The sequence below is a fragment of the Quercus robur genome, chromosome 10 (genome assembly GCF_932294415.1).
Source record: "Quercus robur chromosome 10, dhQueRobu3.1, whole genome shotgun sequence".
Classification (NCBI taxonomy): Eukaryota; Viridiplantae; Streptophyta; class Magnoliopsida; order Fagales; family Fagaceae; genus Quercus; species Quercus robur.
In genome coordinates this window covers 50005502-50077590 of record NC_065543.1, presented here as the reverse complement: position 1 = coordinate 50077590, position 72089 = coordinate 50005502, and the positions used below count along the sequence as shown (strand labels likewise).

At 33.6% G+C, this 72089-nt stretch overlaps 3 protein-coding genes and 1 pseudogene across 8 annotated transcripts; 2 read left to right on the top strand and 2 right to left on the bottom strand.

The window, feature by feature from the left end:
• Positions 1–22224: 22224 nt before the first annotated feature.
• On the bottom strand, positions 22225–27069 carry LOC126703398 (adenosylhomocysteinase-like). Its single transcript, XM_050402351.1, has 3 exons — positions 26641–27069; positions 25574–25896; positions 22225–23120 (listed from the first exon to the last, which is right to left on the bottom strand). The coding sequence occupies exons 1-3, from the start codon at positions 27026–27028 to the stop codon at positions 22374–22376; spliced, it is 1458 nt and encodes a 485-aa protein (XP_050258308.1). The 5' UTR covers positions 27029–27069; the 3' UTR covers positions 22225–22373.
• A 4119-nt stretch (positions 27070–31188) lies between these two features.
• Positions 31189–40513, bottom strand: LOC126702612 (protein STICHEL-like 2). Of its 6 annotated transcripts, none has more exons than XM_050401361.1 (8): positions 40141–40511; positions 37410–39100; positions 37089–37308; positions 36094–36279; positions 35719–35958; positions 32291–32984; positions 31808–31865; positions 31189–31449 (listed from the first exon to the last, which is right to left on the bottom strand). In XM_050401361.1, exons 2-8 carry the CDS (start codon positions 39021–39023, stop codon positions 31375–31377), a joined length of 3087 nt encoding a protein of 1028 aa, XP_050257318.1. In that variant the 5' UTR covers positions 39024–39100; positions 40141–40511; the 3' UTR covers positions 31189–31374. The 6 variants fall into 6 exon arrangements, 5 of the variants coding, with proteins under 5 accessions (XP_050257318.1, XP_050257321.1, XP_050257319.1 ...); XM_050401364.1 differs by having other exon boundaries at positions 35719–35937; positions 40141–40506; XM_050401362.1 differs by lacking the exon at positions 40141–40511 and adding an exon at positions 39926–40012.
• A 14049-nt stretch (positions 40514–54562) lies between these two features.
• LOC126701873 (probable pectate lyase 5) lies at positions 54563–56641 on the top strand. The gene is made up of 4 exons (XM_050400297.1): positions 54563–54746; positions 54850–55596; positions 55735–55873; positions 56055–56641. The coding sequence occupies exons 1-4, from the start codon at positions 54631–54633 to the stop codon at positions 56274–56276; spliced, it is 1224 nt and encodes a 407-aa protein (XP_050256254.1). The 5' UTR covers positions 54563–54630; the 3' UTR covers positions 56277–56641.
• Positions 56642–64892: 8251 nt separating this feature from the next.
• Positions 64893–67020, top strand: LOC126702029 (probable pectate lyase 5; annotated as a pseudogene).
• Positions 67021–72089: the final 5069 nt, after the last annotated feature.

The window sequence follows — 72089 nt, the reverse complement described above, 5'->3', positions numbered from 1 at the left end:
GATGACTATTTCATACTGGACCTGTAGTTTTAATTCAAGTGTTTACTGAAAATTTTAAAATTGTCATCAATCTTTGGATTGGATTTTTTGCATAACTTGCTAATTGTATAGTCACCCTATTTCCAACCTTAGACACCACAATAAACACACAACTGCGATTAAGTTGCAGATGTTGCATAAGAAAAATTAGAGAGCACATAAGGTTACACATCTTTGGTTTTATAGTATATATAAATAATAAAAATATAAACATCAAGAAAGTAATCTCAACTATGTTATTTTATAGGGAGGTATGCCCCTGAATGTGATGGAAGCTACCAAGAGAGATACGTAGGAAGTTAATTGGTATATTCAAATATTTATGAAAGAAACCAAGATAATTCTAGCTGATTTTTTTTGTGAACAAAAGTAATTATTGTGGTTGGGCTAATTTCTTGAGATTTTTTTTTTTTTTTTTTTTTTGTGGTTTTAGATTTTAGATCTAAAATTTTTAATAACTTTTAAAAAATTACTATTGTGATGAGCAGTTATTAGTAAGTAAAAAAGTGACTTCAGTGGTGGGCTCAAATGTAAAATTATAGTCAAATGTGATATTGGTATTGCCTACTATGACAATTGAACAGTCAATTGTGAGGAAAAAAAAAAAAGGATACCACCGAATGTGACAAAAGTACGGTCAGAAGTAATGTTGGTACTGCCCAATGTAATAATGAAACTGTCAAATTTGAGAATAAAAAATTAGGGTACCACTGAATGTAACAAAAATAGAGTTAGATGCGATGTTGGTACTGCTTAATATAACAATGGAACCATCAAATTTGAGAAAAAATAAAGGAACCACAATATGTGATAGAAGAACTGTCAAATTTGATATTGGAACTGCACAATGTGATAATGGAACCATCAAATTTGAGAAACAAATAAAAGAACCACTAAGTGTAACAAAATAACTGTCAAATGTGATGTCGGAACTACACAATGTGAGGATGGAAGCGTTAGATGTGAGAAAAAAGTAAGGGAATCACCGAATGTGAGAAAAGAACTGTCACATGTGATGTTGGAATTACACAATGTGATGATGAAATCGTCAAAAGGAGAAAAAAAGTAAGGGAACCACCCAATATGACAAAAATAGAGTAAATGCAATATAGGTACAACTTAATATGACAATGGAACCATTGAATTTGAGAAAAAAAAATAAAGGAACCACTATATGTGACAAAAGAACTATTAAATGTGATATTGGAACTGTATAATATGATAATAGAACTAACAAATGTGAAAAAAAAAAAAGGGAACCACCGAATGTGACAAAAGTACTATGACATGTGATGTTGGTACTACACAATGTGAGGATAGTACCATTGAATGTGAAAAAAAATAAATGAACCACCGTATGTGATAAAAGTATAGTCACATGTAATGTTAGTACTACAAAATGTGAAGATGGTACTATCAAATGTGGAAAAAAAATAAGGGAATCACCGAATGTGACAAAAGTATAGTCACATGTGATGTTGGTACTGCACAATATAAGGATGGTTCCATCAAATGTGAGAAAAAAAATAAGGTTATCACTCGAATGTGAAAAAAGTACAGTCACATTTGATGTTGGTACTACACAATGTAAAGATGGTACCATCAAATATGAGAAAAAATAAAGGAACCACCAAATGTGACAAAAGTACAGTCACATATGATGTTGGTGCTGCACAATGTGAGGATGATACCATCAAATGTAAGAAAAAAAAATAAGGAAACCATCGAATGTGACAAAAGTACAGTCACATGTGATCTTGGTACTGCATAATGTGAGGATGATACCATCAAATGTGAGAGAAAAAAAAAAGAAACCATCAAATGTGACAAAATTACAGTCACATGTGATGTTGGTACTGCACAATATGAGAATGGTACTATCAAATGTAAGAAAAAAAAATAAAGGAATTACCGAATGTGACAAAAGTACAGTCACATGTGATGTTGGTACTACACAATGTGATGATGGTACCATCGAATATGAGAAAAAAAATAAGAGAATCACCGTATGTGACAAAAGTACAGTCACATGTGATGTTGGTACTACACAATGTGATGATGGTACCATCGAATGTAAAAAAAAAAATAAGAGAACCACTGTATGTGACAAAAGTACCGTCACATGTGTTGTTAGTACTACACAATGTGAAGATGGTACTATCAAATGTGATGTTTTAGTAACCTGGTATAGTAGGTTGCCTACTAGTAGGTACCATACCCCTGAAAAAAAAGAGGGGTACAGTAGAATTATCCTAATATATAGGGGTATTGGCGGGATTGGGAGAAGACGTCGTTTTTTTTATTTCTTATTTTTATAGATAGGCATTAGATAGAGGTGCTAAGTATACAATATTTTCATAACAAATCATATGTAGTTAGTTGTTATTGATTCTAATTTGAACCTACGATTGATTTTTACTTTCCTATCCCACCAATAATATCCCGTAACAATATGTCGCATAAAATTTGTTGTGAAAATATTGTGGATATAGCATTTCTCATTAAGTAGCGAAAGAAATCACGTTATGTTCAATTATTTATTAAGAGTAACTCTACTATCACGACAATTTCTACAATTTTGGGCACAACTAGCCTACGTGGCGAGTTATAAGTAAGGGAAAAAATGATAGATTCATGCAGGTTCATAGTTCTACTACTCATAAGTCGCCATGTGGACAAGTTTTGGTAAAATTGTGAAATTGGTTAGAGTACCCAGCTTAATTATTTATTAAAAAGGTTAGACACTATACTCAATATACTCATATAATCCATTTAATAAATGAGATAAAGTTGAAGTTGACACAATTTCAAAAATAAATAAAAGTTGAAAGTTGGCACAACTTATTTAATAATTAGGTAACGACGTAACGTAGTGAAGTTAACATATTTAACTACTCTTGTTGAGAGAGTACTTGGATAGTAGGCTCATTAGTTTGTGATGTGACATAAATTTAGAGGCTCAATTTATTACACTATCTATCCATGAAAATTTTAGGGTGTCTTATGGATAATGAGTGAAATAGTTTAACCAAAGACTGAGGTATCACTTTCTTATATATTATTAAAAATAAAATAAAAAATTAAAGTTAACATATTTACCTAATATTACCTGTTAGCAATTTTTCATATTTTATGAATAAGTATATAACTAGGCCCTTACATAATATATCAATTTTTCTACCCTTGTCCTTGCATTTATAATTTTATACTTGTTTTTTTGTTGTTTGGGACAATTCATGTGGTTCCTAATTCTTTTTGTTCTTCTCAATAGTGTTGTTATCATTTTTCTTGCCATATTTGCAGATGACACCACAAGGGTTTGGCACATGACCAAAGTATAAGAACATTAGAGGGCCATATATACTACTTAGAGAGGGCTTAAAGAGAAAGGTGTGGGAGTTTGCGAAACTGGTGAAGGTTGCCAATGATTGGTAGCTTTGGTGGAGATGGAGGTAAATTGGGTTTTCCTCTACTTTGAATGCATTTGAAAACATAAAGAAAAGACAAAAGGAAAAGAAGAGAGAGGGGGGGAATGAAGATTATTTTGTGTAGCTCTTGCCATGATTGTTGGAACAATGGCAGAATAACAATGTCCTCTATTTATGGTATGTTTGTTTGGAGAGATTTTAAGGATGATGGAAAATATAGGAGAAAAAAGTAAAGAGATAACATTTTTAGTGGTTGTTTGATTGGTAGGGGGAGGGAAAAAAAAGTGGTAGGGCTCAAATGTTTTCTCCTTCGGCCCACTAAAATGTTTTCTTCCCAAAATGGGAAGAAAACTGGGTTCATTTTTGTAAAATGTTGCTTCAGCCATGATCTTATACTTCTACCCCTCTTTAAATAGCAACTAAGCCACAGTGTCCCCATCAAGCATCCTTTTTTTTTTTTTTTTTTTTTTCTTTTCCTTTACACTACATTCCAGTATTCCACAACTCTCCCTAGCCAAATCTTCCTATTTTGTTTGTTTTTTTTTCTTTTATATATATAGGGTTGTAAGGGTTTTGGCGGGATTGGGAGACGATGTTGTTTTTCTTATTTCATATTTTTATAAATAGGAATTAGATACAGGTGCTACGTCTATAATATTTTCTAAACGACTCATATGTGGTTAGTTGTTATTAGTTTTAATTTGAACCAATTACTGAAATTACTTTCTTACCCCACTAATAACAACCCGTAACAATCTATCACATAGAATTTGTTGTGAAAATATTGTGGATATAGCAATTTTTCATTAGGTAATGGAAGAAATCATGCTATGTTTAATTATTTATTAGGAGTAACTCTACTACCATGACAATTTTCACAATTTTGGGCACAACTTGCCTACGTGACGAGTTATACTTATAAGTAATAAAAAAAATGATAGGTACATATGAGTTCACAATTCTACTACTCATAAGTCACCACGTGAACAAGTAGTGAAAAAAGTTGTGAAATTGGTTAGAGTGCCCGACTTAATTATTTATTAAACAGCTTAGACACTATACTTGATTTACTCATATAATCCATTTAATAAATGAGATAAAGTTGAAGTTGACATGATCTCAAAAAAAAAAAAAATATTGAAGTTGGCACAACTTATTTAATAATTAGGTAATGTAGTGAAGTTGACATATTTACCTACTCTTGTTAAGAGAGTACTTGGGTAGTAGGCTCATTGGTTTGTGATGTGACTTAAATTTAAAGGCTCAATCTATTATACTATCTGTTCATGAGGATTTTAGAATGTCTCATGGATAATGAGTGAAATAGTTTAACCAAAGACTAAGATATCACTTCCTTATATATTATTAAAAATAAAATAAAAAATTAAAGTTAACATATTTACCTAATATTACCTATTAGAAAATTTTCATATTTTATGAATAAGTATATAATTAGGCCCTTGCGTAATATATCTATTTTTCTACCCCTGTCCTTGCATTTATAATTTTATATTTTTTTTTTTCACTACAACAAAATGTATTTTCAGTGACGAAAATTTTCATCACTAAAAGTCCAGTTTTTCGTCACTAAAACCCCATCGCTAAAAGTCCTGACGACGAAAAATTTCGTCACTAAAAGTCCGATTAGTTAAAAAAAAAAACTTTTAGTGACGAAAACGTTTCGTCGCTAAATGTTTTTCTCGCTAAAAACACTATTTAGCAACGAAAATATTTCGTCACTAAAACTATTTTTGAGTACATATAGTGACGAAAAACTTCGTCACTAAAACTATTTTTAAGAAAATCCTGGGACATATAGCGACGAAAATTTTCGTCACTAAAACTATTTCTTACAAAATTTTGCTACATTTAGCAACGACATATTTCGTCACTAAAACACTTTTTTGTTGCTATATTTGGTGACGGAAAAATTCATCGCTAAAACTTATTTTCTGTTTTTATTTTTTTCATGGCTTTGATATTATCTTGTAACCTGTCATTACATTATTAAAACCTCAAATTTAAATAACACATTTATTTCAACAACACATTTATAAAAAAACGATCCATGCATTCTACAAGTAAAAAATAAAACAAGTATCCAATTCAAACTTCTTCCATACAACAACTGTTTGCAACACATACAATAACACAAGATGTTTTATAACAATACAAAAAGTGTAGCATAATAAAATTAGGACCAACAGAAGATGTCCTTAGATGCCTTCAACTAAAAGCCACCAATAAGAAATCAGCACAAATATAAAAACAATACTACATTAAAATTGTAAAGTAAAAACATTAACTATGTTATAAGAAACATTTCTAACAATGCTTACTAGTGTTTCAACAAGTGCTTGTACTGCTATACCACGTGTTGTTCCACGAGTATTTCTGCTAGTAGATCCTATTTAGACATTATCAATGTTAAAAAATTATACATTTCACATACATTATAGCTAAATTAAGTGAATTATAATTTCAATAGTAAAGACAATGTGTAGTTGTAATTATGTTCTATGTGTCGGTAGGTTGCGCCTCTGCACTAGAAGAACTTTGGGTGGGAGGATTTGCTTCAGGATGTGTTCCTGTAGATTGGACCACCGGGATAGATGCCTCACCTTACGAGCATGTAAGTCGTCCTAGTGCCATCTATAACTAACAAACATACATATAATGGAACAACAAAGTCATTACAAATAATAGAACAACAAAGTTATTATCTAATGTAATAATTCTAATAAGAATAAGATCTATTGTAGCAAACAATACATCACATTTATAGTACCTTATCGATTAAAGAATTAGATGACTTATCATCATTGTCATCGTCACCAATAAGTGGTACATAACATCATCTACCACAATACTAGCTCTATTTTTTTTTTCCCTTTTGCACAATTGGATTGAGCAGAATCCTTTAGAGAAGTTGAGATGTGTATCAATTCTCTCTTCGTTTTGCCTCATTCGATCCAATCTTGTTATTTCATACTTCAGTATATGAGTGTATTTGGCATTTTTGGGTATTTTTTGAAACTATGTATTGACATGAAAGATAAGTACAATTGCTGCTAACTTTACATATCATAGTTCACACCATTATTCATATCAAACAATTCATAAGTGCAAAATTTGAACACAATTGCTACTAATTCAACACAACAAATGACCACATCAATATCCATATCAAGTTCAATATAAGTACAAAACTATAAGAAATTATTACTAACTTTACATATCATAGTCCACACCATTATCCATATCAAGCAATTCACAATTGCAAAATTTGAATACAATTATTACTAACTCAACACAACTAATGACCACATCAATATCCATATTAAGTTCAAGATAAATACAAAACTATAAGAAATTACTACAAACTTTGCATATCATAGTCCACACAATTATCCATATCAAACAATTTACAAGTGCAAAATTTGAACACAATTGCTACTAACTCAACACAACAAATGACCACACCCATATTCATATCAAGTTTAAGATAAGCACAAAACTTTAAAACAATTGCTACTTAGACAAGCATAAAACATTTAAGACAATTGTTATGAACTCTACATATCATAATTCATATCAAGATCAACATCAGGTATGTCACGCTCTTCATTTTGATTAGCATCTCTTGAAGTTCCATTTTCAAGAACAACCTCAGTTTCTATATCACCCATACAATACTTAATATTGTCTTCAACATTGCTACTTGTGATATTGACCATATAAGGTCTCACTCCTATATACATCAAAGCAACATACACTTCACGTTTAAGTCCTCCTCTTTCTCAAGATTAAGAGTTAAAAGATAGGGCTATTTAAAAAAATGGTGGACCAAACTAACTGATCGGACAAACCATTCTAATTAGTTTTGGTAAGTTTTTTGCTAGTTCTGATCTATACTAGTTTTAAAAATTGAAAATTTTTATCTTCCGATGCAGTTTTGAGGTTGTGAAAAATGTAACAACAAAACAAACGGAGTGTAATATATATATATATATATATATATAGAGAGAGAGAGAGAGAGAGAGAGAGAGAGAGAGAGAGGTAATTTCGAAATAGAATATCAATATATATCGATACCAAAATATTACACTATAGTTACCAGCCCTTTCTAGTATTATTGGTATATAAGGCTCCAATTTTGTTTTTTTGATGGGCATGAATATAAAATTACTTCAATGACAAGAAAATTTAAAAGGCAATCATAAAATTTTTCACAATTTATCATTTGTTGTGGTGACAATTTTAGGGTTTTTTTTCTTTTCTTTTTTCAAAATAGAGAGAAAAGTGGCAAGTTGGTATTGGTGCAATATCATTTTTATATGATCTGTTTTCTAATTAGAATATGATGAGGTGACATATCAACATGTTATGAAACAAATTATGTGAATAGATTTATTGAGATACAAATAGATAATCAAGTCACAATAAAATTTTTAGAAAAGTTCTAAATATTTTTAATTTTTAACATCTCAGGTAAGAATGACACAAAGTATTGAGATTTGAAAATGTTGAAAAATTCAAAATATATTGTGTTCAACCCCATTAGATTATAGTCATGAAAATTGTAAAAACCAGAGATGAACAAAAAAACATCTGGAGCTCAAATCATAGCAATCGAGATAAGATTTGACTTGAAATGGTGGCAGCAATGACAATAAAATACGCTGCTATATGCTTTTTGAAATTGGTGCCTGATCTGCTTCACTGCAAAACCTTGAATATGACAAATTTTTTAAACTTATCATTCTACATAGTTTACCTGTATTTGCCTCTCCTGTAACATTGGCCAATAAAACATAGGAGAGTGGAGCCAGAAATTGCTTATTTATTCATTAATACGAGGTTCCCAACAATTTAGAATTCTAATCGAGATTAAAAGACAAAAACAATGAAAGAAAGAAAGAACTTTAATTTCTATAGCAATTAAAAGTCAATGACCACAGACTTTATAATTCTCTTTCTTATGCACTTTTCTTTTGCTAGCGACCCCTTCATGTTCATGGTGTCTCATTATCCAAAACCTCTCTACTTCTACAGCATTTCGGCCCGGAATTCTGCCAGCTATTAAATCCCACCTGAAAGGAATCTTTATGTGTTAATATTTAACATTACTAGTAAGCATTGACAAGTATGTGAAATATTAAGATCTTTGTGCTTTTGTGTATTATTTGGTTCTTTCTACTTTGGGTTCCGATTCTCCTCATCAATTTTTGTGAGAATATGAACGTTATACATTAGAAAAAACAAAACAAAACTCAACCAGTATATAGTTGGGTACATATTATAAGAGCAGGTAAAGCCACCACTTAGGCATCTCCTCCATCATGTCTATAAGAAGTTTTCTTAGTCTAGGCTAGGTTGAATTGAAGATGGGAACTATTCATATAGTTTTTTGTTTTGTCTTGTTTTGTTTTTTTCCCCCCTTTTTGAGAAAGTATTCATATAGGTTGAACTATGTATGGCTACTATAGTTTCCATGGTGTGGCCAATGATATCTGAAACATATACACGTGAATAAGCAAATGGTGTGTTATTTGATTCTCCTGATATTCCCCTTTGTCATCATTTTTCTTGCCATATCTGTAGATGACACCACAAGGGTTTGGTATATGACCAAAGTATAAGAACATTAGAGGGCCATATATACTTCTTAGAGAGGGCTTGAAGAGAAAGGTGTGGGAGTTTGCCAAGCTGGTGAAGGTTGCCAATGACTGGTAGCTTTGGTGGAGATAGAGGTAAATTGGGTTTTCCTCTACTTTTAATGCATTTGAAAACATAAAGAAAAGAGAAAAGAGAAAAGGAAAAGAAGAATGAGGAGGGGAATGAACGTTATTTTGTGTAGCTCTTGCCATGATTGTTGGAACAATGACAGAATATCTATTTCCTCTATTTAAGGTATGTTTGTTTGGAAAGATTTTGAGGAGGATGAAAAATTTAGGAGAGAAAAGTGGAGAGATAACATTTTTAACGGTTATTTGATTGGGAGGGGGAGGGAAAAAAAAATGGTGGGGCTTAAGTGTTTTCTCTCTAAGCCCACCAAAATGTTTTCTCTCCAAAATGAGGAAAAAACTGGGTTGGATTCTATAAAATGTAGCTTCAGCCATGATCTTATACTTCTGCCCCTCTTTAAATAGCAACTACGCCACAGTGTCCCCATCATGCATCTTCTTTCTTTTTCTTTTTTTTTCCCTTTACACTACATTCCAGTATCCCGCAGCTCACTCTAGCCAAATCTTCCTATTTTGTTTGGTTTATATATATACATACATATATATATATATATATATATATATATATATATATATATGTATATGTATATGTATGTATGTATAAAATATAATACAATATAATAACAAGTAAAAATAATATAATAAATATGTATGATATGTAAATTTTTATAAAATGTTATTTTAATTAATAATAAGTAGTATTTTAATTATTTAAAGAATATAATATAAATTATTCCTTACCTATTATGTAATAAGGGTATAAAAGTATATTTACATAAACTACATTTTTTATCCTCCCACTTTTCTCCTTAACTAAACAAAATAGTTTTTTATCCCTCCACTTTTTCATCTCTCTAACCAAACACATATGAGAGAAAATTAAATATTTTTTATCATCTCACTTTTCTATCTTCTAACCATTTTCTATTCTCTCATTTTTCCATCTCCCCAACCAAACGTAGCATTTACACAATGCAACTAACAACCCTAATCACAAGATATGCATAAAATACTAGGAAATTTTTAAGTATTATTCAATGGTCTTAGGTTTAATTATATATTATCAATCACTCAGTCTTGTTATTTTTATCTAGAGGTTGACAATTCTATTAGAAGGAGCAAATACCCAATCTTTAGGCTAGTAGCCCAAGCTGAGTACCTTAGGTTTGAGAAAGATATGTTGTTCATCTCAACTAAATAATTTAAAGATGCTATAATTGATTATGCAGTCCATGGAGGGTGGAGTATAAAATTTGTGAAAAATGACTTGGTGAGAGTGAGAGCTCGATGCCAGCCAGGGTGCAAGTTTGTTGCCTTCCTTGCAAAGGTGCCAAGGGAGAAGAGTTTTAGATTGAAAACACTAAACATGGAATACACATGCAGTAGAAGTTATAGAAATCCAAGGTGCACATCGTCATACATTAGGAAGAAGTTAGTGAAAAGGGTTAGGAGACAGCCTGACATAAAGTTCAAGGACATTCAGAATGCTGTGCATGAGAAGTATGTGGTTAACATAAATGCAGGCAAGGCAAGTAAGGCTAGAGAGAAAGCTCAAGATGCTGTTGATGGGGCCTACACTACACAGTTCAACCAACTATGGGAGTACTATGATGAGTTGAAAAGGTGCAGTCCTAGGAGCATAGTATTGATGAAGGTGCATACTTATAATGATGGTGATTTGGTAGTTAAGTATGGATTGGCAACTGGGCTGCCATATTTTGAAAGAATCTACATCTGCCTGGAAGGTTGCAAGAAGGGCTCTTTGGCAGGGTGTAGGCCAATCATTGGTCTAGATGCATGCCATCTAAAGACCAAGACAGGTGGTCAGCTGATGTGTGTTGTTGGCAGAGATCCCAATGATGAATACTTTCCCTTCGCATATGCAATAGTCGAGGTTGAAACGAATGACACTTGGACCTGGTTTCTTAATTTATTGCTTGCTGACATAGAAGATGACAAGAATTGGGTGTTCAAATCTGATCAGCAGAAGGTATGATAGTAGCTTTATTGCTTGTTGAATTAATTGTAGTTGATGGTAGTTTCATTACTTGCTGAATTAAATGATTGTGCTTTGTAGGGGTTGGTGAACACCTTTGTTGACAATTGGTCACAGTACAAACACAGGATCTGCTGCAGACATTTATACAATAATTTGAGGAAAAATCATCCTGGTGTCCTTATTAGAGACCTTTTTTGGAAAGCAGCCAAGACTACCTATCAGCAAGCATATGAGAGGGCAATGAATGAGCTAAAAGAGGTGGATGAAGATGCATTCAAATGGCTGCAGTCTCACTCAACAACTATCTAGGCTAGGCACATGTTTAAAAGTGATGGTCAGAGTGATACAGTCCTGAACAACATGTGTGAAAGCTTCAACAGCATGATAGTTAAGTTCAGGAGCAAACCTATAATCACTATGGTATGCATAAATGTGTATTATGATCCATAGACCTGTGTAATTCATGAATGATTAATTCTCCATTTCTCTCTATGTGCTTGCAGCTTGAGTGTATTAGGCTATATCTGATGACTAGATTTCAAGCAAACAAAGAAATGATTATGAAGGTGGAATCTGAGTTGTGTCCTAAGATAAGGAAGAGACTGTACAAGGAGAAGTTGGCATGCAGCAAGTGGCTAGCATGTTGGGTTGGTCGTAGCAAGTTTGAAGTGAAGAATGGGCTGGAGAGTTTCATTGTGGACTTGGAAGAGAAGAAGTGCAGCTATAGGAAGTGGGACATAATTGGCATACCATGTTGCCATGCCATTTTTTGTATCTTTTTCAACAGAGAAGATGCTGAAAAGTATGTCAATACTTACTACAAAAGGACTACCTACATTGATTGCTATGACCCCACTATAGAACTCATCAATGGCCAGAATATGTGGAAACCTAGTGGACTGCCACCTGTGCAACCCCTTATCAAGAGGAGACCTCTTGGTAGGCCTAAGAAGAAGATGGCACTGGAGCCTGATGAACCTAGAAGTCATAGAAAAAATAGAGGTCTAGGCATCTCAAAACAATGCAAGTTATGTGGGAAATTATGACACAACAGGAGGAGCTGTAAGGGAGAAGTAGGAGGGAACTCCTCCTTGCCTGGGAGTGCATCCCAAGCCAGTAGGACCACTGGGAGGGTAAATATACTACTTTAACTTAGATATCCCCATTGTTTTGTTTTTCAGTTGGCAGACTATTAATTGTTATTGTGCTTGTGCTTGTGCTTGTGCTTGCAGGCAACCAAGGATGGTCATACAAACGGCCTAGCAGTAGGCAATGCACAACCAGGCTCCAATGCTCAGCCAAGCTCTAATGATAATGTGACCACAAGTACACCTCCACCCCCCACTAATAACCAGTCCAATCCAAGACCAAAAAGATAGAGGAAGAGAAGTGCAGTCACGACTGAGACCTTGAATACAACTGGGAATGCAACAAGATATATGGCAACAATGAGATCTGCTGGAAGATAGCAAGCTGAAGCAAGACATTTTGTTGTTGTTGTACTATATGTTGAAAGCACTCTTCATATGTTTATGTAACTACTAGAACAATTGGCATTTTGGTATACTAATATAATGGCTGACCAAGTCCTTTTTTTGTATGAATGTGCTGGGTAGACTTTGTCCTATATTTTGTAATTATTGTGGTACACCAAAAACTGTCATTGGTGTTAATTAGTGTTCATTAGTATTTACAGGTTGGTGAATGTGCTAGGCAGTTTAATATGTAATGATGTTAAATGTAATGATGTTAAATTTGTAAATGGCAGTTTAAGATGCAGCTTAATATGTAATGATGTTAAATGTAAATTATGCAGGTTTGGTAAATCTTTTACATGGTGTTATGCAGTTTAATATGTAATGATGTAATGATGTATGATGTATGAATTAATGTGTAATGATGTATGAATAAATGTAAATTATGCAGGTTTGGTAAATTATGCAGTTTAATATGTAATGAATGTAAATTATGCCGTTAAATAAATGTAATTATGCAGGTTTGGTAATAAATGTAAATTATGCAGTTTAATATGTAATTATGCAGGTTTTCTCAATTGGATCAGTTTAATATTGTAGGTTATATTATGTTAACTGATTTAGGGGGATTTGGTTTAGCACTTCAATCAAATGACAAATTGTAAAGATTTTTGGTACTGACTGTTCATGTAATATTGAGATGTGATTGAGATGTCAATGAGATAAAGTATAAAGATCTGCATCTTTTTGATTTGTCAATTACATATCATTTTGGCTTTGAATATCAGGTTGCTGGTGTGCTAGCTCAAACTATCAGGCTGCTGCTGGCTTTGAATATCAGGATGCTGGTGTGCTTTGAATATCAGGCTTTGATTTGCCAATTTATTGCATGATGTAATGCAGTGGAACAATAAGGAAGAAGAAGAAGATGCAAGATATGGTGTATTTAGAATGTGACAAGCACTGGCATCCAAGTGTCTGATTCATATTAATCCAGATGCATTATTTTGATATCTTGTATGCTTTTGAGTTTAAGTAATCAGGGGGAATAAACTAATAGTTTTGCAGCTAGTCAGCTCCTTTTATTTGAGTGATGCTAAATATATTACAAAATTTACTTCATAAGTTTTAAAAACTGATGTTTCTACAGTCAGCTCCATTTTCTTGCTTGGCAGACACATATGATGTTTCTGCAGTCTCAAATTGCTGTCTAAAACAAGACATACATTTAAACCATTCAAAATTTACAGGTGATGCATAGTTCCACTAATAAACTAATAAAACAGGACACAAGTCATAGATTAATTAAAAAGACCATGTTTCATTGCTAAAGCCTTGGATTACAGAGAGAATTACATCAAAATTCAAGTCTTTTCCCACTAATACATACCAACACATACCAACACAAATTATGGCATTTTTCCACTAATACCTACCCACCTAATGACCAATTTCCCCCCCCCCCCACCTATTTAGCCAACCAAAAGAAGCATCAAACAGAGTAGCATCAAACAGAGTAGCATCTCACTTATCACCAGAGACAGCCCTAGGCAAATGAGCAGCCTTTTCTCTCTCTTCCTGTAGCCTACAATGGCAGCTTCAAAGGTCAAAATCCGTTGCCTCTGCTCCAGAATTAGCACCTTGCTACGCTTGCAGATTTCATCATCACGCCACTGAAAAAATTTACACTTGTGTCCAACCTGGCACCCAAGAGCCAGATAAAACCCATTATATCTTCAACCAAAATCATGAAAAACAACAACAAATAGTATTAGCAAAATACTACCTTACCCAAAAACTAATATAGTATTAGCACAATGTTCCAACACTTGTATTAGCAAAATACAAGAAAACCAATTTATATTGTTAGCAGAAAGCTGAGGGTTTTTTTTTTTTTTTTTTTTAAATAAAAGAAATTCTGGGTTCCTAAGACAAGAAAACCAACTTGGGTTTTCTCTAGGAATTAGCAAAAAAATTTGGTTGTCAAATATTATGAAGCTGTGTTGGTTTAAGATCAAAATGATGGTCTAGCGCATCATTTAAGTTGGGCATGCAACATGAATAGGGAAAGATTACATCTTAGTGAGACAATAATGAAAACTAAGAGAAATAAAAGGGCTGTAGATGAAAGACAGAGGGGTTAGACTTAGACTAAAGGGATTGCGAGCTTGAAACGAAAATGAAGAAGGAAAAGCGAAAGGCTAAAGGGAAATGAAATTGGAACCTGAAGTGCTTCCAAAGTTAAAAACCCAGAAACTGAATAGAAATTTAAAAACTTTACAAAGAGAGATACCACGTTACCCAGTAATTTGGACACCCGTAGAACCTTCTTCCAGAATTGTCAGGTGTTCAAGAAATGAACAAAACGGGTTTCTTAGAGCAGAAGTATCGAGTTGGGCCCCTTTTCCTCAAGCTTCCACTAGATGACATCGAGCTTGAATCCATGGAAAGCAGTTGAGTTGAAGATGTTTTTGGGCTGTGTGGTGAGCGAGGAGCAATTGATTTGAAGATGTTTTTGAGTTCGTGACTGGTGAGGGACTTCAATCTGTGTGGTGACTGGTAAGCAAGGAGTTGAGGAAATTTGGGGGTTAGGGATTTCAATTTGGCGTGATTTGGGGTTTTATTTGGGTTAGGGATTGTCACGTGAGGGACATGTGACTACTAAGGGCGGGGATGTAACTAACAGTTGCAAGATGGGCCACGTGGATAATAGTTTAGTATTATTTATTCCTGCCGTTTGCCACGTCAGCTTTATCCGTTTCTAATGTAACGGTAAGGACCAAAACGGGAAGCATTTTTCAGGATAGGGACTAAAAGCGGTAAAAATAAAATGTAGGGACTAAAATGGGAATCGCCTGGAAATGTAGGGACTAAAAGGTGCTTTTCGCCTAACATTAATTAACTGTAATTAATGAGCTTTGCCTTTGGTTAAATTTTTAACAGTTCAATCTTTAATTAGCCTCTATTCCTAGTAAACCTCTTTCATTAATTTCTAGCAAGATTAGAAGTTGTGGATATAGGGTTTTTCATATTATTCATTGATTAAAGAACTTGATAATTCATATGAGAGGATAGCATTATGATTTGGGAAGGTGGGGAGGTTTTTTAGTAAAAGGTTCCCTTTTGGGAGCCATTTAATTAGATATTGAGTACAAAACTTGATTTGTAAAAGTTTTTGTCATGTCGGTGTTTAATCCTCAAAGTGCATGCTTAATATTATGAAATTTATTCCATTATCTTCCATTAATTATTAGCTCATCCAATTCTGGAAAGGAATTGATACACCATGAAACATAACTTTTTTTTTATTATATTTTTTTATACAAGATATAAATTCTACTCTAATCTAATCTAAATGTATATGTGTGTGAAATTTCCTATTAGAGACTTGAATCCCGACCCTTACCCCCCACACCCCACAAGCACTTATACTTGTGGAGTGACCATTGCACTAAAGGTGTGCGGTGGTGGAACGATTAACCATTGGCTTACAAGGCAATGGGTACACAAAAAGAAAGTGGAGAATGGTTGTTAGGTTAAGGGAGGCCATGTAGACTAAGTCAGAGATGGACTCACATTGAGGCTAAGGGAGCTGCTTAAGGCCTCCCAATAAGTCTAAAGTCGCAACAAATTTTACAACATGAGGTGAAAAATTGTTAATAGTGGACAATAATATAGTGATAATGATCAGCTTATATGAGAATCAATAATAACCTACCAACTAAAATAGTTCATACTCTCTCCTTCTTCGATTCAATTTACCCATTGTCAACAATTACTCAGGCCACTCTTACGAACCAAATCGACTCCTTCTCCTGTCACCACCATTGATAAATCAAATCAAGGCTAGTGTTTTTCTAATTGGTCAAAAATTTTATTTGCTCTTTTTTTTTCTTTTTTTTTTTATAAATAATTTTACAGTGAAATCAACACTAAGTACATGTTTGGATACAACTAATAAAGGGGTGTATTTGCGTTTGGCATTTTCAGCACTGGGACCGGTGTTGTCAATGGGTCCCGTGCACTGTTCACGGGACCCACAAGTTGTCTAATTCAGCAAAATTTTATTCAAAATTGGGTCCCACGGTACTATTCGCATATTTAAAAATTATTTTGCTACAATATTTTTAGTTTTCAATTTTCAGCAATAAACGGTATCCAAACAGACCATAAGAAAACTAAAAAAGTATGATATGGGTTTGTCCATGATTTGATTCAATTTATCTAGGAAAAATATTAGAATCTCTATTTTCTCTGCGAAATTTTGATATATGTTGTTGAATTTCACCAACTTGGAGTCCCAAAAGGCACACTTGTCTCTCTCTCTCTGGAATTTTAGGAATTTTTGGTATTAAAAATTCAATTTCTATTCATTTTAATTGATGGGTTGGGCTAACAAAAAAAAACTAAGCAAGGCCCTTTCTAATCTATTTAGCGCATTTCGATGTGGGTTTTTTTCACCCAAATGACTTGTAGTTCGTTTAGTCCAATTCGAAAGTGGGTCCACTCCTTTAGCCCAAATAGGTAGAACCTTATCGTGGCTCATAAACCACAACCATGATCCATTTCTCTTTAAGAATATCCAACTTGGATGTTCCGCATATGGCGAGGTAATGTACAAAACAGCAATGCAAAAGAATTGTATATAGTTAGTTAGGCAACGTCTGAAACAATAAGGGAAAGTAGCATCTCGAGTTTTAGAAACTCGAGATCCAATTACAAAAAGGCCCCATAGATCTCGAGTCTTTAAGACTCGAGTTTCGTGCGAAAAAAATTTCACCTATAGTGGTGTTTTTAAGCCTTTCAGTGACGTTTTAAAGCCCTATAGCGGCGTTTTCCTGGAAAATTTTTTTCATAAGTACAGATTTATGGAGTCCTATAGTGGCGTTTTTAAGCCCTATAGTGACGTTTTATAGACCTATAGCGGAGTTTTTATTCAATTTATGGAAATCGAGTCTTTAAAACTCGATTTTCAGCTTAATTTTTTTCCACTTTAAACTAATCCACATACAAATCGAGACTTAAAAACTCGATTTTTATCTTGGAACTCGAGTTTTAGACACTCGAGATGCTAGTTTTCAATATTGTTTTGAAACGTGATAATTAACTAAATTTTTTAATATTTATTGTTATTTAGAAAAAAAATTCGCATATGGCTCCCAATTATTACAACATAAATTTTAATAATATTTCCAGGGACACACCCAACATGTTGATATGGTTTATTATGAATGGTTGCCATTTTTTGCCCACTTGGCCACTCCTATTTATATAGGCCCTCTATTTTTATTAACCACTTACAATCAATTGAGTATTGTGAAATTGGGTGTGTGGCATTATTGGAAACTTGGAGCAAGCAAATTTTCAGGCAGTCAAAAGATTTTCTACAATTGGACTTTTGAATAGTTGCCAATAACCATACCGGATAGTTGCCACTTGCCACTGCTGCTTAATAGTTGATCCTGAACTATTGCCAAAATCAAGAATAAAAGTGACCTTGAGCGAGGTGTTTCTTAATTAGTTCCTTATATAGAGAGACGGGTTGTAAATGAATCAAGTTGTTCATAAACAGCTCAAGCTTGACTCGATAAAAAACTCGTTCATATTTGTTTGTTTATAAACAAGCCAAGTTTAAGCTTTAGTTTTAGACTTGTTTAATAAACGAGCCGAGCCCAAGTAAAAAATATTGTTCATGAACAGGCTTGTGAACACCAAAGCTCGATACAAAAGTAACAAAACAAGTTGAGCCTAGGCTAATTTATGAGTTTGGTAATAAAATTGATATGAGTTTGACAAGTAAACTCATATCCTTCTAAGACTTTAATTAATTATAAGTTGAGATCACTCATCCAAACTAAATAGGCTATATAATAAACTTGATATAGGTTTGATAATATACTTGTGTTGGATCTCAAGCTCAAAAACATGATATTGAGCTTGAGTTTGAGCTTGATATTGAGCTCGAGCTTGGCTTGACCAATGAATCAAGCCAAGCCAAGCTGAGCTCAAACTTTTATACTTTATAACAAGCTCAAACTTAAACATTATTTGTAGGCTTGTATTAAGCTTAAACCAAGCTTGAACATTCTACTTTTGTTGTCGAGCCGAACTTGAACATTCACTACTCAACAAAATTCGGCTCGTTTACAGCCCTAAGAGACTCTTTTGCAAGGTTTAGGGGCTCTTTTCTCTTTTCTTTTTTCTTTTTTTTTTTATAAATAAGTTTTGCATTATGGCCAGGAAAAGAGTAGATTCAAAGTAGTAACCTCTACTTTATGTGATGTTGTTCTTAGCTGATTGTCCTAAGAAATTACTTGGCCCCAATCCCCAAGGAGTTAACTCTCTACTTCTTAGTTCCTAGAGGTCTTAAAACAATGACTATTATCAGATATGTCCATGCATGTCAATAAATTATTCAAATTTGAGAGGTGCACATGAACAGAGAATCTCACTTTTCTAATTTTTTTTTGGTAGCTAGAACACTTTTCGAATTTCAATTTTGTAGAACATAACCAAATTACATGCTAAAATAGCTTTATGTAAAATTAGCTAGGAAAAATTAGCTATTGAAAAAAATTGGTCAACGAATATGATGAACCTGGATCTCACCTGCTTGGAAATCTGTATATTGTTTTATGATATTGCAAAATAATAATAATAATAATTGTGGCAGGAAAAAATAAGTCAATTAAACTTGCTTTTTACCTCATACAATTAATTTATAGAGATAGGATGCCAATCAACCTTTTTTACCCTTATTTAAATGAGTTAAGCTTGAAATGAAAGGATAAGTACGTGGGAATAAGTATGAAACAGGGAAATTGATTAACAATAATCTCGGATTGCTTTGTATTATGTTCCTCGGAATTGGTCCGAGATACAAATTGCACTTGTTCTAAGATTACAATGGTGGTTCTCTATTTTTCTCTTTCTTCAGATGTTTCATCCCTTCTTCTTAGTGGCCTCTCTGCCTTATATAGTCACTCAGGTTGTATCTTGGCCTTCCATTTGGAGGGTTAGGGTTCATTTCCCTTGATGCTTGTTTCATCAAGGTCTTACTAGAAGGTTTCTACATCAAACTATAAGCTATGATGACACTTGAACAGTGTCATCACAGATGTGATGGATGCTTTATCTGCATTCTTCATTTCTTTACTTGACAGCAAATCTTCTTTCTCTTCCTTGGTTTGTGCCCGATGGTATTCAGAATAGGGTCTCGGCCATCTCGAGGACGTGTCAGTATCCTTGGGGTCCTCGGGTATGTCTCCTTGTGCTTGTGGTGAGTCACTATATTCTCCATGAGGATTCGCTGTCAATACTTTCCAAGGTCTTCTCTTCTGACTTTGGCCTCCTGTCACTTGTCCATGTTCTCGGATTCTCGTCCTCCCACAATAATAAAAAAGTAAGGCCTCTTGAAAAAAAAAAATTAGAACATCTTATATTGGCTGATAAAATCTATCTGTCCTACGATATAAAAATTTCAGTTAAGGCCTAACAATTTAATAAATATAAATTATTTTTAAAATATTATACTCTTTAAATTTTAGTTAAGGCCCAACAATTTAATAAATAAATTTTTTTTTTAAATATTATACTTTTTCAAATGTTCAACATTTATTTAAATGCGTTTCACTATGACAGTCACATTAACCATTCATTTAAGATCTTTGTCTAGCACATTAACCACTGAACTGAGTGGCTTCTTTGTGTTGCCAATGGAATTTATATTTTATTTATTTAATTTTACAAGAATAATATTTTTACATTTTATTTTATTACTATTTACTTAATAGTATTTGCTAAATTTATTTGTATTCAAGAATTATGCTTTTACATCATTACATGTGAATATGAAATTTGTAAATTTATGTTAAAAATGATTTTATTTTTAATTAAAATGCTATTTATTTGAAAGATTAATAAACACAAATTTTTAAAGCTTGTTTATATTTTATTATTTTCTATTCATTTTAAAAATAACAAAAATTCATTTGAAAGTTTTTTATATTGATATATATTTTTTGATGGTAAATTTTCATATTTTCATATTTTTATACATTTAAAACATTTATTTATATATTAACTAATGTTAAATTAATTTTGATGTCATCATGGTTTAACCTCAGTTTGATTTCGAAAACCTTGAACCTATCCCTTTTGTGGTTCTTTGAACGATCCGGGTCTAAAAATTATGCTAGTGACTACACTTCGAATTCAATCTTTATCATAAAATGGTATTTGTTTTTGTAAAGTTGTGATTTACAACTATATTTTATGTTGGCTTTATTCCATGACAAAAAATGTTGTAATTGCTTTTATTTTGTTCCTTATATTTTGTAGGATTTTATTGTATTGGGTTTAGTATTAAGTTGATGAAGACTCAAGCTTAATTGAAGATCAACTAGATTTCGCGAGAAGCTTACGAGAAGCTAACCCGCGAAATAGTCACGTGAGAGGCACATGACTGAAAGCTGAAGAGTTGTGCTAGGCTGTTAGTTTCGCGAGTGTCTCGCGGGTAAGGCCTTTCCGCGAGGTACTCGCGAAACATTCTGCCTGAAAGATTTTTAAGAATGACTTTCTTACCCTTCACCCATACTATATATATCCTCATTACCCACACAAATTGTAAGGTGACCATTCAGAGAGAAAAACTCTAGATAGGTTTTCTAAAATACACACACCCATCTTTTTGAGAGAGAGCTACTCATCCTTAATGAGAAATCATTCTAGCCTCTTCTCCTTCCTTCTCTCATTATCATACCTTGAGAGGAGATTTGTACCCAAACACAACCCACTCCTAATCAGAGTGTAGAGAGTGTTTTGGAGTTTGGGAAGTTTTGGGGATTTGCCAAAAGAAGCTAGTAAGGCTTGGTGGATGCAATCGGGCGTATTGCGGGATCCGAAAAGCTAGACAAGACACGATTCCGAGAAGCCTTGTTGGAGGAAGAGCTTGGAGGGTTTAGGTATATTGAGTAGATTAGGCTTGAAGGATCTCTTATTATTCGTGTATTCCAACTTATTGTCTAGTGGATCGATTTTCCGCTTGGAGGGCGGCGGAGAGATTTTTCGCTAAATTCTTCGGTTTTCTCTTCGATAACACATCGTCATGTTATCTTGTGTTTGCATCTCTCTTCCCTTACTCTTGTGCTTTACTTTTATTGTTTGTTGTTCATATTTATGCACTAGAGTAGTATCGGTTGATTGCACTACATTTACTCTTGTTTTCATACTTAGATAAGTTATAATAAAAGCAATCTAGCCGTAATTTTTAATTGAGGGTCTAAACAAGCTTTTGTGTTTTAACACATAATCGAGCTTTCAGTTTTCGTTTTTAGAAACAAATGGAGAGAATCAAACTATTGCAATAGAATTGTTATTGGATCCTATATTGTTTTTAAAGATCTAACAAACCTTCATTAAAAAAGAACAGAAATTTCAAAGTGGTGCTGTATCCATTTGGTAGCAGTGCAAATAAAAAAAATATGAAGAAAATTTAAGGGGCTCAATCTTAACAATAGTGCTCAAATTCAAGAACAGAACAAAGGATCTGATCATTTAAATGACAAACTTGTTAAATTACAGAATAGAAACGCTAACCAGATAGCTCGTCCTGGTTCAAACAATGAAACTACAACAAAGTTTAAAACAATAATACAAATAATTAGCACTCCCCAGCTTTTTTCACTCAGTATCTGTACTGAGGAGGCTTGTAAGGACCTTCAACAGGAACACTTATGTATGCAGCTTGAGCAGGAGTAAGTTTGGTAAGCTTAGCCCCAAGCTTTCCAAGATGCAGGGCTGCAACCTTCTCATCCAAATGCTTGGGTAGAACATACACCTTCTTCTCATACTTGCCAGTTCCCCTCTCCTTCCAAAGTTCAAGTTGAGCAATGACTTGGTTTGTGAAAGAGCAAGACATAACAAAGCTGGGATGCCCAGTTGCACAACCCAAATTAATAAGACGCCCCTCAGCAAGAACAATAATACCATTATTGGTCTCGGGGAACACCCAACGATCAGTTTGTGGCTTGACTGTGATGCGCTTTACACCGGGGTAAGTTTCCAGACCATGCATATCAATCTCATTGTCAAAATGACCAATGTTGCACACAATTGCATTGTTCTTCATCTGCTTCATGTGATGAACCATGATGATGTTCTTGTTCCCTGTGGTGGTCAAAAAAATGTCAGCTTCTGAGACAACATCTTCCAGGGTTAGGACCGAAGTGCCATCCATAAGGGCTTGCAGAGCGCAAATTGGATCAATTTCAGTCACAATCACACGAGCACCAGCTCGCTTGAGAGCAGCAGCACAACCCTTGCCAACATCTCCATATCCACAGACAACAGCGATCTTGCCAGCAATAATGACATCGGTGGCTCTCTTGAGACCATCAGGGAGTGAGTGTCGACATCCATACAAGTTATCAAACTGCAGTAACATCATCATAACGGAACATTATAAACTTTAAAAAGGTGGCCCAAAAAAACAAAAAAATATCTTTGTGAAGCAAACCAAAAAAATAAAAGACCTACCTTTTTTTCACCTCTATGCATCATAGATTAAACCTACATTAATTAAAACTGTACAAACTACAAATCTAACACTGCAATCTTCCTCCCGCCAGGTACAAAAACCATGGAAGTTGAAATGCTATTTGACTGTAAATATCAAGATTACATATTAAAAAAAAAAAAAAAAAAAAACCAACAACAACAACAACAACAATGCAACGACTGCATGATTAGACCGACCAATGGAGCTAGAATAATAAAATGTTCAAAGAACTGGACCCAATACAGTATACCGAAGTGAAAACCCTAACAGAAATCAGAATATTTTCAAGCTAAAACCCTCCCATAAAAAAAAAAACCACTACTTTCCATCTCTACCCAAAAGGTACACGGACACTATTTTGGTTCTTTTGTATAGGGTAGTTTTCCTTCTTGTTTTGATGATATTATCAGGAAGGAAGCTTAATGTTTTGTATAGTTGTTGTTTAAGAAAGTCTTGATTCATCGAAAAAAAAGGGACACTGCAAAGTGAGTGTCCCTGGCCCAACCCGGACACCCCAAGGATACTCTTGCATGTGTGTTACTATTGCGTGCATGTCCTCACTGTTTTGGGACTAGGGAGGAAAAATACATATTTTATTTTTAAAAATTCCTTTGATTTTAGATATGTTTATATAAATTTTGATAGTTGTTATATACTTTCAAAACTTAACATAAACATAAAATATGATGCCTAAAAATAAATAAAACAAATCTAATGATATGTATTAATTAATTAGTAGTCCATATTGTGTTCTAATTTTTCAAGAATTATCATGTCATTGGTCCCTAATTTTTCAATACGTATTTATGAGAAGTGTTATGTCTACAATATTTTCACTACAAATCTTAGGTGTTACTTTGTTATTGATACTAGTTTGAAACCATCACTTAAATTAGTTTTTTGCCCACCAATAATAACTTATTACTTAGAATTTGTTGTGAAAATATTGTAAATATAGTATATTTTTCTTGTGTCTATTCTTGTTAGCTATTCTTGTTAGCTATTCTTTAGCACTAAACATGGTAAAACAGGCTAAAATTTGATGACTCGACCTGAACCTAATTTTTTAAACCCATATAAAAATGGGCCAACCTGCAACCCGCTTGTTTTTGCGGGCTAACCTGACTTGACCTAGCTAACCCAAGACCCGACCAATTTTTTTCCCTAAAAAATGCTTAGACTACATGCCAATGTGTTAGGTGTATAGACATAAAGTCACAAAGAACTACATTGGAACTACCTAGCTAGTCATTTAGTAGCCACCAGTGGCAATGGCCATGCCCCCATTTATTGAAAAAAAAATATTAAATAAAAGGAAAAAAAATACAGAAGAATCTACAACCACATGTCTACATTACTAAACATCTAACTCTAAGTTAAATACTAAGTAGTATAGTTAAATACTAAGACTAAGTTAGTAACACTAAGTCTAACTAGCACAAAACACAACTAAAGTAAAAGAAAAAAGTCCAAAAGTCCATATCATTAGTGAACTATAAATTTGAAGTGTGTAAATTTAAAATATATACTTTTTGGTGCTCCTTACAGTCTATCTCTCTCTCAAATTTTAAATTTTTATTAAAAGCATTCTAACTGTGAGTTATTAACTTGAAAGATTTTGTTATTATAATTGTAAAGAATTTTAGTCATGCTCAAAACTATTAGAATTGAAAGGATATGGAAACCTTTATGCTTTTTGATTTGTTTGTTTGTTTTTTTTTTCCCCCTTCACATATATAATAGTAATGCAAATAATCTAATAATAGTAGATGCCCACTTAACAAGAAAAAAAAAAGGGGTATTAGGTGCAATTTCTTTCCTTGATTGATTTGATTAATTCTCTTCAAAATTTTGGCATTTATTTGTTTTCTAAAAAAAGTATTTTTTTTTTCACGAGAAAATTTGGGTCAGCCCAACCCACCCACAACCCGATGGACCTCACCTATTTTCAACCTATTTAAAATGACCTGTTTTTAACCCGATTTGTTTAGACCCGTAACCTAATTAACCTGATTGTTTGGCATGTCTATTCAGCACTATGATTTGCTAATCATAAATGGTAGAAAATAACAATGAATTCAAAACCGAGTTCTATTTAGCAAAAATCCACAAACACAATTCAAATCTAAATCATCCCCATTTAAAAATCTAAAAAAATCCACATAAACATAATTTTTATCATGAATTCAAAATCTAAATAATCCCCATTTCTAATTAACAAAGCATAAAAAAAAAAAAAAAAAAAAAAAAAAAAAAAAAAAAAACCACCATAATATTTCATCATTAATTCAAAATCTAAATCATCCTCATTTCAAAACAAAGCATACCTTCTTCTTAGTGACAGAGTCATTCACATTAATAGCAGGAAACAACAAGCTCCCATTAGCTTGGATTTGATACAACCTCTTAACCCCAGTAGTAGTTTCCTCCGAAACACCAACCAACCTTTCCTTTATCCGCCTATACCTAGTGGGGTCCACAAGCAACCCATCTTTGATAATCCTCAACACAATCCTATACTCCCCATTTTCACACCCATTCACATCAGGCAACTTCCCACTCTTCTCGTACTCTTCCTCAGCTTTCACCCCTTCATGAATCAACAGAGTTGCATCTCCACCATCGTCCACAATCAAGTCTGGCCCACCATCTGTATTAGTATAATGGGTAAGTGATAAAACTCACCATGATTTAATATTGTATTAGTGCAGAAAATTCAAAGTTTGATCTTTGTCTTCACTTTACCTCTTCTTTAAATCCCACGTGTTGATTCCTACCAAGACCGGCTCTATGACATAGGAAAATAAGACGGTTGCCTAAGGCTGCCAAGTAGAAAAAGACCCCCAAATTTTAACTAATAAGATTATTTCTTTTATTTTAATAGTATTAATTAAATTTTAAGTATCAGGTTGTTACTTCCACAATATTTTAAGATTAATTCCACAATATTTTTTACAATAAATTTTATGTATCAAGTTGTTACTAATTGTTATTAATGGATAAAAAAAAATTCAAAAGTTGGTCTAAATTAAAATTAATAATAATTTAACCCCTAAAATTTATTATGACCCATAACACTTGTATAAAAAAAAAAGAAGAAGCATAATACAAACAAAATTTCACAATATTAAAGTTGACAAACTTTCATCGTACTAATCTTTTATTACTTTTCATCGGGTATGGATTGTGTCAAGTGGAAGTTTCCATTGGACACGTTGGATGGTGGACACGTGTCCAAGAGACTGGACACACATCCAGCATGTCCAGTCTCTTGAACACGTGTCCACCATCCAACGTGTAGTTTCCATTAGACACAAGCCGTGTTCCTTTTATCTAACTATCTATTTCTTCCTAACGTCACCTTTCCTATCATCTTAAAGCATAATATAACAACCTGGGCCCCAGTCCAAGGCCTTCCCCATACACCACCAGTACTGTTCCAACGTCTCGCCTTTCCATGCAAAAACCGCGGCGGAGTCACGGGCAATTGCGGCGGCAGCGTGGTCTTGGGTTGAGAAGATGTTGCATGAGCACCACCGGACTTCGGCGCCGAGGGCGGTGAGGGTCTCGATGAGGACGGCGGTTTGGACTGTCATGTGGAGAGAGCCGGTGATGCGGGCGCCTTGGAAGGGTTGAGATGGGCCGAATTCACTGCGGCAGGACATGAGACCTGGCATTTCTACTTCGGCGAGCTCGATCTCGAGGCGGCCGAAGACGGCTTGGGAGATATCTTTGACTTTGTATTCGCTGCCTGTTGGTGTTTTGGAGACAGTGAGCGCCATTGTTGGGAGTTTGGGACTGGGGAGGTGTGGAGTGTTGGAGGTTTTGTTTGAAGTGTCAAAGGTGCGAATATTAATATATAGGTGTGGAACGTAGATTGAGAGACTACTACGTTTTTTTTGTTTTTTAAAGGTGAATAATGGAGAAGAATCAAAGTAGGGTGGTTAGTCATATTCACGTGTTGTGTGCTTTTCTATCTACAAAGTACTAACTATATAAAAAGATTTTTTTTTTTATAAAAGTGTTAGATATATAAAAAGAGTTTGACTTCCCGTTGTATTGGATGTCCCTGAAAGGACAAAATAGAGTTATACTTCAATTTCATTCTTGAATGAATATTTCACATTCTCCTAAAAAAGATATATATATATATATATATATATATATATATATATAAAAAGGAGAAATGTTAGGTAAACAATATTATCACAATAAATCGAAGTATGGACAAAATTGGCCTTGGCCTATTTCTATCAAACAATTTAGCATTTTGCCTCATTTTCCAAACTAATTAGAGAAATATTCCTCTTTTAAAACTCGATTTTTTTAAAATCGAGTTAAGCCCTATAGTGGCATTTTAAGGAGCCTATAGTGTCGTTTTAAGGAGCTTATAATAGTGTTTTGGAACTCGAGCTCCATGAACTCAAGTTATAGGTTAAAAAAAAAACTTGCATGGAACTCGAGTTCATAGAGCTCGAGTTTCAAAACACCATTATAGGCTCCTTAAAACATCACTATAGGCTCCTTAAAACGCTACTATAGGGTTCCAGAATTTTTTTTTTTTTTTAAACTCGATTTTGAGAAAATCGAGTTTTAAAAAATGGGCATTTCCCTAATTAGTTTGGGAAATAGGGCAAAATGCTAGATTTTTTTTTTAAAAAAAAGGGCAAAAACCCATTTTCTCCATCAAAGTATAGTGGTTAGTCACATTCACATGTCATGTACTTCTATCTACCAACTATATAAAAAATATGTAAGCATTTAGCATATATATATATATATAGTTGGGTTTAAGTTACATCTGATGCAATTCTAAGTAATGTTACACCACTCAATAACTTATTATTGAATTCAAATTTTGAAAATCCAATCGTTGAATTACATATTCTATATATTCTTAACATGGATGTCAATTTTCATGCCAATTAGATGTAATTTACCATTCGATCCATAAACTTATCTTTAATGTATTATTTCAAAGTACAAAAACTTCAATTTAAACATTTGATTGATGACATAGCTATTGAAATTCGATCACCTTGAAATTTTGTAAGAATAGAGAATATACAAAAATAATGCAATCTAATGGTGGATTTGTCAAAATTCGCATCCAATTACAAAATATTGGGCGGTGTAACATTGTTTAAAGTTACATTAGGTGTAACTTGAACTCAACTCATAAGAGGATTCCCCTCTTTTAACTGGACTTTTATGTGATTCAAAAATAATCTCATTAATGAATGGTAACTTCATTTAGAAACAGGGACATAAATGTCAATAATAAATTTCATTTTGAATTCAAAAAGAGAATTCCTAAAATTTAGGATTTTTTCCCTTCATGTTCAAAAAAGAAATTGCAATAATGGCTTATCTCTAAATTTTATCATTTTTATTTGTTTGAAAAATTAAAAAAAAATCTAAATGATAATAAATACAAATTATTTTTTTTACAACAAAAATAAAAATAGAAGAGCCTCTAAGCATGCACGTGAGCACGTGCTTAGAGGCTAGTATATATATTCTCGCTTACAATTACTATTGTGGTGAAGCATGGCAATAGGTTATGGCAGCTTTTGTGTTTAACTTTTTGTGAGTTTCACAAGTAATGTTAAGACACAAACAATTTTACAACATTTTTACAATCTGTACATGTTGATGTGACAAATTCTTACAGGTTCTCATGAGGCCCACCACAAACATTATCTTTTTACTTACTAATAAGTAATAACCACTTACAACATCAGCAGTTTGTAAAAAAAATTGTAAAATAGTTTGTGGGTTTAACATTTTTCTTTGATAAAATAAAAAATAAAGCAAAGACGCAACATTTTCACAATAATTTTACAATAAAAAGTAAAAATAGGTGCCAAGCTATTAATGGTAGGTAAATGGAAATCAATAATAATTTATCGCTTAGGCTTTGTTGTGAAAATATTATTTGTTGGAGCACTGTTTTAAAATAATAATAAAAGTTAAAGCTAATTCTTTATGTTTGCCTTTGAGGGCATACGTTTCATTTAAGATTATTTTAATATTTTATATGTGTTGTGTCTCACCTTGAGTCTATGACAGCAATGGGTTTGCGTTAAATTTTTTTATCTTTTATATATGTCCATATTTAATAAAGAATAATGCTACAGCTACAAATTATTTTACAATATATTTACAAAATACTGATGTGGCCAACCTCTTATTGGTTTTTATTTATATCCATTATTAATATCACTTTTTCATTTACCAATAATCACTTACCAAATCGGCAATTTATAAATTTTTTTGTAAAATAGTTTGTATTTCAAGCATTATTCTTGAACAATCACTTACCAAATCGGCAATTTATAAATTTTTTTGTAAAATAGTTTGCATTTCAAGCATTATTCTTGAACAAACCCGTTTTAACGTTTTTCAACCTACGTGAATAGTATACTTCTAGTGGGAAAGTAACGCGTAGGATTTTATTTAATAGTTGAAGTTGAAAGTTCCTTTTTCCAATTCTCAATTTTAACCATTTATTACAATTGCATTAGGTGCAATACCTAAGGTACAGTGATTTAGTGTAGTACCTTAGGTTGCCTCCCAAACTAGTATAAGTAAACACATGTTTATTAATTATGTTATGGTCTCTTAATCCTATTGCAACATGCAACATGTTTATTAAACAAGTTGATATCTCCTAATATTTATATGACATTTATGATTCAAATCCTCCATTCTCCATTGTAATTATCAAGGAAAAAAAAAAAAAAAAAACAGATTGACACAATTCTCGCATATATAATTCGCTTAATAAATGAGTAACGTAGTCAAGTTAACATATTTACCTACCCCAAGGGGTTATTTGGGTGGTGGGCTCATTGGTTTGAGGCAAAGTTAACATATCTACCTACCCTAAGGGGTTATTTGGGTGGTAGGCTTATTGGTTTGAGGCAAAGGTTTGATTAATCGCAATATCAGTCCATGGAGATTTTAGGGTGTCTCATGGACAGAAAATGAAATAGTCTACCCAAAAACTAGTACACAACTTTCTTATATTAAAAAAAAAAAAAAGAAGGTAAACATATGTAACTAACAATGCTGACACAAATAACCTATTAGCAATTTTTCATATTTTATAGAATGTATAAGTATATAGCTAAATTTCAAACAAAGTTACCAACCACCCAAATATAATAGTTACAACCGTAAGTTTTGAAGGGTAAAACCTTCAATAAAATGGGTCGAACAGGTTCAAACGTGTTTCACTGCCAAACTCAAATTGATCTCATGACAACTCAAATCTAATTTGAACCCGTTAAATATAAACGCTAGCATGTTAACATCATGTCATGTTTGCATTAAGTCAAATATTAACACCTTGGGTGGGGGTTCAAGCCAGGAGACACCATAAATAATGCCGGCATTGTTCCATCACAAGAATCGTAGACCCTCTTTGTTTCCCTCTTAATTCTCAAACTTGAACACGCGATCTATCGATTATAATGGAAGCCACTTACAATCGTATTAAGGCTTGACCTCAATTTATAGTTCTTTAAAAAAAAAAATTTGTTAAACTTTCCCCCTTACGTGGGTTATCAACTAGTTCAGATGAATGTCCGCAGTCAGTACTCACTAGGAGTCTAGGACACCAATTTGAAATGAATTTGGGCCAGAATCAGCATAAAATTTGAGAAATCCAACTGGACCAGGCACATCACACATTGTAGAAAGTTGTAGAAAGTGATCGTTGCACATTCATATTCAATTTGCTGAGCCTGTTCCTATGGCAGAATTATATTCTCATAAGTCCTAATAAACTAGGCAGCTACATCAAATTAGCAATCATTTCTAGCCCATATGAGACTTGTAACCATTTGTGACATCGCTCAACATTTGCAATTGTGAAATGCTATATTACTCCTGGGCCTCGTACACTATTTCTTTATGTTCCACAAAATGACATGACTACTGAAATCAGAACTTGTTAGCTCTATATATATTTTTTGTTGCCTTATATGAGAGCTCGCATGGAGCATCAAAAGGTTTTGCAATATAATTTTTTAAAAAAATGAGCAAGATATAAATATCTATGAAGCTCCTGCCTCCTATGCGGCAATCAAAATTTAATGCCATCTTGTCCTATATTGCAGAACTACTTAGCAGTGGCACAGGGAAGTACCCACCCCATTAAGTGGGACCCTTGTCTTGGATGCCTTGGCTGCCAGCCCTGCAACATCAACACATCATCTGGTCATAATTCAATAATTCACAAAAAATTTCACATAGATGAGAGGTTCGGAATTGTATACAATAAAATTAACATCAATAGTAATTCTCGTAAAAGTGATGTTGTACTAGTCACAATCTGACACTTTGACAAATGGTGAAATTTGTGGTATTTGAAGCATTGTTGGTCATATTTAACTTTCAAGTCCAACTACTATATATTTGACATAGGCCATAGATATTAATATTATTGCACTCACTTTTGTTTTTTGGTTTGTGTCCAAAAAAGGAAAAAAAATCATTTTTATTTCTTCTCTAATCCAAGACATTCCCTAGGGTTAGAGTTCTGGTAGAATTACCTTCTCATGAGGAAAAGTGGGTGTTCTCCAACAAAGCACATCTGAGTTCTTCCTCAGTCTGCCACAGGAAAATAGGTTGTTCAATGAGAATATAAACACTATTAGAGGGCATGTGGCCACAAAAATTTCCTTCTTCTATGATAATAAACCCTAAAAAAAGCTGATAGCCACATTCAGGACAGACCTAATGGTGTCTCCTTTAAGCTACTCTTAATAAATTTTAGTTTAATGAGTTGTTATCAATTGGCAAGGGCAATTGCAATGGCCTAAACATCCCTCGCATGTACAAATAAACTACTTTGTAAATTCAATCCATTTGTGGATCTTTTATCTTACTCAAATTAGTAGGCATTGATCATTCTATTTCAGTATGCTCTGATGGAAGAGTGGCACTTTAAGTCTGTGTCATTTACAAATCATACCAAAGGTTGTGCATACACAAGCAGCAAAGGCACTGAAATAGAGAATAGAGGAACCACTTACACATTATCATCACTTGCAGTACAAGTTTCAACAGATGATTTCCTGGGGATAGACAATGCAAGCGTGTTTTCATTTTCGATACCTGAACAGACAATCTGAGAAGAGTCTGATGAGCGCAACTTCTTTTGAAGCCTCAGTGTTCTCAGAAAACAGTTTGGTTGATCCTCTGGATCTTGAACAAATAAAACCTGGCTTCCACAGTTGCTTCCCTCTTCCATTGAAGAATCAACTCCTAACATAGACATTTTTGGCATATCATTCTGTAATGATCTGCAGGTTGGGGCTGTCCCTGTGCTCAGTGCATTTCCTTCACTATTTCTCAAAGTCCTTACCACCTCTGTTTTGTGACAGCAGTTGTGTGGCATATGAGAACCCCCATCTGAGGAAGAGGTTAGAATAGCTCTATCTCTTATCATAGTTTTTTCAGAGGTATAATCAAATTGGTCTGAGTCACTTCCATGTTCAGTGGATGTTTGACACTTCCGTTGCGTTCTGCGCGAACAACTGAACAAACTAAAAGATGGCTTCCTAACTTTGGCATACTTTGGATCAGAATCATAAGAAGCAGGATTGATCCTAATCTCTACATTACAACCCAGTATAAACTGAAGTGAACTTGCAATCTCTTTCCATGACTTTTCAGCCTTAGATGTATCGTTAGGATGGTGAAATTCCAATTCAGCTACTGCAATACCTGAAATTTGGATGATAAATAAGCCATTACTCAAACAGACATAGCAAGACGCATATTACAATCCTCAGAATCGCAAAACAATGAATGATGATGAAAAGAGAACAATTTTCATGTACATGCACTATTTCAGTCAGAAAAAGATCCATGTCCAAAATAGGTGAAATGACAAGACCAAAAAAATGGTTCAAAACATACATGTAGCTGAAACCAACTACCAAAGATAAAGGTATTGTTAAATTGGGTTTCTATATTAAAACTGGTACAACCAGAAAACTTGACACGACTAACCCATTTATTAACAGGTCATGAGTTGAGGCTAAACAAATTTGAGTCATATTCGAGTCAACATGGTTGACCCGTTTAATAAACGGGTTCTCTATTTGTATTCAACAGGTGAATGCGTTTGACCCGTTTAGCTTATAAATGTATTAGCTTTTATTATTATTATTTTGTTATTATTGCTTAATTTATTGTTATAATTATATGTTTATTACTATACTTATGTTTATGGTTGTAATTGTATTTTAATTTTAGATATATGGCAATTGATAACAGGTTATTCAGGTTAAACCTATTAATCAAACATGTTATTAAACAAGTTATTTGTATTGACCTTTACATGACTTTGTTAATTAAACGAGTTAAATGTGCCATGTCAGGTCAACTTGTTTAATAAACAGGTCATAGGGTTGAGAATTCTTGACACGTTAACTAAATAGGTCGGGTTCGAGTGAACCAATATAACTGAATACTCATGGCTCAACATGATACGAACCCTACCTGTGAACACGAATTTCCACCCCTAATTAAAACCTAAGAAGCAGAGATATTTTCTTATTTAGGGTGTCGTACCCGTGTCATTCTGATGTCATACCAGCCATTTCATGTTGTAATTTTTCAAAAATTGCTCATGTCGTTGTGTCGTAACCATACCCGTGTCCATGTACGTGCTTCCTAGATTAAAACTCTAGAGATGTGTACAACTCATCCACCTAAACCTGATACTACAAGTAGTTCCATATACAATCTAGTCAAATGTCACAATACTTTGATGATTGGTAGAGCTCAACTATTATTGGATAGAACATTCTTGACATCTGATATTAAAAGTATACATGTTTCATCTCAACATAAAGCATGCACTCTGTCTGTGGGTCTAGAACACACCACACACCACACCCTCACACCCATTCTTCTTCCTTTTTCTTCCCCCCTGTTGGATTACATGTGTGAGTGAAGTCCCACATTGAATAAAAATGAGAAGAATGAGTGATTAATATAACATAATTGAGCACATACCCATTGAGTTTAGGCCTTTTGGGTTAAAGTGTGTCTTTATATGTTATATTAATTACTTAAGAAAGCTCCCAAATGTGTTTATCCTTCCAACAAGTGGTATCAAAGCCCATGGTAGTGTGCGGCGAAGGTGGTGAGGTGTTCATGGTCCCTACCCAGTGGGGACAGAGAAAGTCTAAATGGCCCACACACAAAGATCTTGGAGAAAAAAAGAAAAGCCCAACAAAGGAATATTGCTAATGGTGCTAAATAATGGTGTGGTGCGAGGTTCTCATGGACATGGATGTGTGGGGTTCCCATGGATGTGTGTGTAGGGTTGACACGTGGTTCCCATGGATAGCGTACGAGAGACCCATGGATGATGCGTTGATGAAGTGAAAAGCCCATTAGGCAAGGGGGAGTAAATAGGACTTGTTCATAGCCCACAGAGAGGTCTTGAGGACTTGTTCATGTCCCACAGAGAGGTCTTGAAACCCACAGAGAGGCAGAGACTTACACGTGAGGGGGAGATTGTTGAGTTACATGTGTGAGTGAAGTCCCACATTGAATAAAGATAAAAAAAAAAATAAGTGGTTAATATAACATAATTTAGCACATACCCATTGGACTTAGGACTTTTGGGTTAAACTGTGTCTCTATATATTATATTAATTACTCAAGGAACCTCCCCAAAGTGTTTATCCCCCCCAACACCCCTCACCCCCTTTTATTTGATATGTTTCACAGATAATGAACTTCTACAAAATACTTTTGTGATATCCAGGCAAATGTTTCTGGAAAATCAGATATCATTTGTAGAGAGTATATTGCTTATGTGGTGATAGTCAAAAGGATGAGCCAAGTCTTGAAAAAAACGCAATGGTTTGGGAGTTTTTGGATGTTTTGTCCATCTCTAATTTTATTTATTTTTCTTAGAGATGCATCAATGATAAATGTTTAGATTAAATTTTTTTTTTTGGATAAATAAATAGATTTAATTGGAAGAATTATTAATAATATTAGTAAAAGCGTCTTATAATATCAATAGTAAGGGACCCTAATATTATTCAAGGAGCAATTTTTCTCCCCTTTCAAATAAATTTCAAGAGCATACATTAATGGGCTGTTGAAATGCGATTAGAATTAATGCACAACTTGGATATTTGGCAGCTAGAGCTCATTGGCATCACATTACACAAGATTGAATTCATGTGCACCACCTTTAGCATGTCCTTCATTTCTCTTATTGATTCAACATAATAAAAGCCACTAGCAAGGACGTAGAAGCTTTCTTTTTGTTACAGTCCATCTCGTGAGTAATATTTATAAATCTCCTAATTGAACCAAAGCTAAGATCACCACTTGCCACCTATACCCCAACTAATTTTCCTAGGATATGAATTTACAGGTTGCATAAACGTATTAGTTTTCTGGTAAAAAAATTAGCAGATTGATGTACCTTGATTAACACAAAGAGAAGACAACTTCCCTTGCTTCCTAAGAAAATTCTTCAGTGAATTGGACTGGCACAAGTCTGAGGTTTTCTTCCATATGGATTCCAACGTTCCTTTACAATCCTCCTGAATTCCCAATTTATTTGATTTATAGTCATCGCATGAACAAGTTGCAAGATATTTTGAACCCTCTCCTCTGCAAGATGGACTGCAAAAATCACCATCTGCATCCAAAAAAGAGCAAACTTGAAGATGAAAGTCTAATCAAGCTAAACTGTGGCTTTTTATCAACCGCCCCCCCCCCCCCCCCCCCAACCCAGAAAAAGGGGAAAAAACAACAAAGCTATTTGTTAAGAACCAATAATTGTGATGATTCTCACCTTGCTCCCGTGCATTTCTCAAACACAACTTTGAATCATTAGCATCCGAGGAAGAAGACTCCATAGAGCTTAAATGTAGAAGAGCTACAGTAAGCCATGTTGTTTGATTCTTAGACATCCTCAATTGCTTCTCTGCTTCAGAAAGTATTCTCAATGCATGGCTCAGTTTCTGCATTTCGGCTTCAGCTATGACACACAAAATTGCAAGAACTCAGTCCATATGGCTATAAGCAAATGATAATAGCTGGAAGATATGCAGAGTGTGGAAACATGATAAAACCACTATGTATACTCACTAAATCAATAGTGACAATAGCATCTTCAATCTATATGAAAGGAAAAGTATCGATAAACTAAATCAACAGAGTTAGAGACCATAGACTGTATACTCTGTATCAGCCCTTTACCCCGAACACATACCGGATGCTGTTTACCACCACAATTAAAACAGCATCTTCAATTTATATTAAAATAGTGGATACTGTTTTCCTAAAGAGATATTTGGTTGTCAACAAAGCTATATGTAGAAACACTATTTGTGTCTCTAGCACCAAGTAATAAAATGGGTCCACACGTCAGCTCAATTGGTTGGCCTCATGGGAACCCCCTGTGAGGCCTCCCCATTCGAGTCCTAAGATTATCCGATATACGGTTCTTGTGACGTTGTGCGCAAGGTCGTGTATCCAAGGTTTACTCAACAGGGGAGGCTAAATGAAGTGGCCCTGCTTCATTTAAAACAAAAAAACAAACAAAAAGAAATATAAAAGGAAGGAGGCATAAATTAAGTGGTCATACTCAGTGAACTAGATAATTAACAAGTGTGGGCCAAAATATCAGCCAGTGAGATGTATATGGCAAATCAAAAATTCTTGTAGCAACTTATATCCATTGCAAATATTTTGATAGGATCCATCTATGGGAAAGCCAAACATGGATCATATAGCAACTTGTACAGTATGATGACCATACGATAAATGACAATATACAGCACTTACAGGTGTGCCGAGTAGAAAACTTTCTTCTGAGTTCAAAACTTCCTTCCTGACTTTTACCCGCAAGAATGTCCATAATGAGATTTGCCAGCTGTGATATAAGTTGCATAGGATCGATCCTTGACCTCATCAATTCCCTGGCTCTTATTACAGTATTTGAAGTGTCAGATGACAAAGCCAAATCCAGCAAATCAAGCAATTCATCATCGGAAACAATCCCAATCTGCAAAACAACAACAACAACAAAGGGGAATTCTATTATAATTTTGAACGAGAAGACGTGCTCTAGAAGCCTATTTAACAAAACAATAGCCCAGCACTCACAAGCTCATAGGTCAATGTAATTGTGATTTTTTTACCAAGCAAACTCAGCTGATCAAGCATCATCTCTGCATCCCTAAGTGAGCCATTGCATTTGGAAGCAATAAAGTCTAGAGCAGCCTGATCAAAGTCAATGCCCTCTTCAATGCAAATTTTCTCCAATCTGTTTGCAACATCAGTATCTTTTATCTTTGGAAAGTGATATCTTTGGGACCGTGACACTGCACTTCGGGGCAGTTTGTCCAAGTCAGGAGTAATCATTACAAAGACAACGTGCTGAGAAAGGCTGTCTAGGCTATTCAAAACAGTCAACCATGTTTCCCCCCTCAATAAGTGGCATTCGTCAACAATGAAAACCTTAAACCGTGATGAAACTGGAGGGATGACTGCACTCTTAACAAGGGATCTAACTCTGTCCATCCGATTTATTCTCACAGAATCCACTTCCTTAACATCTCTGCTCCTTCCAGAAAAGATTAAAACACATTCTCGACACAGACCACATGGCCTATGCTGCTCCAATGAGAGGCAATTCAGTGCTGCCGCAAATATCCTAGAAGCCGAGGTCTTTCCCGTACCACGTGGACCATGGAAGAGATAAAATGATGTTATCCTTCCTTTGGAGATGGCACCCAAAAGAGACCTTGCCACTACATTTTGTCCAACCAATTCATTAAAAGATTTTGGCCTGAATTTCTGACTCAAACACCTAGGAGTTTCTGAATATGGAGTGATTTCATGACCAATCTGCTTTGAGCTCCTCTTTCCATAAAGAGCGGGTCCATCTAAGTCCCCAGATAACAAGGGATGTTCTTCTACATCAGAAGAAAGATATGATTCTCTGAATTTGGGAGACCTTGACCAACAGCAGCTTATCCCACACCCATGATGACTGTGATCTGCGACATCTTCATTTGCAAATAATGTTGCACTATGGCCTGAAACAGCATCATTCGCAGATAGACATGGACTACCTACCCAACTTGTAACATCACCCACAGCCCCAAAGGATTTCACTTGATTTTTGTATAGAAATTTTTGTTTTGACACAATATGATCTGCTTTTTCTGCTTGTGATGATCCTATGGTTGGTTCATTGCATGAATCAACATCCTCCAAGCAATTGATGGAGGGTGTTATGTATGTCAAGTCCAATCCAATATCGCGATGATTTTCACAATATCTTTCACTCAATGATTTATTTTCATAAACCTCTTCCTGATTTGATGCACAATAGTCCAATCCTTCAACCTGTTTGGTCCTATTGGGAGGGCCTGTCCTTCCTCCCCAACCTGATTCCTCAGGTAAGACCAACTTGGATTTTCCCAAAGTGCAGTTTAATTCAAAATCATCAACATAATCCTCTCTCAATCCATATAAGCCTAAATTCTTTGACCTCAAAGTACCATAACCATCAGAGCCACCCTGGTGGCAATCATTCATGAACTGCAAAGAAATCCCGTTCCTCGAATTGGTTTCCCAATTCACATTGTCAACCAAAGAAGAGAATTTGCTCATAGAATTAGTTGCTGGATCCCTCAGTGATCTCACTCTCCTCAATGCTACTAGAGTTTTTGATATAGGAATATCAACAGAATGTCTCCTCCCATCATTCATTTTCAAAATAAATCAAATTAAAGTTCTCACCAAACTTCAAATCCCAAACTCAAATATCAATACCTACAAGTAAGCACCTGCAAGAGAAAAATCAATAAGAAAACAATCAAAAGAGACCCCCAATAATCCACTCAGTCATACCCAGTAACCCATCCAATCACTCCAAACAGGTATAAAATCTTACTAGTTCAATATTTCCAGACGCCCAGAACCATATACATAGAGAAAATTAACCAAAATATTTCAACAAATAGTGTCACAAAACGATACATATAAACAAACCCAACAAAAAAAGGCACAGAATCTCATTAGCTCTCAACAAAAGCACTCAGCATTACCATTTATAGAAATGAGCATTAAAATTTAAAAAACCCAGCAAAACTAGAAAAACAATGTGGCACCTTTTATCACAAAATGACATTATAGCATTCAAAACTCAAAAGGGGGATTAAAAAAAATTAATTTTTCTAACCTCTAACCATGGAATAACTGAAAGCCATTAACATAGTCATGAAGAAAAACAAACCCAGAACAATGTAGCACCTTTTATCATATAATGACATTACAGAATTCAAAATAAAAATATATAAATAAAGATATCTTTTTTCTTACCCTGAACCTGGAATAAACAGAGACCCATTAAAACAGTCATGAAGAAAAAAACAAACCCAGAACAATGTAGCACCTTTTATCACAAAATGACACTATAGAATTCAAAATAAGAATAAAACTAAAAAACTACATACACATACACATTTTTCCTCACTCTGCAACTGGAAAAAGAGAAACCCAATAACACAGTCATGAAGAAAAACAAACACAGAACAATGTAGCACCTTTTTTTTTTATCACAGAATGACATCATAGAATTCTAAAAAAAAAAAAATCAAAATTTTCCTCACTCTGAACATGGAATATCAGAAACCCATAAACACAGACATTGAGAAAAACAAACAGAGACCAATGTATAAACTATTCCCACTTCAGTACCATTCCTTCAAAAGAGAGAGAGAGAGAAAGATAGAGAATCTTAAAAATTTTCAAATTCGATACAATACAAAAAAGCGAGTAAAAACAAAGAAAACGAAACGACAAAGTTGAAAAAAAAAGCTCAAACCTGGATTAAAAAAAATATGGGTTTGAAAGTATCGTATAAAATAGTAATAGTAATGGTTCTGAGTAGTTCGAGGTTGACGAAATGCGAACCAATAGCGTACAAGGCGGAGCACATAGAAAAAACAAGAAGAAGAAGAACAAAAAAGAACTCTAAGCCTAAACCTGAGGTTTTGGTGTTTGTGGTTGAAGAGTTTGACTCTATACAGTTGTGGAGCCTAGAGTAGGAGGAGAAAGAGGATGAGAGGTAGTAATAAGTGGCAAAGTAGTAAATGCCATTAATGCTAGGGGTTGTTAGGCAAGCCATTTTCTCGTGAAACCTGTCGACGTGTACTAATACTATGAGAGAGAGAGACACAGAAATTGTTTTTGTTTGTTTGGTAACTTTGTTGCAGAGGGGTTGCAGAGGGAGGTTGTGTCTCTCTCTCGACCAGTGAGCCAAATAGGTGGTGGGGGTGTTTTCGTCATTTAATAATATAAGGCGGTTTCATGTCAGTTTAGGTTTTTGGTTGGTTGACTTGAAGTGGTGCCCACGCTCAGTGTTTTGGCGCGTTCTTGCACTGTCTGAAAGACTGGCGGTGGGAGACGTAACTAAGAACATTGAATATAAATCCAGTCATGCCTCATTCCATCTCTTGTTCCGCAGGCGCGAGTTCAGTGGATAAAGTGTTATTGGGATCACGTTTAAGTGAAAAATAGTAACTTATAAATCGAATTTTGAGTGTAAAATAAATGTAGGAGAAAATATTTTTGAGAAAGGAAAATATTTTCAAGTGTTTGGTTGCATTCCAAAAAATACTTTGGAAAATATTTTCTAGTGTTTGGTTGTGTTCCTGAAAATGCTCTAGAAAACTCATTTTTATCATGTTTCTCATATTTTCTTAGGATCCAAACAAATATTATTATAGATAATCAAAATATATAAACAATCAAAAAAACAAAAATCAAAACAAAAAAATCATTAAACCAAGACCAATTGTGAGAGAGGGACTTAAGTGATAGAGAGAGAGAGAGAGAGAGAGATCGGTTCGTGGGTGACTTGGTGGTGGCAACGGTAGTGGTGACATGGACACGGTGGGTCGATCTAAAGGTGGCGGCTCGATCTAGGAGTGGGTTGCTCACACGGTGGACAATTCGGCTTAGGGGTGGGTTGCTCATGGCGGTTCGATTGGCTTAGAGGTGGGTCGTTCACTGGGTCGGTGACAATGAGGAGTGAGTCGGCGGAGTGGGATGGGTAGGTGAGGATGAGGGATGGGTCGGCGGAGTACCCTCTCCTTGCTCGACTTGAGGGATGGGTCTTCTTTCTTTGGGTGTGAGTCTGGTGAGGATGGGTCTTCTTGCTCGGTCGGGGCCCATGTCTTCTTTCTCTGTACTCTCTTCTTGCTCTCTCTCTCTCTCTCTCTTCGGGGAGTCCAAATCTTCTGTCACACTTTTCATTATTGACTTATTAATATTACCATTATTAATTAATGATAATATTTAATTAATTATGTTAACACATGACAAGCTTTTATTGGTGAAGTATAGAGTGGAGCAGAAAAAGTGGAATAGAAGATTTGGATTCCTCTTCAGGTGTCTGAGTCCGAAAATCATTTGAAGGTAAAATACAAGTGTAATTGGTTTTCATGCATGAGGCTGTCTATTTTATGGTCAACTGAAATTCATTTTCAGTTTAACCGAATTTTCATGCACTCCCAAACACCCTCAAGGGTGTAAAACATTTTCCTGATTTCCTTTACCACCGAAACAAACGCAACCTTTGGTTACCTTTTTTTTACCCTTTAGAACAAAGAATGTAATCTAGTGTTTTTTTTTTTAAGATGAATAAAAGTTATTCAACAACACTATTGTTGCAAAATAAATTAATAGTTCAATCTCAAGGGAAAAAAAGAAAACAAGAGTTGGTTGGCAGCTCCTTGTACTTTTAATGGAGACATATAAATTCGAATTCCCGCTCCCCAATGTTTGATCATTTTTATCATTTATTGATGAAAAACATATTTATATAAATTCATTTTGTTGTCGGAGTAATAAAAGATTTATCTTAAATTCCCTTACCTTCCCACCAATTCTTTTTCATTCGTTTTTTGTTTTTCTTATACTCCCATAAAGCTTTATCACTATTATTTAGAGCATTCATTGCTAAAATGTAAAATGCTATTTTAACCCTCAAAACACTAAAACACACCCTACATCAAATATGGTATACTTAAAATTTTTTTAACTCTCAGCTACTATTTCTAACGGTTTAGAGCATCCGTAGCAGATGTTCCAAAAATTATGCCATTTTACCACATCAAATGCCTACTTTATTATTTTACCACATCATTTTACAATATCCCATTTATCATATGTTTTATAATTCAATTCTATACATTAAAATAATATTTACTACTCATCAACACAATAAACAAACCACAAATAATATACCACATCTCTTCCGTACCGTGGCAAATTTGCCACGGTACTGTTCAATGTTGCAAAAAAAAACCAATATACCACATCTACTAAATAGGCTAAAATTGGATTTGGTGTGGGATATGTGCCAAATATTTGGCACATATCCCACATCTAGTATGGGTGCTCTAAGTGTAGCTGAAAGTTATAAACAAAAAATATTTGTTTATTCGGTTCATGCGTACAATACCTATCTTTTTTTTTTTTTTTTTTTTTTTTTCTTTTTCGCCCATGCATAGCCCATCCCCTCCCCCCTCTTGATTGAAATCATCTCTTTCACCCAAGATACCTCTCTTCTCCATCTTGCAATCAAACCCAAAGCCACTTTCTTCTTATTGTCTCTCACAAATTTCCAACCAATTTCTCTAGTCTCTTCTCTCTTTGACTAAACCCAAAGCCTCCATATTTTCGCTCTTGGTCTGGATCGGTGATTATGATGTGGGTTTGTGATTTGTGGGGGTTGTGGGTTGGATCAGTGGTTGTGATGTGGGTTTGTGATCTGGTTTTGGGTGGTGGGGTTTCCAATTTGTAGGGGTTATGGGTGGCGGTGATGGTGATGGTAGTTTTGGGTGGTTATTTTGTTTTGGGTGTGGTTGGTTGTAATTTTTAGGGATTGTGGTGGGGTTGAGGGTTGCGGTTGTGGGTGGTGGTGACGGTGACTGTGGCTATGTGGTGGTTTCCATGATTGTGGCAGCGGTTGTTATGGATATGGTGATGGTGGTTGTGGCTGGTGTTAATTTTGTTGGATATATTATTTTATTGTGCTGTTTATATTGTTTTAATCTATTGTATGTTAAAATAGAATCTTTGATGTTGAGTGTATTGTAAAGTGAGGTGTTAAAATAAATAAAGTAAGTTTTTAAGGTGCTAAAAACTAATTCTTTTAGCTCATTTTTGTGAATGCTCTTATTAATAGTATTCATTAATTTAGATTCTAACCCCACAATAAGATTTCGGGAAAAAAAAATTGCAACAAGGTGTTTATGGGGGTACTTTACATTCACAAAAACTCTTTATTATTTGCTTTAATGACTAATGAGTTCACATCAAGGTCATATTTTGAAATATGTTATATAATATTGTAGAATTTTTAGACCCATGACTTCAAGAATAAAATTGATGTAATATATATAAAATAAGAGATTGAATGAGAGAAGCATTAAGAAATTTAAGTGTGTTTGGGACTAGCTTAAAAGCTAGCCTTTTGCTTTTTAATTTTTATGTACATTTTTTTAAAACTTCAATTTCGATCACTTTTTAAAAATACAAGTATACTTTAATAGTAAAACATTTTCAGCAAAAACTTAAATAAAATATTCCTAAATGAACAATAAATACATTAGAAAATGACCTAGAATACCCATTAGTCTTTTCTGGGTTACAGATTAGTTTATTATAGGAAAAATTGTATCTTTTTTTTTTTCCCCCTAAAAAAAGAGGTAATTTGGGTCTATCAATTTTCAGACCCATTCTAAGGACCAAAACATACAAATAAGAGATTATCAATCAAATCTCCATGAATACAATTCACCCATTTCAAAAATAAAATAAAAATTGTGAATTAGTGAATGCAATAGTGTTCAAGTGATACGTACAAAGAAGCATAAATAGCATAGTGTTGGAATAGTTATTTCCAGTACCTAAAGGAAACCGAACTAGAAAGCGATTTCCGAAATGTAGTTAAACCAGGGTCCACTTTTTCCAAAGCTGTTGAACAGTCAAGTGAATCAACCACTTTTTCGCATATGTTCCGTTATACTATACCAATTCCATTTTACTTTACTACTCAGTACTACTTATTGTACTCACACTGTACATTATTGCTGTGGTGTGTGCTGCTTACGCTTGGATGTCGTGCACGCGCGGCGACAATCAATCAAATGCTTCTACTGCTATCATTCTACCACTCTGCCTATTTTGTCTAAACTCTGTCTCATTTTATGAAAGTGTGAAAGTGTGAAGGGGAAAAAATTGGACTTGGATTTTGACACCAAATATCTGGATAATTTTATTTGCTGTTGGTTTATTTTGTTTTAGTAAAACTGAGTTGGGTAAAAATATATTGAAATCAAAGTTTATTCAGACTTTTTACCCATTTGCAAATTTATGAATTTGCACCTCGAATTGTTTGTTTATATCAACAACAACCTATAAACAATTATTTTAATATCATATGAATCTATTTATAAGCTTATATATTCCAATCTCGAGTTTATATAAGTATACATATAAAAAAAATTATTATATATATTTAAATCGAGTCTCATATTTACAAACACATTATTATATTTGAGTTTGACTTGTTTAATAGTTTAGCCCAGATTTAGGTTTGAGCAATTTGACTTGTTTGTTAAATAAAAATTAAATAAAAAAACATATATTTTTCTGAATTGAGCTAGAGTTGTTTATAAACAACTTGATGAATTTACAATCATGTAAATGATGCACAAAAGGTAACGAGTTAGCTCAAATATTCATGAAAAGGTTCAGGTGAAACAGCCCGTTCTAAGTTCTAACTTTATGTGTCAGTTTGGTTGGGATGATTTACTGATTTAGGGGATGGAAACTGGGGACGCAAAACTAGAAGAAAAAAAATATGAATCTTTGTCTTTTTGGTTGAGAGAATTGTCTTGGCAAGCATGGTTGTAACATCAACTAGCATTTACTGTTAACTGAACCAAGCTCTATTTAGAGAGAAGATATTTTAAACATTTGACATATAAATTATTTATCTCACAACATATGACCCTACATAAAATAAAATTACATTTCAATGGAAAATTTTAATTTGATCTTGTATCATTTATTCAGCATACCCAACAAATTCTACATTATTTATTCTTTTCATTCAATTTGCTACAATGTTTGTTCAGAATTTAATGGGAAATTAAGGTGCTCTAGCACAAATGTTGGGTTAAGATGTGATGCTCAAATATGACAATTTCCAATAATGATCCAATGCACCGTCCTTGAAGAGACACACCATTTAATTCTCACTTCAGTTTTGCTTTTCATGCCATATGGGTACACTGTGTGTTTGTCAGTTGTCACAAAAATATGGGGCAATGTGTTTTCCAAGAATTGACCCATGAGGTACTTTGCCAGAAAATTATCCACAACTTGAAGTGGGCTTTCCACAATTTCCAATTGGGCCATAAAATACTGGGTATGCGTTTTCTTTTCCCTGAATAAACAGATCCAATTAGCAAGAGAAAGTTGGACCAGGTAATTATTAAATGTCAATTGGATTCATACATTTCTTAACCATAGTCTTTTATTTATTTATTTTTCCAATGGCTCAATGCGTTGTAAAAAACATTTTCATACCCATCTGCATGAATTTATTAGATGTAAATCCCCGGCCAAGATCTGAATGTGTTTTGTTATCAAGATGATTAATCTTGTCTCTTCCCTCACAAAATTCTTTAAATATATCACTAATTCAAGAGTTTACTACAAATCTTTCATGTTGTGTTCATAATCATATTCAAATTTATTTTGTGCTTAAAGAAAATTTTATGGGCTCTTTATGCAAAAGAAATTGAGAGATTTGACTTGCACTCGATGCTCTAGTGTACAGAGGCAGTACATATGCAACATTTGGCATATATTTTAGAATAATTGTGTGTGTATTGATCTCGTATCTCATTCAATATACTAGAGCACTTAAGGACAGAGGCATGCTTTGATGAATTAAAAAAAAAGTATATACTCGGTACTAATTTTAGCAATTTTGTTCTATAAAGTTACACTTTGCCCCCCTTTAATAATATCATTAATTTTTTTTAAGAGTAATATTATTGTCACAAACTTTTCTATAACATTTTTACAAATTGTTGAGGTAGCAAATTCATATTGGTTTGCACTTGACCCACCACTTACACTACTTTTTTACTTATCAATAATCACTCACTATACCAGTAATTTGTAAAAAAGTTTGCAGCTCCAGTAGTTCTCCTTGTAGGACCATTAAAAAAAAAAAAAATCTATAGATTTAAAATCTAAAACAAAATATGTAAGTCCAACAAATTAGTACAACAACAACAACAATTACCAATAGTAAATCTAAAACAAATTAAGCTCAGTCAACCAGTTTTACTCAAAATAAACAACTTGGCTTTTTAAAAATTTTTAAATAATTTTTTTTTGTCTTACCCAGTAAGAGCATAAAAAATAAAAAATAAAAAAATTCCCTAAAGCGATTAAGTAGTAGTAGAGCTAGAGGTCAGAACCACCGCATATAACCAACAATAGAACCGTCCTCCTAAGTCCTAACTCTAAGTCCTAAGTCTGTCTCTAAGAGCACGGGACAAAATCCAGCCCAATATTGAGGCTGCATAACCATAACTTCAAAACTTGCCAGTTCCAATTTGAACTAATGTCATTGATGTTGTACCTAGGATTTTTATTCACATCTTTAAGTGATAGGTAGGTTTGGTGGTTCGTAGGAGAGGTATGGTAGCTAATATTAATAAATATGTTGTCAGATCTGATTCCTTTAAGTGAAAACCCTTCTGTCTTTGGGTTCATGTATATAAATGTGTATAAACACATAGGGGTACTGAAAAAACATAGCCCTTATCGATAGACCTTTCCTTTTATCTACTCTGCTTACTGCTTGGCATGTGATTTTGAGGACATTGGGCAACAATTAATTTGATTTATGAAATATGCCTTGCACACAAATTGCTTTGATTTGGATGATTAGTGGGTCCATTAGGATGAGAAGGGCTTGATTCTTCTAAGAAAGTACTGGTTTACGGTGGCTTGTAGAATCAGAAACATGATTATCCCATTGCTTACAGTCATTCCTTTGTCTAATGCCTTTTAAGTCTATGAAAATGTCATTTCAACAGCTGTTTAAAAAAAATTGTGTAATAATAATAACAACCACATCATATTTTATAGCTTAGAGTTGTTACCAATTTTAATACAAAAAAAAAATTATAAATCGACGCGCATGATTGGTGTCACAATAACAACATAATACTATAACATTACTATCGCTCATTGAATAAATATTTACTTTTTGAATGCTTGCTCATCTAAAATTCGGTGGAAATTTTGTTTAAATTTTGTTACATTTTTCAGCTGATGAATTTGCACTGGCTTCCATCATATATGTTTGGCATTTTTCTAAGATTAATGAGTAATCAGTCAATGTATGGAATTCATTTTCCCACTCCAACTACATAGTAAGTCAAATTTGTCAATCTTTGAACACCGAGAAAGAAAAGAAGACATGGAGACAGGAGTGCATGTTATCATGGTGAAAGTTTGACTTTTAACCTAGAGTCATTCCCCGACATAATTGATTAAAGTTAAAGACTATCTTTACCTACAGATAATTAGGAAGGCTCTCTTAATGTTAATTGAGCATAGCAAATAAAGTGTGAACATGATGATATTTGTAGCCACCTCACATGACTTTAAATGATTATTATGTGATTTATATGTTGTTAATCCTCACATTAAGATCATATATCTCATAATATAGCATTTTCTTTTCTATCCTTAAGAAAAATTAGTTAAATTTAATAAATGCTAACCTAATCAAGACCCCATTTGTGGCTTTTATCATACCAAAAATAGGCATGGGGTATGTAATTAAAGCATGGTTGTACAGTGTACTAAAAGAAATCAATGTGCACTAGGTGATATAAGTAGTCATGTACAATGCAAGTAATATTCAGTACAGATTGAACCAAAACTTAATTTGTGCTTACTTTTTTGGTTATTATAACTTTTAAGGAAATAAGGCAAAGGGAGAAGAAACTCAACCTGGACTCTATGCTTTTAAAATGATGATGAACACCTCATGAGAACCCCCACTCCCAAGTCAACCAATTTTGATGAATCCAAAAATATAAAATCATTTTGTCACTACAATATATGCATTCCATTCCAATTTGAACTTTTTAGAGAAAAGAAAAGAAAAAGAAAATTATACAAGAAAGTTACACATTCCTAATTTCACAATGAAAATTTCAAGATGTGGTTATATGAATATTAAAGAGTCAATGTTTCACTTGATTGTATGGGATGGATTAGTTGATATGTTACTTCTGTATAGGCTGTATGAAATCCTTTCAAATGATGGGTATTGTCCCTTAAACCAAAATGGTTTTAAAGGTTTAATTTATGGTGGTACATTAAATTATTCAAATTGAACCTAACTTTTTTTTTTTTTTTTTTTGATCAGCTTGCACTTTAAGTACAATTATTTGTGGGACAAGTCCTATTATTCTTGAGCTTAATTTGGTCAGGGTAACTATGTTTTGAAACTCAATATTAATGATGGTTAATTTGGGAAGGGCAGTCACTCCTTAATAATCTAGAAGCCCCTTCAATTTGAAATAACTTCTATTTTCAAAAGCTGGACCATCTCTAGAAAAACCCTCACCAAACAGAGCTTAAGCAACATAATTTTACTTTGCTAGACCCCATTGGTGTAATGCACCATTGAGAGGATGTGTAATAAACTAGTATCAGGCCCAGCTTTGTCCCCTAAGCAGTGCTTTCAAGGAGTCCCATGTGATCACCATTGTTTTGGAATCAAGTATATTGTAAGGCAAAACCAATGATAGTGATGTTCTATTCCATATCAACAATAATTCATCAAGATCTATAAAAAAAAATCATTAATGCACACCATAGTTGGAGAGCAATTCTATTGAGTGTGCCAAGTCTGGAATTGTATACCTTGTTTAAGAGAGGGACCAAGTTGCCCCCACTTCTCTCATGTGGTTCTAATTGATTGGCTACATGGGTGAGTGTGGCATTGGCCTATACCAGTGCATCATTTTGCATCTCTCTAAAGATTATCAACCAATAAATGAGGTTTGTTAGACCTAAAACACAGTGTGTATGTGTGTGTATTGGGCCACCCTCTTTCACTAACACACAAATCTTCAAACCATTCTATTCTTTCTTTTAGGCCAGGACCCAATTGTTGAGATTATGGTTGACAAAATAAATGTGAAATTTCTTTTTCTTGGTCTAAATATTTTGTGATTTGTCGGTAACCACATGACATTCTACCAGAAAATGTATGTAAAAAATTTGACTAATTAGTCAATAATACCTAAAAAATTGGACTAAATTTGAGTGTTAAAATTCAACCATAATGTACATTCAAGCAGCAAATTTTGGAAAAATGAATGAAGAATATCAATATATCATAGTGTCAAATTGTCAATATCTCTATACACAAATTAAGATTTTTGATGTGAAAATACGAGATTTTGCATGTGCAAGTGAGAAGTACTATTGGTTTGAGAGGGACTGCCACATGGCATGGTCCCTTGTGCAACACGTGTTAGTGAGATGAGGAGGTTGCTAAGTACTTTTCACTTACTCTTCACCATCCATAACCAAACCCTTCCTAATACACCAACTAACATGGGGCTATGCCTTTTATTTTATTTTTAATTTTTGATCCTCTCTATTCAAACCACTAAAAACAAAGACCTTACACGTTGGCTTTGTCCAAAATCACTTTCTCTTTAAAAAGTTGATCAACCCCACAATCTGAAAATCAAGGGATTGAATTGGCTGTCAAATCCATAATCACTGGCTCTCAATAGTTTAAAGAGTCGACAAGCGGATCGATCTAAAAGGAATAAAAATCCATATGAGGGATCGGGAGGACTTGTTTGAGGACTGAGGACGTAGCTTTCACACTATATGAGAGAGCCCAATATAAGAGCCCAAGTCAGCAAATTGAAACATATACCCGGGCCTCTAATTGCGGGCCATGTGTCGGGTTCAATTTGTGTGTCCACGTGGCAGCTTGAGAGACCACCATCGTGCCATATCAGCATCGTTGGTCACATTTTTGTCTCCTACTGTGAAATTTCGGCGAACTTCGCGGTTGGGAAAAATATTAAGATGGCTTAAGAAAGAAAGAAAATAAAGAAGAAAGAAAAAAGGAAAAAAAAAATAGTTGGGCCTACTAGGGTTGATAGGTTTGATTTTTGAGAGCATTAGCATGTGCTTGTCTAGCTAGGATTTGTGACTTAGTGAGAGGTCTTAATTTATTCTAATAAATGGTTCACAAGATAAATAGCTTCTGTGCCATTGAAGTGCGTAGTGAGCAACCAAGCACAAACAATTAATTACATACCCTTATCCCCATAGTTACTTGAAGATGATATAAGATTATAATGTATGTTCATCTCATAACGCATTCTTGATATAATGGTCGCTTCATAAGTATAGGTTTTTGTGAGGCGGGGGGAGTAAGGGTTGGAATTTAAGTTTCTAGGAGAAAGTTTTACACACATATACACTTAGATTAGGCTAAAATATGTTGTTTATCTCAATTAAAAAAAATGTACATTTATATTATTCATCTATGCAAACAAAATTATATGAAATTGTGAACTATATATGGTCACATGCAGTTTTTAGAAAACCTAGTAGCATACTCCACTAAATTTTTAGAAAACCTAATAGCATACTCCACTAAATTTTTAGAAAACTTAATAGCATACTCCACTAAATATGCGGAAACTCTTTGTATTTTTGCTAAGAGGGTATAAATATATGCAATAATTGTTTGGCATTGCAAAAAAGTCAAGTGGATGATAAGCGAAGCAGTAATAATTGAAAAAACAATGCAAGGTTTAAACTAATGAATAATAAACTCAATTTCAAAAAAGAAAGAAAGAAAGAAAGAAAAAAATAATAAACTCTACCTTTTGGAAAAAAGTCTCTTTTCTAACGAATATATCTTAACATAACGATTCAATAAGTAAATACTTTGGCTGTCAAGAGTTTTATAACTCAACTTATTAATATTTTTTGGTGTTTTCAAAAAATTTAGAGTTCAAATCTCCCTTCACTAATTGTAACCATCAAATGATAAAAAAAAAAAAAAAAAAAAAAAAAAAAAATACCATGAGCAAGATTAGTGGACTAACTTTAACAAACAAAGAATAAAACTAAATGATTTGTTATGCCTGTCATATGAGACACAATTCTCATACTTTTTTGCATCTTCCAGTCTATGTTTATTTCTTCTCCTTCATTATCATCTTTTTATTTTTTATTTTAAGAACCATTCATGTCTTTCTCTTTGTCCCTATCAATACCAATGTTAAATGCGACAAATACAAGGTAAGAATACACATGTACAGGATTACCTTTAATTATGTCATCTTAAAGAACAACCTAGTGTATCTACTCTTAACAGCTAAAGTAGGCCAAATAGATAAGAAGCATGATGGTGTGGACATAACGATAACAAACGAAAATGTAAAATTTTGTTTTTTTCATCAACATCTGGATAGCAACATCGTAAGTGTCGGTGTCTTTCTAATTATGTTTTGGTTATATATCCAATTGTGTGATGATTAATATGTGCAAATTGAAAAACGCAGATGGTCCAATATTTCTGTTATTGATCATATTCCAATTTTAGTAGTGAGTTTTTCTCAGAAAAATAGAATTTTTTTGGTAGTCTGGCCTTGTCAAATACCTCTTCGTCTGTGATAAGGATAAGGATGTGGTTGGAAATGGTAAGAAAAGAGAAAGATAAACATGCATTATTGCATTGTCAAGTAGCCAAAAGTTACTAATCTTACAAAACGTATCACTAACCACAAAAAATGAACAAAAATTAAATATTTATTCATTATATTTTTGAGGTGACGTTAATCACATTCATTATCACATTAGTTTAAGTTTTTTTTTATTTTATTTTTTTATTTATTATAAAAAAGTAAAATTAGTAGTAATTTTAACATTTTTCATGACAATTTAGTAAAAATGTGAACTGACCCTCTAATTTTTAGTTTTTTTTTTTTCATTTCAATCCTCTAACTATCAATTTTGTCAATTCAATCCTCTAACTTTCAATTTTTGTCAATGCAGGATTTCGTTAAACCCCAGTTATGGGCTACTGTTAATGTCACTGAAACGACGCTGTTTTCCTTCTTCTTCTTTTTTTTTTTTTAATTTTAATTTTGGAATTAAAAAAAAAAGAACAATCTGTAAAAAAAAAAAAAAAGAAGAAAAAAAAAGAAAAGAAAAAGAAAACATTTGTCATTCCCCTTCCCATGAAATCAAAACAAAAAAACATTGAGACCCAAATCCCTAACGTATATTAAAACAAAGAAACATTGAGAGACCCAAATCCCTAACATAGAGAATTTGGGGAAAAGGAAGAATTGGTTTGAGAGAGAGAGAATTTGGGGTTGGCGGTTTGAGACAGAGAGAGACCGAGTATGAGAAATTTGTTTAATATTGATGAGGATGAAGATCTTGCTCCATTTGGAGTAAAGCGAAGCCGCATTGACGGCTACAGAGAGATTGGCAGCGATTCCTTTGAGTGTAGTGAGTGTGGGGGCAAGAAGAGACTCAAGCGAAGAGGACGAGCGGAGGAGCTGTTGGAGAATGAACTAGAGATGGCTTGCAAAGGAGCAAAAACGCTAAGGGTTGTCTAAGTAGAACTGAGGATGGTGGTCCTCGTTGGGGTAAAGCTTAGAGAGCGATTGCTGGATAGAGTCAATCATGGCTAAAACTGACGTTGACGAGGGCGTTGGAGGTGCCAACATCATTTTACAGTGAGAGTGGCATGGTGGTCAAAGAGTGAAAGTGAAAGGCATGGCGAGAGTTGGTTGAAGCTGATTGAACTCAATCATTGATATAGAAGAGAAGAAGATAATGTGATTTAGGATAACGTTGGGTTTGATTTTCTACATTAGGCTACTCAATTCCGAAATTTATTTATTTTTTTAAAAAGGGCCAAAACGACGTCGTTTTGGCTCAATTAACGGCAGGACATAATTAGGGTTTAACGAAGTACCAAATTGACAGCAATTGATGGCCCGTTTGGATTGAGGGAGAGGGAGGGAGAGTAGAGTAGAGTAGTGTAGATTTAGCACAAAATTAGCTTATTTTTAGCTAACTCTACTCTACTCCCTTCCTTCCTCTCTCCATCCAAATAGGCCATGAAAGTTAGAGGACTGAAATGACAAAACTGAAAGTTAGAGGACTGAAATGAAAAAAGACTGAAAGTTAGAGGGTCAGTTTTGCATTTTTGCCAAAAAAAGTATAAACTACCTTAAAAAAAGGAGGAACTTCTCTTGTGTGGAAAACTGGAAAGTATACAAGAGGGAATCCTAAAAATGTAACAAAGGAGAGTTTGAATAGTTTATCAAAAAAGAAAAAAAAAAAAGAGAGGAGAGTTTGAATAATATTGGCATATAATAAAAAGGGAATGATCTATGAATCTTTTTTTTTTTGTTTTATATTGTACCATATTTACAATTCAAATTTGTCATATTGAAGCAAGTAAGCAACCAACAATTGGGTTTTAAATTTGAGAATATGAATATAATAGCCTCAGCCAAAAAGAATATTTATTTGTGTTTTAGAACAATCGAACCAATTACAACTTAAAGTTATCCAATTCAGATAATGAATATATTTGTATTTTGAATTCATTATCCAAGAAGGTGTATATAATAAGTATATTGTGCTTTTGAACCATTCCAATTGTTAATTATGTAAGGAATCTAATTGTGTTTTTGAATTCACTACCATATTGTCAAAAGACTCAAAACAATGTTCTCATTCTGCCCCTAAAAATAAAAACAAAAAAAGAACCTTCATAAATCATTAAGGTTCATAAAATAAAATAAAAATAGAGAAAGAAAAAAAAAAAGTAACACAATATGCCCCCACAAGGTAGTACCACTCAATGTACCCTATAATGCACCCGAGTGAGCGTGTAGATTTAAAAAAGCAAAAAAACAGAGAAATTTCCTTTTTGAAATTTTATTTTTTCTTTTCTTTCACTCTGTTTTTCTCTCTAGACCATCATTCAGGGCTTGCTTAACGGCCAAACTGCCCAAAGGGAATCCCATAAAACCAGAAATCACGAAGAACATTGGACCCCACTTGTTTAGTTTAATCACGCCTGTTAGCCCGGCTTTAATTTCTTTATATACAACACCTTCTTTCCCTCCTTCTCTTCATATCACACACTCTCTCTCTCTCTCACTCACATTTCCTAGCAGAGAAAAAGAAAATGGCAAGCTCTTCTTCACTCTCTTTCATCACCATTCTCTTCTCTTTCTTAATCCCAAGCCTCATTGCCTCAACCCCAGCTCATGACCCAGAGTTCGTGGTACAAGAAGTACAAAGGTAAGAAACTATAAATGTTACCAGAAAAAGTTAGTTACTTTAGTTATTACAGTTTAGATTCTATGGTGTTAAAAATGTGTCACATTTTTTTTTGATATGGCAGGAGCATCAATGCATCTATGACTAGGAGAAAGTTGGGGTATTTCTCATGCTCAACTGGGAACCCAATTGATGATTGCTGGAGGTGTGACTCCAATTGGGAAAAAAATAGGCAGAGGCTGGCTGATTGTGCAATTGGGTTTGGCAAGAATGCTGTTGGTGGAAGAGATGGAAAGATTTATGTGGTCACAGATTCTAGTGATGATGATGCCGTAAATCCGAAGCCAGGGACTCTAAGATATGCTGTGATCCAAGATGAACCATTGTGGATTATTTTTGCACGTGATATGGTGATCAGATTGAAGGAGGAATTGATTATGAACTCGTTTAAGACAATTGATGGTAGGGGAGCTAGTGTGCACATAGCTGGTGGTCCATGCATTACTATTCAGTATGTGACTAACATTATAATCCATGGGATAAACATACATGATTGTAAGCAAGGAGGGAATGCAATGGTGAGAGATTCCCCAAATCACTTTGGGTGGAGGACCATATCAGATGGTGATGGTGTTTCCATCTTTGGTGGTACCCATGTTTGGGTGGACCATGTCTCATTGTCAAACTGTGCTGATGGTTTGATTGATGCAATTCATGGGTCTTCCATGATTACCATTTCAAACAATTTCATGACACACCATGATAAGGTTATGTTATTGGGACATAGTGATTCCTACACTCAAGACAAGGGCATGCAGGTCACTATTGCCTTCAATCACTTTGGAGAAGGGCTTGTTCAAAGAATGCCAAGGTAAAGTACCAAAAGGAAAAAAGAAAAAGAAAAAGAAAAAGTGTAAATTAACTTGTCAATTTAATTGGTTTGGTTTGTTTGTTATCTAGTTGGGTCATTATGGTGTTTTAATATACACTTTTTCACATTAATTTGTAGGTGTAGGCATGGGTACTTCCATGTGGTGAACAATGACTACACCCATTGGGAAATGTATGCCATTGGTGGGAGTGCTTCCCCCACCATCAATAGCCAAGGGAACAGATTTCTTGCACCAGATAATAGAAACAGCAAAGAGGTAAAAACCCCATTTCTTATTCAACAACTCACTTTTTTGTTTTTATTAAAGAGAAACAGAGAAAAGTAATTGCATTGTTTTTAATTGGGTCTATCACTAATACCACTTTTATTATATACTACTATTTACAACATATCATATTATTGAATTGAGTAATTTATCAAATTGTGAACTTGTGCAGGTGACCAAACATGAGGATGCACCACAAAGTGAATGGAAGGGCTGGAATTGGAGATCTGAAGGAGACCTATTGCTAAATGGTGCATTTTTCACACCATCTGGAGCTGGGGCTTCCTCGAGCTATGCTAAGGCTTCGAGCTTAGGTGCAAAACCATCTTCTCTTGTTGCTACTCTTACCGCTAATGCTGGTACACTTAGTTGCCGGAAGGGTTCTAAATGCTGATTTGTGATATAACAGCATTGCATACAAGCGATTAAATCGTTGAAAATTTGAGTAGAAAGTGAAGGAAAGTAAAAAAAGAGGAAGGCAAAAAGAGTACAAGAGAGAAGCCTATTAGGGTCAATTACTTTTCTCTACTTTCCCTTACCTCTGTAATTCTTTTCTTTCTTTTTAGCCATTGTTCTACTCTATATCTTCTTTTTCTTTTCTTTTGACCACGGGTTTCATGATTACAATGTACAACCGCGGCCTGTTTTACTCTTAGAACCATTTGGGGGAATCTCAATGGTCATTGAGAAAACAAGTGCAGAAGTGTTGAAAACTAAATTATCCAATTATAGGTTTAATATTAAATTTCTCTCTCTTTACCTCTCTCTCTCTTCTCTCTCTCTCACGCAAATCAATGAGCCTTGAACGAGTCCAATATTAAGAAAAAGAGATCCAAGAATTTTGTAAATAGAAAATCGGAACTGAAAGACAAAGAGAAAGAGAAAATGCAAGTAAGACAAAGGAAAAATGTTCCAATCCATACCAGTTTCCAGTCTTATTAATTTAAGTGATTAAGAAAGTTCAACAACCGCTATAACTGTCACCGAATTAGCTGTACAACGAGAAAATTAGCCAACTAGAGCATCATTTGTTATTCCTATACGTACTTGAATACTAATAAAGAGAAAGAGGAATCCAATACAAGTATATCTAGATAAATCCAACCAGTCCATTCCAAGTAGCCTCAATCAACAAAGAACATAAACTACTTTACATATATTCCGCAGATTAAAGTAACATTGCATTGCGAAGATCACGGCGAATCATTCCCTACAAATAGGGGAATAGGTTCATTTTGATTTTTAGTTTAAAATTTTATTTTTTGAATCTAATAGTATAGCATAACTAGAATCACATAATTTGAAAAAAAAAAAAAAAACATAGATCATTTTGCATATCATACACTAAACAAAGTACATTCTCAAAAAAAAAAAAAAAAAAAAACAAAGTAACATTACATTACAAAGATTGTTACAAATTGCTCCTACAAGATGGGATTCTCTCCATTTTACAATTAGGATTAATGTAAATATCATTTTTAATTAAACCCTATTACAAATCAATTTCCCTCCAAAAAAAATTGGGAAAAAAAAAAAATCTCTCTCCCAATCCCCTTAGGTTCTTGTGCATAAGGACCCACTTGGGTGTCAAATTTGGTAAATATAATAGTTGAGAGTACTGTAGAAACGGAAGAGAAAGCACATGCATGCCTTATTGATTGGACCTTCTTTTGATGGAGCTGTTTGCTTGTGGACTAAAGATTGGTTTACAACTACAACAGGTTTGACAAAGTTGCACATATTATGGGGTCCTTTTCTTGAATTTTGTGGGTATCGAATAGACGAATAGTGCTAACCATGATGCAGCAAAGGCACATGCACGTTGAAGAGTAGGATAGGAATGGATAGAGGGTACAATGCATCAAAAAGAAGTAGGGTATAAAGTGTATCTCTCACAGTCTCAACCCCTCATATATATGCTTAAATTGACCTATCTAGCTTCCAGTTCCCACATTGATGCTGACTAGTTACTATCTTTGTACGTGATTTAGTTCTGCAGGCTGCAGCTTTTCAATCCATTTCCCACCTCTCAAGTTTCATGTACTCATGTTAGAGTTTTTGCTTGGCCAAGCTAGCTAGTCCCAAGTGAAGCTTCTTTCTCTTTTTCGTTTTTTGTCTATGGAGGGGTAATGAGAAAAAGTGAGTCCTGCACATTGTTGCACAGGGTATTCATCATATCTATGAAGACTAAAGCCACCCGACACTAGTCAAAAAGCTTGGGTGCTCTAGACTCATGGCACCAACTACCAACCGTAACTTTTTTTGGTGTCTTATAATATTGCCTTTCTAGAGGGATTCAAGAAACTAATCTATCAGTATAGTATAGTAGGCATTTATTTACTTATTAACTTTCCAACTAATGCAAAAGGGCAACCATTAATAAAAACATTTTTTTTTTAAGGGAGGTTGTTTAAAATATTGTACTTTAAAAACATGAAATGTTTTTTTTTAAATACTTTAGATTGACAAAGTATGATTTGGGATCAAATTACCAAACTAGCACATGCATGTGATAAGATATGAATAATGATAGGGTCATAATATTTTACACTATTGTTTTTCTTTTCATTTTTTTTAAGTTTATTATTATTGAATTGGTTTGTTGTGGCTAAATAATATTATTTTTACTAGAATCTAGCTACCACACGAGAGAAAGTATTTTATAAATCCGTCTCATAGAGTCTCTTTGGTAATATGAATATCTCGCAGGTATATGGGATCTATTATATGTAGGAGGGACACTTCGGTCTCATAAAATTATTTTTCTTAACACTAACACTAATTTTATTATGCACTAATAACAATGAATCATGTCAATAATAGCAAAAAATATTGGGTAGCAACTAACATCGACACACTGCGTTTGGAAAGAATATATGGAAAAGGGAATGAAAATTATTGAATTTCCTTAATTTAGCTGACATAAGAGAAAGAAAAAAAATGTAACTGTGACCGAAAAAGATTCTTCGGCAGCCCATATTTTGTGATTTGTCCAATTTGGGCGGAAATGAGGAGAAAGTTGAATTTTTTTTTTTTTTTTTTTTTTTTTTTTTTTTTTTTTTTTGTTTTAAACGAAGATGGCAGCAATTTTTGACTTTTAATTGCTCGTAAAATTACATTTTTACCCATAAGTTTTTATACCTCTCTTTACTTCATTTGGGTATAAATGTAAAAACAAATTTTAAGAGAAAACACTTACATTCATTCCAAGTCTCTTCTCTCTGCAAACTAAACAGAGGAAAGAGGAGCATATTTTTCTCTTCTTTTCACATTTTCTCCCCATTCCAAACATATATTAGGGAACTTTTTTTTTATTATTTTATTTTTACAAAATTTAGCTACAAAATTGTATATTTTTTTTATTAGATATGAATTTTAAATTACTTATTCATCTTATATTCCCATACTTATAAAATTGATAGAAAATTAAAGATCAATAACTATGTCATTAATAAATTGTTTGAAGGGTAAGTTTTGTAAGTTAAAATTATGCATAAAATATAAGGTTATAGATCATATAATAAATAACATCCGATTGATACAAAAGTTTACATGCGTATTAAGAGTATAAAGAACATGCAACTTAATGGTTAAATTTTTAAAATATACAGTAATATTTATGTTATTGAGTAAAGTTATAACCTTATACTACAACAAATTTTGTAAATAAACTTTGGCCTTCTTTTTCTATTTCTTTTTCCTGCCAATTTGGATAAAGGGCCCATCCAACTCTACTCTATTATTTCTCGTTCTCGACTGGCCATTACTCCTCTTTTCTTCTTTCTCTCCCATATGGCAGCCAATCACGGTTTTATTAAGACATGATAAGTAGGTGTGGTGGGATCCTAACTTTGCCCAGAATTGATGGGCCCTTCACACTTCAGTTCACAAAAGGGACCGGATAAATTCATGGCATGGGCAGCTCATCCATTCACAGGAGGCATATTGAGCGTGTCTTACTGTCACTGTCATGGCCTCTGTATCCTCAGGTCCATGCTTTGCACTCTTCAATTGTTACTGACTATAATGAATGCTCTAGCAGGAAAGTGAAGGAACAAAGACTTCTGTGTGATTTTCCTTTAAAAAAAAAAAAAAAAAATGAAAGAGGGGATTTCTGTGTGACATGTATGATATACAACACTAAATAATTAAATACATTTTCCTAATCATTTTAACCTTTAGAAATAATTAGTAATTCATCATTGTATTCAAATTAATATGTGGTTTTAAATTTGATACTTTCTATTATATTTTTCATTCAAGTTAAACATTCAGGAACTCTCTTATTAAGAGGGAGTTTGACCCCATACATAAAATAAGCAGTAGAGTATTAACTACAAATTGATTAAATTCACTCATACTTACTTAAACTTTTCAAATAAATGATGATTTTATCAATATATGAAAATCACAAAATAAATCTTCCAAAAAGTTACAAGGATATTCCATGTGACTTTTGTCCTAGTAGTTGCAATTGGAAGAGTCGATGTCCATCCATGTTGGTGAGAAACTTGGCATATGTGATCAAAAGAATATGAGTGAACTAAAATCATAGACAATGCAAATGGTCTCTGATGGCTCAACTCTTGAGACCATTGATGATAAGAATTGGAATGATGCTGTATCACACTAAGAAAGAAAAATGGGAGAGTTTTTATGTATAAGTTTGGACAAAGAGTGGCACATTCTCAAGATATGTATGGCAACGAACTGGTTTATTCTTGGATAAACATGTGGGTGGGTCCAAACATGTGGCAGACAATTAGTCCAAATTAGTCGAAATGGACCTAATTGGAATACGACTATGAAGAAGAGACAGGTATTTGTACACAAAAGTATATCAGTTGAGAACCACATAATACATGACCAAAACCAGGACCCAATGAAACTAAGAAATACTAGAGATATAAATTTTTTTTTTCATAACTTTTGTGATTAAAGATAACATTTCTTCACTAATAAACCTTTGATTATGCACCAAGCATTACAAGGTACATTAGTTTTCAAAATTTTATGTCTGTAGACTTGTTGGAGATAATCAACTTGGAGATTAAACGAAACCAATAATGCTAATAATGTCTATACTGAGAAGCAAGAGAGTTGATGAGAATCGTAATCTTCCCAAACTCAATAAGTTAATATATGTTAGATATATTATGGCGTAAGTGACCCTAACTAATTGTAGGTCCATGTACTTGAAGAACAAGCAACTTAATCTTGGATTAGTATATGATTAGTTTAGGGTTAGTCATATATTCTTTAGCATGTAAATTTTACATTGAGTTCATTGTAATGCATTGCTGAATAAAATATATAGTTGTTAAGGACTTTCATATTGTGAACATAGACCGTTAAGCCAAACTACCTAAGCCTTCATGTATACTCTTTCTTTCATACTTCCGCATATTATTAAATCATTAAACACAAATTACACAATCACACAGCAACTTTAACAATAATTATAATTAAGTAACTAAACCTGATTTTCATTTGCCCAAACTGTGAATGTCTGTTATATGTGCTTAACTACCCTATCATGCATACAACAATCAAAGTGATCAAGCATAGATTGCGGTGAAGTGTGAAGACATGCAGGGCAAAATCACTGCCACTTATCATTCAATTATCACACACAAATTATACAATTACGCAACAACTTTAACGATAACTATAACTAATTAAAGCTGATTTTTCATTTGCCCAAACTGTCCGTTATATGTGCTTAACTACCCTATTACACATGCAACTATCAAAGTGGTCAAACACTCAAACATAAATTGCGGTAACTACCCTATTATACATGCAACAAACAAAGTGGTCAAACATAAATTGCGGTGAAGTGTGAAAACATGCAGTGCAAAATCACTGCCGATCCAGAATTTCAGTTATGATGATTTAACTTCTAAGTTCAGGTGGTGTCCTTAATATATTCAAATACTTAGGAGACAATGTTCCCTCAAGAATCAGGAAAAGACTAATTCCCACAATATAAGGCAGCCGACTTTCTAGAAGAAGAATGTTTATCCAAAATAATAAAAAAATCTAGAAGAAGGGTACTATTTTCTCTTTTAGTTTTTCAGATTCTTTATTTACGTACATCATTTTTAAACCTCATTATTTTTAGTTTATATATATATATATATATATATATATATGAAAAATAAAGAAGGGTTCTAAACCATCTCCAACTTTTGAATCTAGCACATAAGAAGGAAAAGAAAAAATAGTGATAAACTCATTCCAATCACAAAGGATAGGCCATCGTCAGGCCACATAGTGAGACAAAAAAATTACATTCCGAGAAACAATGGAGATAAACCTATCCTTGTTATTTTTAGTTGCAACTTGCAATTATATTTTAATCAACTTTCAACAAAAGAGCATTAATTGGACTAAGATTCGTTTGGTGTTGTTGTATGAAGTAAAACATGGGCTATAGAGCATTATAATAGTTAGGCTCAGCACCTCCATTTTAGTATCATTTTCTTCCAATTAAACAGACAGTGCATTTTTTACCATATATTTCGGTTCTTATAATTATTTTACCAACAAGCAGATGAGATGAAGGCCACACTGGTTGAAAATTGAAAATTAGTGCTGAAATGCAGGAATTAATGCTAATTTGGTAGTTTAATTTCTTAATGCTGCATCATACAAATAACCTAGGCATAACAAGTCACTCAATTAAACGTCATTTTCATTTATAAAAACTATCATTATTTAAATGACTCAAGCTTTTTTTCTTACTTGAATGAAAGAATCAAGCTTTTTTATTCGATATAGAAATGATGAAATGAGACCACCATATTTTCCCAAGTAAGTTGTCAAATATGGAATCTTTGCAAGCTATCAATGATTCCTTTAGTTACACGGAATTAACCTAATTAATTTGACTCAGCCCAATTGTCATTTTCAATAATTTGCAAATTTATTTTTTCTTTGATTATTACGTGAAAGCCAATTTCAGTCTACAAAATAAATAAAAAAAAATGATAAAAGAAAGAAGAAGAATGTTTATAAGGGACAACTGGACAAGTAAGAGCTAACCATGATCTTTATTCTTGAGTCACTCATGTAAATCCAGTTTACGTGAGGAACAAACCAGTAAGGTCTCCTATTCCATGTGATAGATGCTCGATTGTCTGAATTAAGGTTGAACATGATAATTCAATTGATTGGGTCTAGAGTCTAAGTTATAATACTTGTAACAAATATATGTCATATATTTGTCACAAAAACCTCTGAGAACATAACGTATAAAATACTAATTATATTTCTTTAGAGTTGGAGTGTTTACTGTTTAAACGAAAGTTTTTGCGAGGGAAAGTATTGATCTTTGAAAATGAATCAAAACCCTATTTAGGTAGTTTTTCCTATCCCATTACTTAAGTTGAACAATACTATTGCCAGTTTTCTCTTTGAGCATTTTTAATCCAAGTATAGCTATTAGAAGTTTTAAAGGTATTAACGTAGTAGGGAAGACTGACGAGGGGGTTCAGGTAATAGTAGGAGCATTTCTAACCAATAAATTAAAAAAGTATCAACTTAGTAAAGAATGTGTGTGTTGGTTGGTTTGTTTGTTTGTTTGTTTTTTTTTTTTTTTTTGTGTATAAATAATAAAATTTGATTAATGCCTAACAATGAATTGTATCTCCAATAGGACATAGGAATTGACACCTTCTTTTTGTAAAAGCAATGTGAAGGGAAGTGTTAGCTTAAAAATAGAAGAAATAAAAATCTCATCATGATTGACCTTTCACTCGAGTAGTAGGCTAGTTAGTAACTCAAAACCTAACTTGTGTTTTGATTTTGGACCTCAACGGGCCTTTCAAAGTACAATTATCTTGTCACTTTGGACCACCAATTTGGAGGGTACTTTTTTTATTTTTTATTTTTTTTGATGAACAATTTGGGGGGTACTTGAGAAACAATGTCTGGTCTTTCCACATGGTGCTTACTACTTTAGACCACCAATTTGGACCAGCGACATGGTAGTTGAGCTTTAAGCCAGTGCTTTAATACAAAAAGATGGTGTTCCTTGTTCAGTGATGATTTTGTGTTTGACTCATTCACTCACATTTTGGGCCGGTAATGGTCAACATGCATGGGTATCACACTCTTATACATCTTGGGTTTCTGGCTACTAGAAATATTGCCTAGGGTCAATTTTAAAAGAAAGGTAGTGTATGGTGCACCATTGCCAAACTAGAATGGATTTACACTTTTTCTTAATATTTTTGGCTCTTGGGTTATTAGCTAGGCTTGGGCTTCCACAACTCATATAAGGGGCTTATAGCTAGTAGTAACGAGGCATTAGTAAATTAGCAAATTTTTATACTTTTAGGCCTCTTGGTATTCAAAATAAAAATATATCTATTGGAACAAGAGAAAAAATATCAACTATATGTTAATTTACAAATATATGACGGAAATGGTAGAGTTATTATGAAGTACTGTACGTAATTGCTACCAACTAGAAGAGGCCATAAATTTTGGTTCAATATTTCTATTCATATACCAATTTTAGTTGCGAGTTGTTTTTCTCAATAAAAAAGAATTATTTGTAGTTTGGCCTTGTCAAATAACGCTTTAGTTCATTGCTGAGTTCAAATTCATAGATTGAAATTGTTAGAAAAGACAAAGATAAACATGCATTATCGCATCATCTTGTGGTCGAAAGTAACTAATCTTCAAAATGTATTACTGGGTGGTCCCCCCCCCCCCCCCCAAAAAAAAACCTACTATTTTGATCCCAATCCATACAATAGGGTAAACTTAGAAAAAAAAACATAAATAAGTCACATAACTACTTTTTCAAAATCCTTGATTTTAGATAAAATTCTACATTTAGATTTAAACGGTTCTACGTTATAGTTCAGACTATCTCCAGTTCTATAAATTAATCCCACTTGACTCCTTTCAGTTTTTTTGCACAGATAGACTTTTTAGATTCATCAAATTTGTTTTTCTTAACTCTCTCTCACTCACACTTCCTAGCAAAGAATAAGAAATGACAAGCTGTTCTTCACTCTCTCTCATCACCATTCTCTTCTCTCTCCTAATCCCAAGCCTCATTGCCACCAGACCAGTTAAAGACCCAGGAATTGTAGTACAAGCGGTACAAAGGTAAGAAACCATAAATGTTACAATGTTACCTTGAAAAAAAAGTTAAGTTATTTTAGTTTTTACAGTTTAAATTCTATAGCGTTAAAAAAGTGTCACATTTTTTATATGGCGGGAGCATCAATGCCTCTTTGACTAGGAGGAATTTGAAGGGGGATTCCTCTTGCTCAACTGGGAACCCAATTGATGATTGTTGGAGGTGTGACTCTAATTGGGATAAGAGTCGACAAAAGCTAGCAAATTGTGCAATTGGGTTTGGCAAGAATGCTATTGGTGGAAAAAATGGTAAGATTTTTGTGGTTACAGATTCCAGTGATAATGATGTTATAAATCCCAAGAATGGGACTCTAAAACATGCAGTAATCCAAGAAGAACCATTGTGGATTATTTTTGAACATAATATGATGATCAAATTGAAGGTGGAATTGAATATGAACTCTTATAAGACCATTGATGGTAGGGGAGTTAATGTGCACATAGCTGGTAATGTGGGATGCGAAAGCGTCCAGAAGCAGAACACGTTTACTTCTAAAAAACAAGAAACAAAACACGTTTGCTTCTAAAAATAACCTCGAATCCATGAGGGTTCCTTGAGTCCACAAGGGTCCTTAAATCCACAAGGAGAAAGAGTTTGGAATTCACTAGAAACTAGAAAGACAAAAGTCTGAATTTAATTTTATTGATTGAATAATTGTTTAAATACATGTACAGACTTAGAGGCCTATTTAAGAGCTCTGTAAAACTTGACAGACAAGAAAATATAATATAAAATAACTCCTAATTGATACCTAACCATAATAGAAACCAAATTTGACTTAAAAAACATTAAAAACTCCTAAAAACAAGGAAATAATAACCCTAAACCTAAAATAACTAAAATTACAAATTAAGTACCAAAATGAATAAATTACAATAATTAAATTGTAGGTTTTGTCCTACATCAGCTGGTGGTCCATGCATTACTATTCAGTCAGTGACTAACATTATAATTCATGGGATACACATACATGATTGTAAGCTAGGAGGGAATACTAATGTGAGAGATTCCCCCGGTCACTTTGGATAGGGGTGTTTCAGATGGTGATGCTGTAAACATCTTCAGTGGTAAACATATTTGGGTGGACCATGTCTCATTTTCCAAACGTGATGATGGTCTGATTGATGTAGTTGATAGTTCTTCTATGTTTACTATTTCAAACAATTACATGACACTAACATGATAAGGCTATGTTATTGAGACATAGTGATCCCTACACTCAAGACAAGGTAATGCAAGTCACTATTGCCTTCAATCACTTTGGAGAGGGGCTCGTTCAAAGAATTCCAAGGTAACGAACCAAAAGGAAAAATATAAAAAAAATTGTAAATTAACCTGTCGATTTAATTGCTTTGGTTTGTTTGTTACCTAGTTGGGACATTTTGGTGTTTTAACATATACTTTTTCACATTAATTTGTAGGGTTAGGCATGGGTATGTCCATTTGGTGAACAATGACTACACCAAGTGGGAAATGTATGCCATTGGTGGGAGTGATTCCCCTACCATCAATAGCCAAGGGAACAGATTTCTTGCATCAGATAACAGAAACAGTAAAAGGTAAAAAACCCCTTCCCCCCATTTATTATTCAACTGCTCACTTTTTTGTTTTTGTTAAAGAGAAATAGGAAAAAGTAATGGCATCATTTTTAATTGGGTTTATCACTAGTATCACTTTTATTATGCAGTGCCAATTATAGCAAATTGTATTGTTGAATCAAGTTGTTCCAAAATTATTGCATTTATAACTTTTACTAAAACTTATCAAATTTTGAACTTGTGAAGGTGACCAAATATGAAAATGCACCAAAAAGTACTAAAACTTATTTTTAAATGGTGCATTTTTCACACCATCTGGAAATGATGCTTCCTCAAGCTATGCTAAGGCTTCGGGCATGGGTGCAAAATCAGCTTCTCTTGTTGCCACTCTTACAGCTAATGCGGGTGCACTTAAATGCCAGAAGGGTTCTACATGCTGATTTGTGATATCTCTCAAACAACATTGCTTAGAAGTGATTAAATCTTTGAAAATTTGAGTAGAAAGGGAAGGGATGTAAAAAAAAAAAAAAAAGGGTGGAAGGCCAAAAGTGTATACGTGAGAAGCCTTTTTGGGTCGATTCTTTTTATTCTATACAATTGATGAAATGAGACCACCACATTTCGAGATGTGTAAGTGGGCAAATATGGAATCTTAGCAAGTTATCAATGATTCCTTTATTAGTTACATGTAACCTAATTCGAGTCATTGGACTCAGTCCATTTGTCATTTTCATTTTCTTGCAAAATTATTGTTATTATTATTATTTTGCTCTGGTTATTACTTGAAGCTAATTTCAGTCTTTAGAATAAAAAAAAGTTTGAAAGATGAAGAATGTTTAGAAGGGACAAGTAAGAGTTGAACCTGATCTTTGTTCTTGATTCACTCATGTGAATCCAGTTTACGCGAGAAACAAATTGATCAGCAGGGTCTCCTATTCCATGTGATAGATGCTCGATTATCTAAATTAAGGTTTGAGCATGATAATTTAATTGAATGGGTCTAGATAGAGGCAGCTCTAGGAATTTTTACTAAGGTAGTCGTTAAGAAATTTAAATTATATAAAATCTAATAAAAAGAGAACTTTATATATTGACAATAGAAAAAAAAAAACACGTACACACAAATACAATTATTGCATGATAGTTTTATTATCAATACTGCAAGCTACATCTCTTCCAAAATTTTAGTTAAATAAAAATTTTCATGAGCTTTTTCTTTTTGTTTGTTATGATCTAATATATTGTTAAGAGAAACAAATTTTAAGGACGAAGTTTGGCTAAAAACATAGTTGTAGTTTAAGGCTACAACTTTCACTAAACAAATTAACATGATTACATATTTAAAAAAATCTTACCGTTGAATTGCATATTCTTTATGTTCTTAAAACACGCAACAAATTTCATGCTATCAGATATTATTTACTATTCGATCTATGAACTTATTTTTTTATGTATAATTTTAGACTATGAACTAGAAATCTAAACATTTGATTGATGTCATAGCTATTGATCTTTGATTTTCTTGAAATTTTGTATGCATGGATGATATAAGGAAAAAAAAAAGTAATATAAGACAGCCTGAACAATACAAACAACCTCCAAAAGTCAAAGTTTCAGGATAAGGGTGGGGAGGAAACCAATAAAGTTATAGGACAGTTATAGTGATAAGAGCAAGGACTTATGTTCTTAAAACACGTGACAAATTTCATGCTATCAGATATTATTTACTATTCGATCCATAAACTTATTTTTTTATGTATAATTTTAGACTACGAACAAGAAATCTAAACATTTCATTGATGTCATAGCTATTGATCTTTGATCTTCTTGAAATTTTGTACGCATGGAGGATATAAGGAAAAAAAAAATGTAATATAAGACAGACTGAACAGTACAAACAACCTCCAAAAGTCAAAGTTCCAGGATAAGGGTGGGAAGGAAACCAATAAAGTTACAGGATAGTTATAGTGATAAGAGCAAAGACTGAAGCTATAAAAGGGGAGAGAGAGGCAAAAGGCAAAGGATCCAGAAGAAGAAGGAAGAAAATACATAGTAGAACAATCTATTTGAGGAAGAGAGATAGAGATAGGGAGAGAGAGTATGGGTAACACTGCGGGAACGGGAGAGTTACCTATTGTAGCACCTGAATAGAAATTGTAATACTTGTGGTCAAAGAAATCAACTGCTTGAGTTTCCCATTGTGGAGTGTTTATCCCCTGTTGTTTACTTATATATAGTTTGTTTAAATAATTGCAGTGGTAATCCGTGGAAAACTCCTCGAGGGCTAGTTATTGTGTCCCCACAGTTTATATTCTATTTTTCATTATTTATTTAGATGAAGATTTTTTTTTTGAAAGGACTTGATAGTTCACATTCAAATCTAAAAATAGAATGAGAAAAATAAATAATTCATTTAAGATTCCTGGGAATAAACCAAATATTTTCATCTCACATTCTTAGGAATCTTAAGAGATTCCTAATAAAACCAAACATAAGAATAGCTACATTCTTAGACATCCAGATTGTAAGGAATCACATTCTTAAGAATCTAGATGCCAAGAGTAATGTAGATTTCTTCGTACCCAACGTCACATAAGAGAATTGGGAATTTATTTATCGAGAATTGGGAATTTATTTATCATTTGCATACCAAATATAGTCATTTGAATGAGCCTTTATACACTTGTGCCTTTCCCGCCCAAATAACTAACTTCCAGCAACTAACTACCACTCCTGCTGTCTCCTAACTAACTAACTGACCCAAGGTAGAAATCTTAGCTTACAATACTCATACCTATTCCCAGTACATCATATACAGTATATTACATTTGATCACAATCATATTAGACTCCTAATATTCATCTCTTATCCTTCTTGAAATTTAAACATACACTTTACCTTCCAAAAAAAAAAACGACCTCACGTTCCTCACGTTTCCTTTTCTTCTATTTTGTTCGAAATTCAAATAAGTCTGTATTATATTTGAACTGAAATTGAATTTTTTTTTAATTTTAATTTTTAAATATATACTCATCCTTATCCCATTCCATCCAATTTATAAAATAATTAATTAATTAAAAAAAACACTATTTATCCTTATCAGTAAAATAAATACTCATTCTTCTCCCAGCATTTACAATTGCTAATGGATAATAAATGGTTAAAGTTGTATACAGTTGCTACAAGATAAATGTAATTGTTTCATGTTGATTTGATGAATCATCATTTCATCATACATATCGAAGGATTCGAAGTGTAGAGGTGAATAAAAAATGGGAAGGTCATCTGCTAACGGAGGTAATGCTCTTTCATTCAAATAACTTTTTTCTGTGAGTTTTAGAATATGATTTTATGTCTATGATTTGTGTTTGAATGTTTTTGACAATGAAGAAGATTCAAACGTAGAAAGCTTGGGAAAATTTGTATGATTCGTAGTGGTAATCCTGGAACAATTAATTAAGTACACAACTTGGTCCTTAATTTTGGACAACCACTTCAAAAATAATTTAAATTTAGGACTATAATATCAGTTTTCTTCCCTTAATCTCTTTTATTTTGATTAGAACTTAAATTAATTGTTTCCTATCAAGATATAGTTAGATTGGGTTTCAACAATGTAAGGAATCTCTATGATTAAGCCCAAGGGAGAGGCTTTTAAGAATGTTACGATTTCCATTGGAAACCAATTGGGAGGTAAACACATGCTCTCCTGAATTTTTTTTTTTTTGGATTCCAAAATAATCAACCATTATATGTGGATGCAGCAAAAATGTAAGAGGTCTTTCATGTTCTTTTTTTTGTTTAATTAATTTTTTATCAATGAACATTTTTATTCTTAATTTTCTTCTTAAATACTAGAGGTCTAGAGAGTTTTGACTATGTTTTATTTGCAAAAGGTGTGAATCTTAATGTTACTTGCAAATGTTCATTAGTTTTTAAGAGATAGTAATTCACACTCCCGGATCTTAAGAACTATAATTACTGATAGGCAAAAACAATGTCTTAAGTGCTGGAACACCCCCTTTTTCTTTAATCTTCCAATAATAAACATATGAAGGCTGATTTTTAAAAGGCAAAGTAGCCAACTTTCATTTTAGAAAAACCAAATATTTATATTACTCTCCAATTACATTCCACATTCAAAAACTTTTTCCTTGATGAAACTATGTTGGGGGCGGTTTTTGCACGTAGCTACGTGTCTCCTGTTGGAAGTGTGACTTTGCTAAGCCCGGATTTGTTTTAGGGAGTTCAACCTGGAACTTGACATTGGGCCACATAGACCAATGGCTTTCGGTGTATTTTTAAGCCTACAAAATAGATGAAACCCAAAGTCTTAGAATCATGATAATGGTTGAAATAAATAAATAATATGCTTAGCATGATAGCTTTGATTAAATGGTGAGTTGATACATTATTATTATGTATATTAAGTGATGTCCAATATTAGAAAATAATTAATTAAGTGTCAAATGTCCAACAATGGGATGAGTCCAATAGTCCATGTCTAATTGCGGTTCATGGTTCATGTTCAACATAATAAGGTATGTCTAGCAATGGTCCATGTCCAAATAATATATGTCCAATGATAATTCATTTGTAAAAAATATGTGTCCAAGGGTGGTTCATGTCTAAATAATATATGTGTAACAATGGTAGATCGATTTATTAATATGTATGTTCATTAACGAAGTATTAGTGAGATCATGTTCATTAATTAGTGAGATGATATTAAAATAACTTGCATCCAACAGTAAAATAACAATGAATTAACATATACTTAGTGATGTAATTTCAAAGATGGAGAAAGATTGACTTATCTTCACAATTTGTAGCTCCAGCCGTAGAACAGCAGTGGACTTAACATTTCAGTAACATGAGAAAATGAGTCCAGCAATATAATAACATTAGTCGAGTGGTATAATGATAATGAATAAAATATACTTAATAATATAAATTTGAAGACAAAAATACAATGACTCATCTTCATATTTTGTAGCTCTAGCTGTATCACATCAGTGGACTTAACATTTCAGTAGCATGATGACATGAATCCTTTCATGGTGACTTCATGTTTGAAAGGGAAAAATGGGTGCAATTGGAGGGAGAGAGAGCATGTCCAGCCGCGTTGGTTAAGTTTGTCCCCTTAATCATGCACTTAAACGATTTTCCCCATGTAATGCTCTTTTAGTTTTTAGTAAAGTATGAGTGATATTGTCTTTCATGAGAAAGGCTTTTAATTTCATAAGTTTGTGCCTTTCATAAAAATATCTTTAAGTATTAGAAATTTATGTCTTCAATGAGAATGATTTTAATATGAAGCCTTTGTGCTTTTTAAGAAAAAAGCCTTAGTATTGATGTTCATATGTCTTCCATGAGAAAGGGCTTTTGTAATGTGTTCTTGGAAGAGTGTTTGATGTGTTTTAAGATGTGTGGAGATGGTAAGAAGTATATGTATTTTGTGAGATAGGTGTTTGTAATATGTATAGGAATTATATGTAGATACTTTGTT

What these genes read in the sequence shown, in the direction of transcription:
- LOC126703398 (XM_050402351.1), bottom strand. Translation starts at nt 27,028, where the DNA reads ATGGCGCTCACTGTCTCCAAAACACCAACAGGCAGCGAATACAAAGTC. An exon ending in GGCCTTGGACTGGGGCCCAG is followed by an intron (nt 25,897 to 26,640) that starts GTTGTTATATTA and finishes ATACTAATACAG; the next exon opens with ATGGTGGGCCAGACTTGATT. An exon ending in ACTCTGTCACTAAGAAGAAG is followed by an intron (nt 23,121 to 25,573) that starts GTATGCTTTGTT and finishes ATGTTACTGCAG; the next exon opens with TTTGATAACTTGTATGGATG.
- LOC126702612 (XM_050401361.1), bottom strand. Translation starts at nt 39,023, where the DNA reads ATGAATGATGGGAGGAGACATTCTGTTGATATTCCTATATCAAAAACT. An exon ending in TTACATTGACCTATGAGCTT is followed by an intron (nt 37,309 to 37,409) that starts GTGAGTGCTGGG and finishes GTTGTTTTGCAG; the next exon opens with ATTGGGATTGTTTCCGATGA. An exon ending in CCACTTTTCCTCATGAGAAG is followed by an intron (nt 31,450 to 31,807) that starts GTAATTCTACCA and finishes TTGATGTTGCAG; the next exon opens with GGCTGGCAGCCAAGGCATCC.
- LOC126701873 (XM_050400297.1), top strand. Translation starts at nt 54,631, where the DNA reads ATGGCAAGCTCTTCTTCACTCTCTTTCATCACCATTCTCTTCTCTTTC. An exon ending in CTTGTTCAAAGAATGCCAAG is followed by an intron (nt 55,597 to 55,734) that starts GTAAAGTACCAA and finishes ATTAATTTGTAG; the next exon opens with GTGTAGGCATGGGTACTTCC. An exon ending in ATAATAGAAACAGCAAAGAG is followed by an intron (nt 55,874 to 56,054) that starts GTAAAAACCCCA and finishes GAACTTGTGCAG; the next exon opens with GTGACCAAACATGAGGATGC.